This window comes from Diadema antillarum, unplaced genomic scaffold, assembly GCF_040938485.1.
Source record: "Diadema antillarum isolate AM-2024a unplaced genomic scaffold, OU_Dant_1.0 scf00000141, whole genome shotgun sequence".
Lineage (NCBI taxonomy): Eukaryota > Metazoa > Echinodermata > Echinoidea > Diadematoida > Diadematidae > Diadema > Diadema antillarum.
The window spans coordinates 1083158-1155246 of NW_027271030.1; the positions used below are offsets into that span (position 1 = coordinate 1083158).

General features: G+C 37.7%; 3 protein-coding genes across 3 annotated transcripts; 1 reads left to right on the forward strand and 2 right to left on the reverse strand.

Moving 5' to 3' along the window:
- Nucleotides 1-2017: 2017 nt before the first annotated feature.
- On the reverse strand, nt 2018-7696 carry LOC139721261 (uncharacterized). The gene is made up of 4 exons (XM_071632583.1): nt 7406-7696; nt 5439-5610; nt 2908-4551; nt 2018-2190 (listed from the first exon to the last, which is right to left on the reverse strand). The coding sequence occupies exons 1-4, from the start codon at nt 7694-7696 to the stop codon at nt 2018-2020; spliced, it is 2280 nt and encodes a 759-aa protein (XP_071488684.1).
- An 11646-nt stretch (nt 7697-19342) lies between these two features.
- On the forward strand, nt 19343-40356 carry LOC139721262 (SURP and G-patch domain-containing protein 1-like). Its single transcript, XM_071632584.1, has 11 exons — nt 19343-19560; nt 20173-20495; nt 21240-21437; nt 22377-22500; nt 24180-24280; nt 25350-25642; nt 28273-28444; nt 30580-30747; nt 35682-35766; nt 38263-38398; nt 40015-40356. The coding sequence occupies exons 1-11, from the start codon at nt 19343-19345 to the stop codon at nt 40039-40041; spliced, it is 1845 nt and encodes a 614-aa protein (XP_071488685.1). The 3' UTR covers nt 40042-40356.
- A 26252-nt stretch (nt 40357-66608) lies between these two features.
- Nucleotides 66609-67700, reverse strand: LOC139721263 (orexin receptor type 2-like). The gene has a single exon (XM_071632585.1). The coding sequence runs from the start codon at nt 67698-67700 to the stop codon at nt 66609-66611; it is 1092 nt and encodes a 363-aa protein (XP_071488686.1).
- Between the last annotated feature and the right edge of the window lie 4389 nt (nt 67701-72089).

The window sequence follows — 72089 nt, forward strand, 5'->3', positions numbered from 1 at the left end:
TGCTGTTTCAGGGACTTTCTAAAAAGAGACAAATTTGTTCAAGAAAAATGCATAAAGAAGCATATGATTATTGCGGAATGATGTAGAGGCTTTAAAATGAATTCCACAATACTTAATTTCTTCTGTGATGTCAAATAAGCATCTTCAGAAGGCATGGAAGTTAAGCTGTATCACAATATGCCTTCACACATTTCATTAAAGGGAACCCAAACCCAAAGAGCAATGTGGATTGAGTGAAAGCAGCACATTAGTAGAACACATCAGTGAAAGTTTGAGGAAAATCGGACAATTGATGCAAAAGTTATGAATTTTAAAAGCTTGGTGTTGAAACTGCTGGATGAGGAGACTACTAGAGGTTATGATGCACAACAATATAAAGAAAATATAAAGAAAATCCCACAAAAATTCACTTTTCTAGCATTATGAAAGATCACTTGACTAACCGCTTTCAGAAAGCAGGGGGAGTAATTGCTACAAACATGTCAGTATCAAGTTCATGGAATGTGTAATTTTCATGAAAAATTAATTTTTGTGAAATTTTCTTTATATTTTGTCTGTTGAGAATGAGAAGGGTGTTACGTTGTCTTGAACACTATGGGTTTTGTGACAACTTAACGCCCTTATCATTCTCAACAGACGATTTGCTTTATATTGTTGTCCACACATACGTCATAACCTTTAGTAGCCCCCTCATCCAGCGGTTCCAACACCAAAACTTTAAAAATTCGTAACTTTTGCATCAATTGTCCGATTTTTCTCAAACTTTCACTGATGTGTTCTACTAATGTTGCTGCTTTCACTCAATCTTATTGCTCTTTGGGTTTGGATTCCCTTTAATATCAAGCTAGGTAGACTTTTATGTAAAGTGAGGGATGAATAATTACCACTAGCCTTTTATATTTGGAAGATACGAAAATATTTTTCAAGTTAATGATTCCTGCATTGAACTGTTTTTATTGGAACTGAATGACAAATTGCCCTTCACTGATGTAACCAATCATGGGCTTGAGTACTAAGGTGGGACTCCAACCAATGACCTCCTGAAGCACAATACCCACTAGACTACCAAGCTGCTGCATAATAGCCAGTGATGGGAAGCAGGTACTAATTATATTAATGGTTTTTGAGGGCAAGATGTTTTTACAGCAACTGATTGACAAATTGCCCTTTATTGACATAATAATGAGAGCTTACAATGGAGGGTAATGTGTCAATCACTTGCAAATAAGGACTTTTGTTTGAATGTTGTGACTTTGCTACATTTGTGAATGGGGGGGGGGGGGGATATGAAACTTGGCTGTATCAAATGATGGTGTCAAATAAGGACTATTGTGATGTGATAGTGATATATGATGCGATAGACAACCACTTATCATTTCAGTTATTAATGTAAAATGTTTAACATGGTATTACCAACCTCTTCCGAAGAATGGACACAATCATCCAAAAATTTGTCTAAGATCCGTGGAGTTTCTGTGTCTGCAGCATTCACAAGATCAGTTTGCAGTCTGCAATCATAAACAAACATCAGGTTTAATGGTACACATGTATGATATCAAAGCAGCTTTGACCATAACAGAAAATGTCTCACATTGCAAACATTATTGTACAAAAGAGTAATGCATGGCAACTATCACGCTTCAAGCAGCTAAGTCCTTGTAAACTTAATCCTGCAAGGTACATTTAAACCTCAACGTCAATAGGAGGCAAGTGCAAACTGAGGCAAACATTCATAATTTTCTTAATTTTTCAACCAAAATATAAGACTGCCTTAACCCCTGGCAATACAATTTTATTATGGTAACAGGTTCTGAATAGAGAAGGTAAGATGCTAGAGATACTTGAAATACAAAAATGCATTATGCTAAGAAATGCTTTGATGAGACTATTTTCTGAAGCAAATCACAAAGAATGAGAAAGAGAGAAAAAACAACAACCAAAAGTACTTTTCATCATACAAATCATATCACAAAGCATTAATTTATTAACAGGTGAATTTTCATTCATCATCATTCATTCACCTGGTTTGCTTGCTGAAGAACTCTTGGTCTCCTGCCAGGAGTTCTGATGTTTCCCCACTGTCAGAGCTGTGGCCTTCCTGGTCCAAGAGGCTGGACGTGTTGAGACTAGCCTGTGTGTTCCTGATTATCCTTTCAGCTCTGCGGAGCATAGCATCAGCTCTAGCACTTTCTGAATGAGGAAATTACAAGAGAATATCACAGGAATATATTTCATGCCATAGACGTCCAAAGTATGGAAGATGCAAAATATATACATGTATGTTTATATGTTTTACTACAGTCATTTTGCTATGTGTCTTCAAATGATGATAATGCTTTGAAAAGTTTCCTTACTTTTCTTCTTTTAAGTTCTCACATAAAATATTTTTGAAGAAGTTTTACATTACCATTAGATATTAATGAATGTAATAGTCAAACCATGTCATCTATCTAAACCTTTTACTATCTACACTTAGCCTACTACCTACCGAACCAGACTCTAGCCCTACAACCTCTCAAGACAACTACTGTAAAACACAATATTTTTGCAGCATGAAATTTACGCGAATTGGAGCTGATGGCCTTTTTCGTGCCATGAAATTTTCGCGAGTTGCCTCTAACATTCAATGCACATAATGTAGACAAGAACTTTTTAATTTCGTGAATCTTGGCTCTCGCGAAATTTGCAAAATTAAAATGCACGCTAACATTTGTTTTACAGTTTTCAATTTTAGATTTTGATTAAATGGTCATGTTTGATCAAAAGACCAACATGAAGGGAACAAACACATGCAAGTTACACACCACAATATTAGAACAAGTACAGCATCAGCTCCACAAACCTTGCAGAGTTTGAATACCATCCCTGCTTATCAGCTTATGAATCCTGTAAACACTTTTCACTCACCACCAACTGTAGATTCACTGAAATGGTCTGCCATGACACGTGAGCCTTGATTATCCCCCTTGTCTTCCCCTTCATCACAGAGAGTGATGGACGACAGTGGGCTCAGGGTGGCCAAGTCATCTTCTTGGAGAGTGCCATTACTGGTATCATTGACTCTCGGAGGAATGTGCCCCTCCTTCAGACCAGGGGAAGTTGATGCCATGGACAAGCGTGCGCGAGCAATGTCTTTGTCCAAGCCAAATGGAGAGGAGTAAATCAGACTGTCAGTTGTAGTGGTGTTGTCCAGCTGCTGCTCTGCAGTCGCTATGCCATTATTCTGATGGTGAGACTGTGAAGATGACTCATCTAGCAATGCTCCAAGATGATGATGTTGACGCTGATGATGATGTGAAGTGGATTTGGGCAATACCTTCATGTGATGACGCTGTTTTAGAGATGAATGATGAGAGTTGTTCCCCTTTGAGGTAGAGTAGCTTTTTGAATATGCCTTCCTCATTGACTGCTGGATGTTGAAGTCTCTGTGAGAGGCCTTGTGAGCTGATTGCCGAAGTGAGGAAACACCATTGCCGTATGGGGATTCATTAATGAGTTCCTCTGTGCTTGCACTCTGAGTTCTCATGTGAACAGCCCTCTTATGCTTCCCATCTGGATTACCAGTGAATGAATGGTGGCCTTTTTTGTGAATGACTTTCTTCACTGAGCCATTAGTTGTCATAGTCCCACCTTTGAGTTGCACATGTCTACTTTGAGAAGTTAATCGTGGCTGAACATTGTCTGACAAAGTTCCATTTCTGAGGGGGAACCTACCACTACTATGAGACAAATCCCCATTACCTGACTGATGGGAGTCTAATCCTATGGCTAGAATCCTTAGGGAGGCAGGCAGGTGGCTGGTGGTGGTATCTAACTCCTCTACCCATGTGGGAGGAGGTCTCCAACCAGACATGACAGACATAGACCTCTCCGAGACTAGGTCAGAAGTGGCAGCTGAGTTATCGAGAAGGCTGTCTGTGCTGATATCAGAACCTCTCATGTAATTTGCATCACTCAGGCCAGCTCCCGATGTTTCTTGGAGGGCGGAGGTATGGCCATCGGCACTCAGCAGCGTATCTGTGTACAGGGTTGCAAGATTTTTTTGAGTAGTCACCGAGGAGTCCAGACTGGACACCCAGGCTGGGATAGGCCGTCTTCCAGCCCTGGACTGGCTGACAGACAATCTCCTGGAAGAATAGCTGCCTCTCTGGCTATTCTGCCGCCCCCTTAAAGCATCACTCCTGTAGGATTGGTTGGGAACATATAGCCCTCTTAAGGGATTGGTTGAAGGCTGACTATGACTTCTCTCTCGTGAAAAACTTTTAGAATGCCTGCTGGAAATTCTCATGAGATGTGACATTCCCTTTGTTTTTTGTCCACTGTGCATGAATGTCGGATTCACTTGACATGACTGTCTGGATTTGGAATGATTGATTCTCGAGTCAACTTTGAAGACAGGCACTTGGTAAGGATTGGCAAGGAGTAAGGCATCTGTTGAGGAGCTGATCTCACTGGCTATGTCAGGGAAATCTTTCTCGTGCATCGGTGGAATCTCATATGGTAGAGGACTACTAGTCCGCATGAAATCTGTTGAAGTTGGCAAGGTTGATGCTGCAAAGATAAGAAGAACGGCATAAAAAGACACAAAGATAGATACAGTAAGCAGATAACATACTATATAGGCATCTGAAATATTAATTACATCTGCAAATAGAGTTCAGATATAAGGTCACCATAAAAAGCACATTTGGCATATACAGTATGTCCCCAAAAAAATTACAATTGAATTTTTGCATTGATAACACCCAATATGATTATACTGTCCAACTGCTACTTCAGGGTCTTAAGATATAACATCTCAGCTCTATTTTGCAGAAAACCCCATTCAATTTAGTTAAGCGGTCACAGAGAAATGTGGATTGCTGTAAAGCATGTCATGAGTATGAAATGAACCCTGAAATTGTATTTGGATCAATTCACTATTTCAAAAGTTATCATTGCGGAGGGTCCCGTTGTAATTTTTTTGGGGACATACAGTACAGTATCACAGTTGGAAGTCTGCTTGAAAGTGTTCCCCTTGTCTTTTACGTGCCTCATTGGCTTTGAATTATTGAACAGTATATCACCACTAATGCCGTTATACTTATGCTCATCTTTTCTTCAATATGTAAGCTCCACATCACTCAGCATAGGTATTACAAACTTTTCCATATGCATTACAAATTTACCATTATCACACACATACTGAATATTAATCACACACATACTGAATGTTAAACACAAACGCATGAAAATTGCTTTTAGAGATTACGTCATCATGAATGAGAAACATAAGCATCTTTTACATTTATCAAAAGACCCAAATTAACTCGGCAATGCATTCATTGATGACATGCATGCTGCTGTTACTCCTGAGATAAAACATCCCTCATTACAGCAATATCAAACGGTGTACATCTGTCAATCATTCTGTGGATACAAAAACAAAAAATGCATACCTTTCTCATGTTCCAAGTCTGCTCTCAAAATTGTGTCATAGGAGTCATCAATGAGCTTTCGGATATTGAATCGATGGAATTCATTCTTGGTGTCCCGTATCCCAGTTTCTAAACTCCTTTGCACTGTCTTTTGTAAGGTAGTTTTGGGCAGCAGTAAATCACTAACTGTTCTCTGAAAGAAGAGAGAGAGAGAGAGAGAGAAAGAGAAGATCAGTAAACAAAATAAGTTCATCAAAGGGAAATGAAACCTAAATATAATTGTAAATTGATTGAAATGCAGCAAAATTTAATTTTTAAAGTTTCTGTGCAGCCATCACTGGATGAGAAGACTGCAGCAAATTGTGATATCACAAACAATATACATAAAGGAAATATAACAAAAATGTTTGGTGTCTCATCGGTCTCCTCTAATAAACGGCTGTTTCTATATTCCTTCTCATCTGATCAGTTGAACAATCTAAGAAGTTACTTCAAGAGAACTTTTTACAGTTAATGCAGGTATATATCTGTAATGGTTTTATTGGTACTGAACTACAAGGAGGTTCAAGAGAATGGAATCATAACTGTCTTATTTCCTTTGAACCCACATTCGATGCCGCCACTTGAAAATATTTGAAGCATGTGACAAACTGGATCTGCCGCGCAGATAGGAAGTAATTGACGTGTGTCTCATTGCATAATCACCAGCAACTCTATAGGACCCCGTTTACAGTGCGAGGCTCGGCTGCGGCTCGGCCCAGCCCCGCTTCAGTGTAAACGCGCAAAAGGCCAAATGCGGGGCCAAAATTGGCCTCGCATTTGGCCTCGCTCTGGAGGTGGTCTCGGCCGCAGCCAAGCGGCGGCCGAGCCCGGCCTTTTCTCAGTGTAAACGCAAACTGGGCCAAATGTGTGGCCCATTTTAGTCTGGCTTCCAAACCCTCTGCCCGTACTATTTCGCTATTCAGGATATTAACCCCCTCAACGTCGAAAGCTAGTATAGTTTAAGGTGGTTCTGTCCTGCAAAGGATTTTTCCTTCAGCAAAGGCCTTTGCCCAAACGGCGACTTCGTCACCACGGAAACCAGTTGGCAAAGGGTCTGAAAACCAGATATACCAAATTGCGTTTGTTTATAAGCAGAGCGCCACTACGACAAAATATTGAAAGGTTTGAATTAAAAGCGCGGCTGAGCCCGGTAGTGTAAACGGACAAAATTGCGGGGCTCGGCCCCGCAATTGAGGCTGGGCTTGGCCGCGGCTCGGCCCAACCCCGCACTGTAAACGGGGTCTAGGGAAGATACTGATGTCTCTGTGATGGAGAGTACTTTTGCCATCTCTACTTTATAAAAGATAGGTGATATATAATGGGATAAGTCACTATGAGTGAATAGAAATTACACAAAAAATGATGAAATTAAAATGAAAATTACTCGACTGGGCATGCCTAAGCATTAATCTTATCTTCTAACAAAGAATTATACTTGAAGATTATTCCATATCAGTTCTATTTGTCGGCATTATTTTGTAGTGATAAAAACCAGCTTTCCAGGAGGGTACAGTTTTAAATTCTTTTAGATGATACTGCTCTGATTTACACTTTGTCACATATTTCTGGACAGGATTGACTTTTGTTTTATATGCTTTATCACTAAGTGATAATTCATTTAATTTATTAAATAAACATAGTCAACATTATATTAATATTCAAAATGAATCTTCAGATTGCTTAGCAAGACAACGGCATCAAACATCAATCATCAAAGGCATAAATGCACCTGTGGAATTCTTTTGTACATCAATAGACAAAAACTGACAACTGCTTGAATAATTACAGCCAGTTGGAACTCAATATCTTGAATCTCCTTTTGCTCCTACCCAGCAGCAAAGTACTAACTTACTCCACATGTCAGATCCAACACTAGTAAACACCTTCTAATGTTTACTATACTTTCTACATCAAAAGAAATCTTGATCTCTAGTGACAAAGCCTACCCTGTATGGAATCGAGTGACCTGGTTTCTTGTTGTCATAGTTTGCGATGTAATCTGTGAGGGCGGCCGTTGCTGAAGGGTACTGCTTATTGCAATACGTCAAGAGAGAAGCCCTGCCACTAAGGCTCTGGGAGCTGTGCAGGCCCCCTTGCCTGGTGGACACTGGGGTGGAGTTAAAAGCTGGCAAACTTCTGCTCATCAACGTAGACTGCACAGAGCTGAGCGGCTTCTGTCTGAACAGTGACTGGTCATTGAGGCCAGCGATATCATCCAGTTCTCTTTGTGACATCATTTTGCATTTGAGGGTCTCATAGTCTCAGGAAGAAAGCCATCTGAAATAGATAATTGAATATAAATTTGTTCTTTCTACAATAATAATAATAATAATAATCAGTTCTTAGAAATGCATAATACCATAAGATAGTCTCTATGCGTGTACAAAATTAATGAAACAAAATCTATCACATATTTCTCTATTCAAACATATAATCAACAATTGTCAAAAACGTGAGTTTTTAACACAGATTTGAATTTATCAAAATCTGCAATGCATCTAACACTGAGAGGGAGATATTTCATAATGAGGGTGCCATTTTTCCAAAAGACCTATCACCATATGTCTTAGATTTGACACTTATTTCAGAGAGGAGATTTTTTTATTTTGAGTGCAGATTACGACCAGGATGATATAGCTTGATGAGTTCACTGAGATATGCAGGGGCATTTCCATGAAAACATTTAAATACAAGGGTCAAAATCTTAAACCTGATACGAGCTCTTATGGGCAACCAATGAAGAATATGAAGAATGGGAGTTATATGATCAAATTTCCTTTTGCGTGTCACAAGCCTTGCGGCTGAATTTTGTATCCGTTGGAATCCTTTCAGGTGAGAGTCTGGAACTCTAATGAGCAAACCATTATTATTATCCAAATGACTAAAAATAAACGCACGAACCAGTTTTTCTGTAGTTGCTTTATCAAGAACGTGTCTCAATTTTCCAATCCTGTGTATACCTATGGCTGCAGATTTGCATATACAGTAAACCTCGGATAAGTCGACGTCGAGTGAGTCGAAAATCACTTAACTCGAAGCAAAATAAAAAGTCCCGATTTTTCCCTATGTATTTTCTCTAAGAAATATTTGGATAAGCCGAAGTACGAGAGTCGAATTTCGGCTGTGTCGAAGTAAAACAGTCAGTCCCTTTTGTACAAAATACACGTAGTTTACATCACTTGAGCCGAAGAAGATTTGTCTGGCATTCTCATTACATTTAGAGGAGAACAAAATAATCGGCATGTCGCAGAACCCCGTCCCTGGCCTGCTGCAGGTAAGCATGCACACTCACCGTACCGCTCTGCACGCATGTCGAATACATACACATGTATGTATACACACAGCACATCGATCCATGTACTTTATCCATACACACAGCACATCCATACTTTATCCATGTCAAGCCAGAACTCCTTGGTCAACCAATCGCTGCTTTAATATTTTAGTGACAGGCCAAGTGGGTGGAGCTTGTTTGTGCGTGCCCGGCTGGCTGTATAGTTTTGTTCAATGGAGGTAGGATGGGCCTGGGAGAGTGTTTGTCTCAGGGTAGGTTGACAGAGATGGCTACCTATGTTGCACCATAGACATAGCACATGCACATTGCCACATTAGCGCAGACATTCTCAGCGAACTACGTTTAACTACTAGGTACTAGTATTGATACAAATTCCATGTTCAATTTAGAACAAAATAAGAACATTATCTTCAAGAACAGACAAATTTGAATGCAAACACACACAAACACGCACACACACACACACACATGCATGCAAATGTCCTATACTACATGTACATAACTGTGAGTCGAAAAAAAATCGACTCTCGCGAGAGTCGAATTTCACTTAAGTCGACGCATTTTTGTCAGTCCCGAGAGCTTCGACTCATGCGAGGTTTACTGTATGTTATTGATGTGAGTTTTCATACTAAGATCATCTTGGATAATGACATCAAGGTCACGTGCCTTTATACGAAGATAGCGATGCCAAAGGAATTTTTCAAATTCATGTGAAGTATATTGAGTGACCATTCAATTTGAAGCTTATGACATGCTCTATAATGTCAGTCAACATATTTTCGTGAATTAGTGGCAAGTATGCAAATGAGCTCATCTATTATGCATGCATGTTCTTAAAAGTGTCTGCCGGCTCCTCCTGGCTGTTCAAGTATTACAGGCATTTGAGACAGTATAATTGAAATAAAAATAATAAATTAGCATGGAAAGATTTACAATGAATATCTCAATATCTTATGTACTCAGAAGCTTTTTTTGATACTAAGGGGTAAATTTAGTGTAATTATACTAATATGCAAATGAGATTGCAATGTATTTACAATGCATCACATGTGCCGCAATACTACATGTATTTTTTTAGGCATCCTGAATACCTGACTACATGTAAACCTTTGATAATGACACAAGTGTAGTGTCTACTTCATTTTGATATCATTATGTACATGTCTGATAATAAAATGATATGTAACATATACAGGAGTATGTATGCATACATAATTATGCAAATGAGCACATCATCAAGCTTCACTTGACATGCTTGCGCTGCTATAGAAGATAATCTGCCTATATTCTGTGATGGAATGGTTCGTGGGATTTGAAGAGCAAAACTTGTATACATGTACAATATAAATTGTATTGCTGGTCTTGCAAATAAACATTATTTGGCAAAGTTATGTAACAATTATGGTAATGCATTATTACTCAACTTAATTTACATATGGATACACAACTTGTATACATACCATGAAGACTCATGACATACATTTTGTACAATGAAAGTTTACCACATAGCATTGAGATATGAATATGATGTCAACATACAAGTAACTTTGTCATGTTGATATAAATATTAAGCATCACAAGTAGCAAACTTTGTATTTCTTAGTGATCTGATTGGGGGCACATCCCCCCCCCCCCCCCATTAGATATGCCACTTTTGTCCCATTTCTAATTTTTTTTTTCTAAACATTATGCAATCCAATCTGGGGCACACTCAACTTCTCCCCCTTCTTCAAACCTTACCTACAATTTCCCTAAAACGTCAGGGAAAATATAAACAGTTCAATAGGTTTGCAATTATTTTATAAACAATTTTGTATCAGTTGTATTGTTCACTTAAATCTAGATAAAGTTAATCCTACTCTACACCTAACGTAATACTACAGCTACCGCAGGAACCAAAATGACGTATGTATTCCTTTAAAAAAATATTAATTCATAAATAATTTAAAATCTACAACATGTAGTTTAAAAATCTAAATGATGGATGATTTATTATTGCATTTCAAGAACTAAATAAACCAGGAAAAGATAAACAGCACCCCTCTCCAATCAGTTCACACACTCTCGCGACCATTACACAACCAGATTTCCCATTGACTAATGCACTTTCCTCCCATATTGCCGGTTCAGGCAGTGGACATGCCCCGAGATTTCCCGTCGGCGGTTTTTTGCGATACGATAGTAGGCAGCAAGTTTGGTATCATTGTAAAGCTGTCATTTCACTCACAGAATATGTATGAAAACTGCTGAAAACTCTAGTCTAGGGGTATGAAAACAGCCTTCAAAGTTGCTTTTTCAACACCCAATTCAGGTAAGATCGAAGAAATCCTGTTAAATTTGATACACATACCCAAAATTATTCAGGTTTTTTTCACAGATTCGTAGCAGCAGTGTTCACTGATCGATTCACGCAAGTGTGCTCACGTACAGGTACCGAAATCTCGTGTATCACGATACTTTCTAATGTGATGCCTAGCTCACGTTTGCAGTGACGCGATTCAAAATGGCGGCCTCCATGACTCGATCGCACCATTTTCACGGCGCATTTCAAGTGCAAAATCCGTAAACAATTTGTTGTTCAATATTATCGCAACATATATTTTGACCATTTACAAACATCAGAGTGTGAATATATGAAGTTTCAAGTGAGATTGAAGGTAAATTGATAACAAAAATTAACGAAATTTGCAACCATGTTTAACACGTAAACAGAGTATACATCGAAAAACGCACGGCCGGTTTGGCATCGCTAACAAAGAGTATAAACTTTATCACCATTGCCAAATGCTGACAAATACTTAATTACTTCTACAATACTACTTCTACTTCGTTACTCAACAGGATCCATCACTCTGAATGTACCGTTGAGGGGACTAGTGAGTGTCCCATGCAGTGCAGGCAGATTGTGCTTATAATACAAGGTGCGAGTAAAAAAAGGCCAAAGGTAAAAAAAAATTATGGGCATCAACAGATTATAATAAAAGATATCATACAGAAAGAAAGAAAAAAAAAACACTTAGAACTATCAAAGTCCAACAGCTACTACAGTACTGTAAACAGATTCTTATTACAATGCTGCATATCTTTGACTCAAAAGGATGTCAGGACTGAACATGTAGTTAATTATACATTGTCATTGAACTTCTTTTAAAAAGTGTGAAAATCATTGTGCATTGTGCATAACACAGCATTGTGCATAACACATATTACAATACAATACCATCACAGACATGAATAATAAAATGTGTTGAGGCTAGTATGGAACAAAGCTGAACTACAGTACAACAGAATTTTGTACTGATATTAAAAGATAGCGATGAATGAATGAAGCTTGATGTATTACTTGCACGAGTTGTGACCACGAATGGTGACTAAACTCAAGTCACACACTCACTGCACACTGACCTCTGAGGAACAGAGTTTTTTTTTGCCTCTCGTCTTATTGGAGGGGATGACATGATTACACACATTACTAAGCTAGGCGCAATGGGATGTAAGATTTGATCAGGGTCTCAAACTCGAGTCAGCTGATTGTGAGGTACCACTCTGGCTCTGAGATCAATGTCAATGACAGTCAGAGATCGAGACAAGAGTTTCGGTCTGCTGTCGGACGAATACAGTTAGGGGCCAACATAGAATTCTATAAGTCGGACCATTGTTATGTGGAAGAGCTTGAAGACGTCTGACCGGATCGAATCGGACGTACACAATCTATGCCAGATTACACTACTTAGAATCTAATAGTTTTTACAAGCATGAGGTGCCTCCTGTCTACAAGTGTGAATAAGTTTCTTGATGTTTCCATTGCTATCACAAGAGTATAGATCTAAACTGCACTCGTATCACTCACCTCCGTCGTCCATAAGCATAGTGAAGTAGCTCTTGCAGATTTTAGCACTGCTGCTGTTACTTGTGTAGAGGTCAGTGTGCACATCATACTACACAGTAACCTATCAAACTCGTCTACAAAATATGCGCCATATCTACACCGCCACCCCCCCCCCCATGAGTGCCAGATAGATTGATCCAGAAGCAACCTTTATATGAACTAACAAATTGATAGATGAAACCTACTACTAGTATTATACCTTTACTAATGCTTATTAGGAAGTCTTAAGTTTCTTCCTTCACCCATCTCTACTGGGATATTGTGATAAAAAGTGTTAGGCCTATAAAAACTGTTTGATAAACAATTAATGTATTAAACTCAAACCCATTTTTTTTTTCTTTTTTATGACAATGCACAGCGCGTCAATGTTGTAGCGGGATGTAGGATAAAAAGCAAACAACGGACATATATATATATATATATATATATATATATATATATATATATATATATATATATATATATATAAAACATGTCAATCTGCATGTCATAACGCAGTGCGCTCTTCAGTTCTATCCCGTATAGATTATTGTAACGGGCTTCTCTCTTCCATTCCTTCAACTCAACTGGATCGTGTGCAGCGACTTCAAAATTGGGCAGCCCGATTAGTGTTTCAGGTTTCTAGGGACTACCCATCTCAGCCACTTCTGAAGTCGTTGCACTGGCTTCCTTTGAAGCAACGGATAATTTTCAAATTAGTTTTGTTTGTTTATAAAATCCTTAACGATCAAGCTCCGAAATATTTAGACGCCTGTTTGACTTTATACACACCTACTAGAAATTTGAGGTCATCTAGTGATCCGCTTCGTCTCACATACTCTGTTACTCGCACCTTAGCCGGTGATAGGACATTTACTGTGTCTGCTTCAAAGCACTGGAACAATTTACCACTTTCCGTTAGACAGTCTCCATCAGTCAGTGTGTTCAAAAAAGCCTTGAAAACACATCTTTTCAGTAGCAACTAGTTCGTATATAGCTGTAACATTTATCCATTATTTTACATACTGTCGTACATGTTTTGGATTGATTGTAAGCGCTTTGGGCCTTGTGGGAAAAGCGCACTATATAAATAATAGTAATAATGATAATAATAATAATAATAATAAGATAACATATATACATACATATATACAGTCAAACCTGTCTATAGCGGCCACCCAAGGGAGACGGAAAAAGTGGCCGTTATAGACAGGTGGCCGCTATAGACAGGTAATCCAACTTTGTGTGCATTGCTTACATGTACATGTATCATCGTTGTATCCTTACATGTACATGTATGTGTGTACGTATGCATACACCGTGTGTTTCATGCATTTAACGATGCCGGTGTATATGAAATTGTTGCACAGTAGGATGTTTATTGTCGTGAAGAATCGTGCATTATTATGACTGAATGAGGGATGAATGCAGCGGTGGCGATCACTGAACGTTGCCCGCACGGCTACCAAACAGAAAAACACGCTGAATTATCGGCTTGGCTGCGGCTCCATTGGGTTTTTGGCCGCTATAGACAGGTTAATATCTCCCGCGGGAAACAAAATTTGTGGCCGCTGGCCGCGTTAGAGAGGTGGCCGCTATACACAGGGTCTTTAACAGAGCTTTTCTCTCGGGGGGATTTTGCAGTGGCCGCTATAGACAGGTGGCCGCTATAGACAGGTGGCCGCTAAGGCAGGTTTGACTATATATATATATATATATATATATATATATATATATATATATATATATATTGTTGTTCAGCATTCTTTATTATATCAATAAACAATGTAACATGAAAGGCCTAGGTTGTCTCCTGGATTGAACAGGAGGCACAAGGCAAAGACAAAGGACAGTACAGAAAAACATGTAAATACATCATACATTGTAAAAAAAAACCACACTCAGTTACAGTTATATATATATATATATATATATATATATATATATATATATATATATGTAATATATATATATATATATATATATATATATATATATATATATATATATATATATTGTTCATCAGGAGGCCCCAAAGGCCCCATACAATTTATCGGAAAGCGGATTATGAGGAATAAGATGTAGCCTGATCCTTTGAGAATGTAAAATGTCTGTCTTTATCCAGTAAAATCCGGATACAGAATTGGGAGATCCGATCTGATTCTCAGTAAAAGTGGATGCTCAACAATTATTGTTGCATAGGAGCTATAAACAATTAAACACATTAATTTTCAAGTTCCCTCTCAAAGTCTGAAGAACTAGGCAAGATTAAGTGTCCAAGAGCATATCATTGATCCAATGGACCTATGTTATAGGCTCAGATATTGATAGTTTGCCGGGTCTGAATATTTACATTTGTATGACTTAATTCTAATTGTGAGTGCTGCGCAAGCATTAAAGCTGATCTAATTCAATTGATTTTCACAAAGAATACAAGCGTATGAAGCATATTGTTCAGACATTAATAAACCGCTAAAAATTTTGCACTGTGGACAATAGGGCCACCCTTATAATTGCCACAAAACGGTTTGTTTGAAGCCAAGTCTATTGGTATGGAATGGGTAATATGATTATAACAAATATAATTGATCTATAGGCTAATTAGTCAACCTAGCTATTCCTGTGATCTATACCGTTGCACCAGGGCTTTACTTTATCGTCTCTCTCTGATCAAATGATTAAACTCGGATGTAAAAACTAGGGGGCGGATCCAGGAATTCCGTAAAGGGGATGTGCCTTAATAAAATTAAAGGGGGGGGGGTGGGGTCGCACGCGTCCCCTTCATTTTTTCTTTCTTTTGTTTTAACAAAAATCAAAGAGGGGGCACGCCCCTGGTGCATGCAACCCCCTCTGGATCCGCCACTGAAAACTACATAAAAAATATCGCTAACACTTTCACTTTTGGGACATTTTCTTTCATCATACTTTATTTGTCTCAAGTATAGACCTAAAAATATATATAGGTTCTAAGTCTGACATTTTTATCTGAATCCATCTCCCCCCAGTGATGATGATATTAATTATGACCTGTAATTTAAGCATATACTTTTTGCTTGATATTTGAAAGGCTTCATCATGAATTGAACAAAACACATCCTTTTCCCCTGGGATAGGGTAAAAGCAGAAAGCATTTCAAAATGTCAAAGTTTCATTAAATATTCGTTTACCTATATAAAAAACCTTGCAAACGTGAAACTTGAGTCCACATTTAGAGGAAATGATATATCATAGGGTGAATATAGGGGGTACACACACTCTGTAAGTACACCATACGTTATGGGATATAATTCTTAAATAACTTAACTATCATCTTCTCCTTAGCTATAGCTTTCTCTTTCTTTGTCTATATATATGAATGTAGACTACTCTTTGCGCTCAGCTGAGTTAGTCTTGCATAGTGTGTTTGTGAGTGGAATCTTCATGGTGTAGCATTGCATTTTTTTTTGAAAAATTGGTCTTTTGCATTGTAGTTTCCTATTAGTATAATCCAACCAGAAAATGTGGGTCGGCACAGAGGTGAGGGAGGGGTGGGCTGGGGGAGGGAAGGGGTGGGTCAGGAATAAAAAAAGATATATTGTTCACTTTCAGACAGTGTAAGTTATATTGCTGCATTCATTCGATCAAAGCGTAAGTAAAAAAAAAAAACAAAAACGAAAAACTGCAAAAACAAAAATTGGATACAGGCAATCAGTAAACGTAACTGAGATAGGCCTAAATGCATCCACACAAAATTATGTACGGGTATACAACTTCTAACAGGGCTCGACATTCACATTCAAATTCAAATTTAAAAAATTTGAAATGCATAAAATTATATTCTTTCACTTAAGAAAGGGTTTGAGATATGAATAATGAAATTATGTTGACGGGATATAATTATACACTTCCCTCATAGAAAGAACTTCATATTTTATGAACTCAATCTTGCTTTACCAGAGAGCAAGTCAAAACTGATGACCTTTTTTTCTTTATGGTCGAATTGTCTGGAGTAGACTTGTCTGGCCCCCACCGCGTCTGCAGCACTCTCCTACTTGACACAAACACACGGTTACACTCTACACCTACACACACGGTCCACAATTTACGAACGCTCTGTGACGAAGATACTGCAGTAGCAAAGGCAGAGAGGGAGGTGCTAGTGTACTGTATTTGTACGCCACCGCGCCACCAAAAAGCATACACTTCGCGCGTCAGCAGATCACTCGATGTCCTGCCGTGACGTTACGCGTTGCTTCTGAATTCTCTAGAGGTAAGTAGGCCTACAGTTGTGATTAAAAACTTAAAAATAAACATTGCTATAAAAAGAATACAAGCAGCATCTAGGAACCCAGTCGGGTCTGTTGTTACGGCGCCTGTCAGGATTCGAGAGGGAGGAAGTTTGGGAGATTAAAAACAGGCTCGGTCTCGCTCAGACTCAGCGCAGCTCGCAGCAGCGAGATAAAAACATGACTCTATTCTAATTAAATTAATTTACTAACGTTACACTGCTTGTCACTAACGTACGATGTCTACTAAACATCCTCGGGTAAATACTAAGTAAAATTTAATTTACTAACGGTTACATCTATCTAACACGTTAGACAAGTTAAGTGAGAAACACATGAATAAACAGTCAATGGACAGTATGGTCAGATGCATGGTTGTGCTTGTGCTGTGTGCACTGTATATGGTTGACCGAAAGATCGGTCTGTATCTTAGTCGGGGAATGTTCCGCGGAGACTGCGTCTGGCTTCATGGATCCCCTCCGTATACAGACCGAAGTCAATGATCCCAGCTCCTGTGTGGAGCAACGTGCACAGATCAAACGTTACGATAAACCAAATTTCAGACAGCTTTTTTACATTCAAACAAGTTTGACATGACATGACACATTATGCATACCGCAATATTTGGGGTTAATTTCTCACATTTTGCAATCGAAATAGAACACTACAGTAACGCGGTTATAATGCAGAAATTTTATCCATATCGCAACATCGCCGTTCGCTAGCCGTAGGTCGCCATTTTGAATCTGTAAACCAATCACATGCGAGGTACTTTATTTAGTAAAAAAAACACGTAGAAACTACCTCGCATGTGATTGGCTAGTAATAGATTCATACTGTATGTTTCTGCAGTTTGAACGTGACGACGCGACGGGCTGGTTGATGTGTGTTTTGCGTTGAAAATTCTACTGAAATATTGGGTTATTCATTAATCTGGTGAGTGTAGTCTATTCTTGAATAGTTGATTTAACTATTCAAGCTTTAATTTGCCGACCTAGGGCCTTGAATTAGACGCAATCGAGAAGAGTGAGGTACCTCACCCAATTTTTTATAGAGACAGTGGTTAAGAACATCCACACAGCAATGGGTACTACAACCTTCCGTCTGTCTACGGAGGACAGCGTTAATGGCAAAATACAAAAGAGTCCTCCGGACAGACGGATCTTTCTGTCTATGTATATGGTAGCCCTACTACATATCGACCACCTTCTTTTAATTAAACCGACCGCGTAGGAGTTCCAACTGGCTGTAATTAGATCTATTCAAACAGTTGTCAAATTTCTATTGATGTAGAAAAGAATTTCACAGGTGTATTTGTGCCTTTTATTAATTTGATGATTGATGTTCGAAGCCGCCGTCTTGCTGAGCAATCTGAAGATTCATTTTGAACGTTTACATAATATTGGCCATATTTTGCTTAACGTTATTTATTTATTAAATGAAATGAAATTTCACTTAGTGATAACTCTTGTAAAACAAAAGTCAAATCCGTGCAGAAATTTGTTCAAAAGTGTAAATCAGGGCTGGATCATGTGAAAATGTTTAAAACTGTACCATCCTGGAAAGCGCTTACTTTTATCACTTTTCCACTTAATTCCGACAAATAAAACTAGCATGGAATAATCTTCAAGTATAATTCTTTATTGATAGATATATCAGATTAGTGCTGGGTATACCAAGTCAAGTAATTTTCATCTTTGTTTCAGCATTTTTTGTGCAATTTCTAATTCTATTCGCACTTCCTTGTGTCTGTACCACCTATCTTTTATAAGAAGGAATAGCAAAAAGTAATTACCATCACAAAGACATATCTTCACTAGAAAGTGGCTGGTGATTATGCAATGAGACACAAGTCAGTTGTCTTACTATCTGCGTGGAAGATCCTGTTTGGCACATGCTTCAAGTATTTTTGAGTGGCGGCATTGAACATCTAGTAAAGGAATTAAGACGGTTGTGACTCCATTCACTTGAACCTCCTTGGTTAGACCAGGTTCCTGAACTGAGGAGTGCTTGTAAGTGGAAGATGGAAAGATCGTAGAACTTGTTGAATTGTGAGTGTGTTTCATGGGGACTGTGAGGTTTTTTTTTTTTTTTTTTTCACTCAATGGCCTTAAGAAATTTTAGAGTCTCAATTTCTGTGGGACAAACCATCCATGGAAATAGATTGGGTTTAAAAATCTGGAAAATTCCTTCCTGTTTATCCGAAATGCCTACCCAATTATCTGGTAAATAAAGCACACATCATGAACTGCCTTTTAAATTTCACTTTGTAAGTCAATAAGCAGAGTTCCTGATTAAGTGGTACAGTGTAGGCCTACCCAATTAAGTGGAGAGTACTGTACTATCATTACTTAGGTGCCTAATCATTTATTTGCTTGTTTTTATCCCTTGATATGATGAATCTTAGCTCTGAAGAAACCAATATTTACAACAAGGCCAGGATCTAAAGATAACTATGGCCTTCTCCTACTACGGAGATAAGTCGTCTGGGAAGGCCAACTTCCAGGATAAGATGAAGAGTCTGAATGACCAGGAACGCATGCTTCAGGAAAAGCGTCAGGAGATTGAGAGGAAGATGGCCAAGAAGAGGAAAGAGGCGGCTGCCATGGCAGCGAGTAAAGCAGCTGAGACTGCATCCCCTGCTACCTCAGCAACATCGACAGCATCCAAATTGTGAGTACAAGGGTGTCTTGTCCTTGCACAGAATATATCTGTAGAGTCTATGTACGGCTTAGTAGAGGTCTATGCCTTTTGTTTGTAGCTATGGCCCATGCAGGCTGTTTGATTTTCTAAAAGATTTCCATTAAAAGGAGATGGTTGTTTGTGTACTGAATGTGCACCTTATAATGAGTAAGATGTAGGCCCGAATTTACGTCGAAAAAAGTTAGACCTCATAACAAATTCATATGGTAGTAATTTGAGAAACAAACTAGGAAGTTACATAAAATTGTTTTTAAAATGTGTAGTTATGATGTTAAGATGTAGACTCGAGTGATGTGCACTTTAGAGAAATATAATGAATTCAAAAACTTGCATCAGACTGAGCGTAAGAATTTTTGTAGAGAAATTTTTATTCCTTTTTTTTTAAAGACGAGAAGTATTTCTGAAGTATTGTGTTCATGTGAAGACAACAGGTATTGGTTAATGAACCTTTTTCTTTAAAAACTAGAATAAGTTTATTTGACTCAGAAAGAACGGATGAATGATATTCATGAATATATATCTTTCAGCGATAAGTATTTTCTCACCACATTTTTTCTCCTCCTGATTAACAATGCTTATTAGCCAACCAAAGGCGACTGCTAGCCGTCCGTCTTTAGCCCCGAAGCCGCCTCCCCCAGCAGCTCCTCCTGCCCAGAAGTCTATCAACACCTTCTCCAACGATGGGAGCTTCATGGAGCAGTTCCTCAAGTTGCAGCAACAGCAGCAGCAACAAAAGCAGGCCCAGTCTGCCACTCAGTCTGCAACCCAGCCACCTGCGGAAGCCACCGACCAGGCACCGGCACCGTTTATCACACCACTTGATGAGATACCAATGCCGTCCTTTGGTCAGTTCCAAGGATTTTCAGCCTTCCATGGAGCACCCAAACTAGAACCTCAAGAAAATGGTACAGTAGGCCTACTGCTCTGTGATATAATGAACTGTGAGCTGTCATGGACAGTTGTTTTGATTTGTATCATATACTACTGTGTATTTGGTATATTTTGCAGTGTTTCTGTTTTTGTGAACTTATTAGTCAACCAATATTTAGCAAAATTAACAACTCGCAAATATAATTCCTGTGATATTGATGTCTTGTATATTTTTCTTCTCTTTTTGTCAGTGTGGTTATCAATTGTAGATTTAACCACTGGCAAAGTCTCCTAATGAATCTCAAATGTGAAATCTACTTTGAAGGCATAATTTGACATATGCAGATGAAGTAAAAACCCAGCTTTAGTGCTGCTACAAAATAGTTGTTAAGAGTGAGTGAGGGATAGAAACAACCACTGTTAGATTTTTAATCAGTATAATCAGTGTTAAGTATTGTTGAATATACAAAATGTGAACAATAGTGATAATAAGAATATTTCCAGACTAAACAGTCTACAGTTATGGTTTGGTGGGAAATAGTGATATCTCCTTGTATTTTAGGCATTATTACAAAATTTCTATATGGTAGGATGTTTTGTAATACAACTGACCCACACATACGGCTGTATGCATCAAATGTGACATCTAGAACATTTTTTGAATCACGGCTCCCAATGATAAACTGTACCTTTAAATGAAATATGCAGTGTATAATTCACAGTTATATTTTGGATCAATTGATGTCCACTGACAATATCAATTTCTCTGTACTAAACAGTGCCAACAGCCCCGAAGGTTCAATCCCCAACCCTAAAAGCTGTTGTGAACCGTCCACTGCGGCCGAGTACGTCAGCTGTACGTGCCAAGATGCGGCAGCAGCGAGAGAGGCAGATTGCCAACGTCTTCGGGGACTCCAGTTCAGATGAGGAGGAGGAGGAGGAACATGGGAAGGAGATCAAGGACCCGAGTGGAGTTGGTAAGTTGCTTGCCCTCTGTGGAAAAAGAAAAAAAATCCCTTCTGCACTCTCAGCTTTACAGAGGCTGCATTATTCTAAATCATTCATGTTTAAGACTTGTCTGTGTTCAATGTGGATGACATTGAGTGACGGCAGTCCATAAGAAGTGTAGTTTTTTGAAAAGATCTGACTCTAATTCTCAAAACACAGGTCTGTATTTCATTTGATGAAGGAAATCACCCCCTCCCCATGAAGCCAACAAACAGAGAAACAATACCAACCCAATATTCTGCTTGTGATTACTAAGATAGATTCAAGACATGCTTACCTTGGGAATCATTGAAAAATGAAAAAAAAACAGTTTGTGGAGACCACATCTTAATGTTTTTCAATGAGGATCTTTTTCTGCCATATTCTTTAAGCTAAAACATTTCTAGAGTTGTTATTTTAAAATGATTGACCTGTTCTTAGTCACAATGGAAAGTGATGAAATATTAATCAGAAGTGTGTGGTAAACACTCTTTGTGTAATATCGATGAAGTTGAGGCTAAAAATTCATTAGCTATATTAAATGTAATTTTGGGGACATATTGTCAAAAGAATTTAGGTCATGATATGTTCCTCATGACTCTTGTCCTGGCTGTAGTCAAATACCTCCAGAAAAAAAAAATAAAGGATCATGTCAAAAAACTAAATTAATCTTAGTCTAGTCTACATGTAAGTTGCCTGGCATTTTTGTATTTTTTCCCCTCGTATCTCATGGAAACCCATCTTCATTGCCATCAAAATTGATCTGTGTTCTTGTGTCATTTCAAGACAACATGTCCTTTTATTTTGTTCAACCACTTTCCTTGCTAAAGCCCCTTTATCTCAAGTCCCTAAGTTAAAGAGTCATAAAGAGGCGGGGGCTATGTTCCTCGACCCCAAGCTGGATCAGATACTCATACAAGCATCTTAAGTCTCTCCGCCAGAGGACGTTGACCTCAAACAGCTGGTTGACCGTGTTGCCAAGCAGGTTGCTGAGGGAGGGGATGCCGTGGAGGCTGTGCTCATCAGTACTTACAAGGACACACCCAAGTACAGGTGAGAGCATCCATGGACACCAGTGATAAGAAATGTTTGCCTTGTAGGGTACTGTTTACCATTGGGAGTAGTGATTTGAAGAATTTTCAAGTTACACATTTAATGCATATATGTAGGTCAGTTGTATCACAAAACATCCTACTATACAAAAATTTTGCAATAAAGCTTACGATATAAGGAGATATCACTATCTTTTTCACTAAACCATAACTGTAGACGGTTCAGTCTAAAAACAATTTGATTATAACTATTGCTCACATTTTTTGTATGTAACAATACTTAGCATTGATTATAGTGATGAACTTTTTTTGCACGGGTTGTTTCTATCCCTAACTCACATTTTAGAACTATTTTGTAACACTAAAGTTGGATTTTGTTATACCCCCGCCAAACGAAGTTTGAAGGGGGTATATAGGAATCAGCGGATGGTCGGTCGGGCGGTCGGGCGGTCGGTCGGGCGGTCGGTCCGTTGCAAATCTTGCGTCGCGAACTACTTCCTCAGTTTTCAACCGATTCCCATAAAACTTGGCACAGATGTGTGCCTTGGGTTGTAGATGTGCAAGACGTATTTTTTGACAGTACCCAAAAGTACGTTGCCATGGTAACGGCATATTATGGGCAAAAATGGGTACAAATCTTGCGTCGCGAACTACTTCCTCAGTTTTCAACCGATTCCCATAAAACTTGGCACAGATGTGTGCCTTGGGTTGTAGATGTGCAAGACGTATTTTTTGACAGTACCCAAAAGTACGTTGCCATGGTAACGGCATATTATGGGCAAAAATGGGTACAAATCTTGCGTCGCGAACTCCTCCCACAGTTTTTGATCAATTTTTATGAAATTAGGTACAGATGTTCATCTGAATATGTTAATGTGCAAGACACATATTTCCGCAGTGGCAAAAAGTGCGTTGCCATGGTAACGGCATGTTATTGGTAAAATATAGGGCAAAATGCTTCATGGCAAAACTGCTTCATCAGTGTTCTTCCAATTCTCATGGAATTCATATTGAATGTTTGTCTTAGGATATAGGTCAGCATGACACATTTCTTGACAGTGACAAAAAGTATGTTGCCATGGTAACAGCTCACATATTATGAGCCAAAATGATGGAAAATTTTGTGTTGCAACTACTTCCTCAGTTTTTGCCCAATTTCCATGAAACTTGGTACAGATGTGTGCCTTTGGTTGTAGATGTGCAAGACGCATTTTTCGACAGTACCCGAAAGTACGTTGCCATGGTAACAACATATTAATGGCAGAAGATCAAGGAAAGATCTTGCGGATTTAACTACTTCCTCAGTTTTTTGACCAAAGCTTATCAAATGTTGTTTTGACCAAAGCTTATGAAATGTTGTTTGGCGGCGGTATAACCAGTCGCTGTAGCGACATTTTTAGTTTCATTTGATGGTAAATAATACCTTTTATTTTGTATTTTGCATCTAGGCAAGACAAGAGCATAGTACCTTTTGAAAAGAAATTATGCAATCTCAACTTGATTTGTTTGCAATGTGACAGGATTTCAGGAAAAGTATCGTGCTTTTGGCAGTGGTGGATTTGATTTGATTCTTGCACCAGTTAGTAATGTAAACACATTTGGTGGTATTAAAAGGTCACAGCTAAACGTGCCAACAATCTGCTGTGGTGTTAATATTGCGTTGGTCAATGCTGTTTTCAGGTTCCTCTACGATAAGAGCAGCCCAGCCAATGGATACTACAAGACCAAGCTAGCAGTCTTCCGTTTAGCAGCCAGAGCTGCTCAGCAAATGCCATCACAACGTGAGACACTTTCTCTTTGCTTTTATAGTCCCAAGTAAAGTTTAGAACCCCCATTCCTCCCACCCTCATCCATGTAAGTTTACGTTATCTTTATTTATTATTCAATTAATTAATTTATTCATTTGAGTATTCACTCGTTTGTTTATTTATTTATTAATGATATATTTCAACAAAGTTAGCAAGGATAGGTTTTGTGGTTGATATCTGAAGAAAATATTGTATTATTATTACAAATGCTCTAACTCGCCAAGCGAAGATATAATGCAGTTTTACTTGACTTAATGTTAATGGTGATTTTTGGTGGTACTCATAAATACATACTACATGCATTATTGATTTTGACAGCATTGTATGCTGCTACTCTTTCTGTTTATATATATATATATATATTGTTCTCTTTTTTTTTTTTTTTGGTTAGGATTGAATGCTGCATTATTTCCAAAAAGAAAACAGACATATACAAAGAAAAATGTGCCCCTACCTCTTTCACTCCTAGCACTACTTTGTTTGAGATTTTGCCTGAGATTTGACAAATTTAAAACATGATGTGATGTTTTGTAATTTTTTGGGGGGAAGGGGGGAGATACGAATACTAATAAAGGTGTGGTATCCCTGCAGAAAAGAATATTTTATTAAAATGTGTTTAAATATTTCATAAATGTTACTAATGTGCTGATTGATTTTGTATTTGATTGCATTTATAATGCAATTGTAGGTGTATTATATATGACTGACTACAACTGGCTGTAAGAAAAACATTTAGTGAATGTGTTTGACTGCAGTTATTAGTTCTTTGCATGCTAATTAATGTCAAGAGATTCCTTCCAAGACAGCACTTATATCAGCATCTGTGTGTTCTAGTGAGCACACAAAGCATTGGTTCTTGTGAGTTGTATCTCTCTTCACATTTTTTTTCCACTAGAAAATTAAAATATGAAAAGGGAGAACACATCACTTCTATAACATACTTCTGTGGTGTGAATGACCAGTCTTTCATGAGAGTTTGTCACTATTCCCTTTAGTTTGCTCTTGTAGATATAAGCATTGCAAACATATTTTCTATCCATAGCACCCCCGCAAGAGACGTCTGCCACAGTATCGTCAGCGGCTGCTGCGGCGGCTGCAGCCGCTGCATCAATCTCACAGCAGCTAGCAGCAGCCTCCTCATCATCACTGGCGGCTAGTGGAGCGAGAAAGAGGCGGAGTAGGTGGGGGGAAAGCCCGGAGGATGCGGAGGCAGCGGCTGGTCCTGCTAAGCAGCAAGCTCCTCCCGCTCTACTGAAGCCAGTGAACCCCGTGGGTATGATTGGCACCACTGAGTTGAGTGAGGATCAACAGAAACAGCTCAAGGAACAGCAGGAGGTGAGCTCTGCATATCATGTCTTCATCACAGAGACTACCTCTTTCCATTGATACCTGATTGTGTTGAAAAATGTCATGCATGACTGAGCACATTAATTAAAGTCAATAATGACAAATTGCACTTTTTCCAAGTTTGAGCATTATCATGAGGGAAAATTCATTGTCTCACTGAAATGCATGAGGCCTGTCAATGAAAGTGGTCAAATAAACCGGCCACCTTGCACAACTGCAGGTTTGTGTTGAGGGTTTCCTCTTACCTTTTATGATCCATAGCCTTCAACATGACCACCTGCCCTTCCAACACATAGCTCACAGCGACGGACCATGTCTTGAACGGATCTCCTCACCATATCTGGGTTGTTGCGTGAGGCAGTAACTCAGTTGCGAATGTGTCCTTGCAGTTCCTGGAGATTACAAGGAGGAGTCACATACACCTTGTTCTTTAAGTAGCCTCAGAGAAAAAAAAAATCACAAGATGTGAGATCTGGTGATCTTGGTGGCCATTCAATGTCATGGTTGAGGGCAACAACTCTTTCTCCAAAGAGTTCTCTTGGACGATTGCGGACTGCGACAAGACGATGAGCCGGTGCACCATCCTGCACTCACCAGATTTTTCCGAATGTGCCGTGAGCCTGTCGCTCAAAGTGTTCCTCCAGTCGCGGGTACCACGTCTTCGTTGAGCATTTGAAGGTACATGTTACCGTTCATGTTCCTTTGGAAGAAAAAGGGTCCAATATCCTGGCCACTTCCACAAAGACTAACCCACACAGTCGATTTTGCTCTGTTCATATTATTCACATCGAAGTTGGCCTCTGGGGGTTGTCATGAAGAGGCATATTCAATAACATTATATGAGTTTACCTTGCCATCCATACCAAAGCTGCCCGCATCACCGATTAGAAGATTCTTCCAGAAATTTGCATTTCCGTTCGTGCGGGCTGTTAACCATTTGCAGAAATCAAGTCTTTTGGGGAAATCACGTTCAGTCAGTTGATGTCTGATGTTCACCCTGTAAGGGTGCATATGCAAGTCCAGTCTTGTGATGCGATTAAAAGGTGCCAAAGGTAATCCCAATCCATTTCTCCTTGAACTTGTTCCCCTTGGATGTTACTGGAGCTGCTGCCTTACTGATTCATTGTTCTGTTCAGATCTTCCAATTTAATTCAATTCAATTCAGTAATGGTTTTATTTCGATCGCATTGCAGTCAGAGACTGAATTGCACGATGTTACAAAAGTATAACACATACACAATATAGATGAAATAATGATAAAATTACAAAGAGCATTTCCATTATGAACACATCATATTATCAAGTAGGTTGACACAAGAATATTGTCGATATGAAGTGATTTGGGAGACAAAGTTCGTAAGACGGCTGCCTGTCAGGCGCGCACCCTCTATGGAGGGTCTGCTTTCTCCCAGAATTCTCTTTGTTGTGATTCAGGCTGGTACCATGCTCTTTGTACTTTCTAACATTTGCCCAGATTGTCTTAAACAATGGTGGTTCTCTATCGGGGAAGCATTCCCTGAAAGCCTCACGAGCCTGTTGCAAACTCCCAGTCTCATGAAACTTAGTAACAACAAAAATTCTCGGCTCAGTTGTAAGCTGAACCATTTTGTGATTTTTGCATGTAAGCACATGTCCATATGCTTTAATGCACCCATTCACAACATGAAAACATGTGACATGTTGACAAAAATGACATCTGCATTTCAGAGTGGTCATTTTGGTCACTTCAGTAACAATCTGGTATGTAAGGCATCTAATGAGTAATTCATTTGACTGAAAAGACAAACTGTAAATGAAAAGGGCCAAATTCCACAGATGCCACACATACTGCAGACATGCATAAAATTTAGTGGAAGACCTCCTCTGTTGATAGCATGAACTTGGGTTGGTGTCTTTGTGCAAGATCTGGAAGTTTGAAAAAGTGTGTTTTTGCATTGTCTCATTCAAGAACAATTCTCTTATCAACGAGAGTGACCCGACAAATTAATTTGGTATCAATGGAAAGAAAAAAAGTTGCACTTTCATTACATGCTATCTATGACTTTTTAAATGCTGGTGTTTTTGAAGAATAATGCCTGAAAGTTGGACTACCTTCTTTTCTTTTCTTTTCTGATATGCACTGTATAGCTTATGTAGTCTGTTGGTCATCATACCTAAGGGATATGGCAACAGTACCTTATTGCATGTGATGTAGGCACAAATGGGTGTATTAATTATTTATACACCTTTTCCAGTTTACTGGCCTCAAAGCTGGAGCATGCAAATATCGCAAAAAGCCTTGTTTTTATAGTCTGGTACCAATGTTCATATTTGGTGTCCTGACCACAGACTTTGATTTCAGAAATTAAAAAAAAAAGTGTCTTAATATTTGTATTTCTAAATGCTCCATAACACAGATATTGTCATTTAGATAAGAAAAACAGGTACTTTCCAATATACTGGATGTTTTTGCTTGAGAACTCACAAATTGTATTGACACCCTTAATCCTAAAAACTTTAAATATGATGACAGGTTGAATGGCTAGATTAAAACATTTTTATGATATACAACTGCGAATGGAAATGATAGCATGGAAACACAGAGTATTGACTCACTGTAATTTCCTGGACAATTGCAGATGCAAATGCTGTATGAAATGGTGGTGAAGACACAGAAGAGAGAGGCAGAGATGATGATGAGGAAGAAAGGGAAGGATCCAGACAGGAAGTACGAGTACGACAGCGACGAGGACGTCGAAGGAGGGACGTGGGAGCACAAGGCCAGGGCGCAAGAGATGGAAGAAACCAGAAGTAAGTGAAAATAAAAATATGGAGGAACCCTGCCCTCCACTATAAAGTTATCACTCCTTAAATGCCAGCTCTGAAATTTGCCACCCTCTCTCAACAGATGGCTTTATGCCCAGAAGGGCTCTGAATTGTAAATGTTTAGATCCAAACACATGTCCCCATTTCTAAATCTTTCTTGTTTTATTTCTTAAATAGCAGTTCTGAAAATGGGCAATGAAATAAGCAAAATATGGCTTCTTATAACTTTATTTTAGTGGTCAGACTAACTACAGCAACAATTTGGAAAAAAAAAACCTTTTTTTTTTGGGGGGGGGGGGGGTAAAAGTATCTTTTTTGTTCTGGGAATATCATGATTACATATAGTGTGTTATTAGCCTGACTTAAGACTTGCAGCTTGTCGTCAAAAAGACAGCCTTGAAGTCATATTCGCAAAACAACAAATCATGAAAATGTGTGTGACCTCCTCATTCACAAAAATATCTGTACGCGAAAATAAAAGCTTGTACAGTACATTTGAAATAAAACCGCGAACTGTCAATTTTGAGATCCTAGTTTCAATACCCTGGCAGCCTACAGGCCAAGTACATATTGATGAAGACATCTCATATCAGTTGATGCAATCTTTCAGTGGGCAAATGAGTGGAGATGAAAACATCTTAGTATTTTGAAACCTCTCCCATGTAGTCTCTCAGCGATGGCTGAAATGAAGGACGGAGGAGAAGAATTTGTGATATAGAGTTTTAAAACTTTTGATGGGTTGTTGCGCATATTCATTCCCTTCTCACGAAATGCATAGAGGTTGGAAAATGTCTAAATTTCCCTGTTTGTTGCATACACTGTTCTGTACATGCATCTCTTCAGACACTTAAACTGCTTCCAAAGGCATACAAAGACACTTAAATAGCAACTGATTGACAAATTGTCATACATCAGTGTGAAAACAACTCAGCAGAAGAATTTCATGAATTGGAATAGACTCTAAGCCTTTCTCAGTGACCTTCATTCTGTGTCACCTTATTCTTTTCACAGGGAATGTTGTGCCTTGGTAGTGTCCCTTTTCATATTAAAATATAAATGTGCTTAAAGGACAAGTTCACCTTCATAAACATAAGGATTGAGAAAATGCAACAATATTAGTAGAACACATCAGTGAAAGTTTGAGGAAAATTGGACAATCGATGCAAAAGTTATGAATTTTTAAAATTTTTGTGTTGGAACCGCTGGATGAGGAGACTACTACAGCTTGTGAGTCATATGCGTACAACAGTATAAAGAAAATAGAAAAGAAAATTCAACATATTTTCACTTTTTTCGCATAATAAAAGAGCACTTGACTTGCCTCTTTCTAAAGGCAGGGGGAATAATATTACCCATAACATTTGTTGGTAGCGAGTCAGGGGAATGTGTACTTTTTTCAAAAGATGGAATTTTAAGAAATTCTCTTTATATTTTCCTTATATTGTTGTACGCATGTGACATCTAAGTTATTCATACACTGCAGTAGTCTTCTCATCCAGCGGGTACTGCACAAAAACTTCAAAAATTCATAACTTTTGAACGGATTGTCTGATTTTCCTCAAACTTTCAATGATGTGTTCTACTAATATTGCTACATTCTCTCAATCCTTATGTTTATGAAGGTGAACTTGTCCTTTAAGTCCTGTTTACCTTTGGGAGCAGTAATGTTAAAAATGTTCAAGATTTCACATTTGATGCATATGCATAGGTCTGTTGTACCACAAAACATCTACCATATAAATTTTTTGCAATAAAGCATAAAATATAAGGATATATTAGCATTTTTCTCAATAAACCGTAACTAGACGGTTTAGTCTGGAAGCATTTTTATCATAACTATTGTTCACATTTTGTAAATTTATCAATACTTAGCATCAATTTTATTGATTCAGTTTTTTTTACAGTGGTTGTTTCTATCCCTAACTCATATTTTAGAACTATTTTAAAGCACTAATGCTGGGTTTTTGTTTCATCTGCAATTGGTGAACAATGCCTTTGATAGTGTAATACGTGATGAATGGACATGATGCCAGAAGTATACCACTAGTGCAGATTGATTTTGAAATGTGACCAGAATTTGTTTAGATATGTCTGTGTTTGTGCTTACTTTGTCTTTGCAGAAAAGGCGGAACTGCTGACCAAGATGAATCGTGGGAAGCATTTCATCGGTGACTTCCTCCCCCCGGAGGAGCTAGAAAGGTTCATGGAAACCCTCCATGCCTTGCAGGAGGGGCGCACTCCAGACTACTCAGAGTACAAGGAGTTCAAGATCCAGGCAGATAACATCGGTAAGAATTCCTGTCTAGTCACTTAGTTTTTGCAATTTACCTCAGGCATCGCTTTGCATATATTTCTTCCACCTTTTGTACAGCTTTTTTAGAAACCTAAGTGTGATTACTATCTGCTCTTCTTATAATTCTTCGTTTCTGTAATACATACACCTCTTTTTTCTTGTTCCTGCTTTTAAGAATTCATGTTATTAGATACTGGCACAAGTTGAGCGTGTATCATTATCAGTAGAAATAGTATGGTCATTTGGTGTTTAGAGAGGCTGGACAAGAGCTGAGCTCTGCATTTTCCTTTGAAAAAGACATTTGAATGTCTGCAATATTGTAAACAAGACAGACTTGGGTAAGAAATGAAACAGTTATCCGGTCCTCCCGCAGATGCTCAAGATCCATCAAGGCCCCTCCCCCATCAAGATTCTTTTTACCCACGCCGATGAAAATCGGCAGGGGGTTATGTAAAGGGTTCCGTATGTTTGTTTGTTTGTTTGTTTGTTTGTTTGTTTGTGTACAAGATAACAAGAGAACGGGTAAACGGATTTGCACGAAATGTTATGGGGATGTTTGGATAATGGCAGGAAAGAATCGATTAGATTTTGGTGATAATCGGTTGACCCTTGCAAATTCTGTGTGACCTTGAAGTTTTGACCCCATGGTATAGTGACCACTCCGAAAATTTCCCGTTTCTCACTTTGCGATTTTCCGCTACCATACGAAAACATAAACTCCCAAACGATCCGACTTCGCTGCTCAAATGTTCGTAAGAATTCCGAAATTTACGTTTAGGCCTCTTTGAGGGACTATGTCCTTCTAGATTTATGAAAGTTCGTTCTCCGTCATCACAAACTGGCCCGTATTTTGATGATTTTTCAAATTAACATTGATTGTTTTTTTCGTTGGAGGAGCATTTGCTCGGTCGCAGTCACACTGCACGATATGCGCGCTCAATGTCAATGCGTGTGCAAGGCCGCTGAAAATGCATCGCGCTCTACACTGTTGGTGCAAAATTGCATCGGGGACGTTGCGGCGCTCGTTGGTGGCCGAATACTGGTGCAGTAGACATTTGCATTCAACCCCTGCATTGAATAATTCCCGTAGACACTAATCATAGGGGTAATTGCCTAGGGGATACGTAAATTTTGTTTTTCTTTTGCGCTTTTGTGGATACCATCAAAGATCTTACACTCATACGACCTTTGATATCATCACACTCTCGGCTTGCTATAATCAAAATATCCCGCAAGAAAACGGCGTATTTCTTGATTTTTAGCGCTTTTTCCGCGACCCGTCGCGTAGACAATACTCTTAAAACTGGACTTAATTCGCGCGCGCTTGGAAAAGTTCCGATTCTGCACTTTTGACGGTGGAATTTGGGATTTTCGATGGATTTTTGGAGGAGACTTAAGGACTTTTTCTGTACGTGAATGAGTGTTAATACCGTATGTGTAATGATGTGATTTGCGTGTGATGTGACTGTAGAACCAAAGATCGTACACTTCAGTGTACGATTTTTGGTAGAACTCACTGGCTGGTGATAAAGCACACTGGCAATTAAGTGGCCGAATTCTGGTAGATGACCGAATGCACATTATGTTTACCCCGACTTTGTACTTAGGCGTGGGTCTGCCGCCATTGACGGCCCCTCTCTAGTTTTTACCTGTCAACAGTGATCGAACAGGTTGGTAATCTGCCTGTGAGAATGTAGTCGGGTGGTATGTGCATCCCCTTTCCACAGTCAACTGCATGTGCATCCAACAATGCAAAATATCGATCGGACATGAGGGATGAATAGATCGTGTGCTGATGGGCATACAAACTCTTTTGTTATCAATATATGGGCACTCGAATGGGGTCAGCAAAGTCAAAATCTAGTAAGTTCAGCCTTGATGCTATGTATAAATTGTACATCTTCATACGAGTTTTATAGTAAAACAAGCGCACAACTACATTGGAAGAAGGTAAATTATACAAAAATGCATGCAGTTTTGATGCAGGAAAAAGAACAAATTTTGAGAGAAGAAACTCTAATCTTTCAATCGAAGTCAGTTTTCTGTTCAACGTAGCACAAAGGAATATGAATTTAGGCCATGAATGCATGTAGTCTACATTTTGAGAACTAGGTATACCAGGTTCCTGTTTATGAGTTGAGGCCATGGGAACCTGGAATACTAGGGTCCCATAAGAAAATGGGTTAACAGTAGGTGTTGTAAATGACTTACTACTAAAATCCACTGAACGTTTATGTGAGCAAGTGCATCAATGAACCAATAGTTTATGATAGCAGTGAGGACTGAGGAAATATAATGAAATCTGTTTTTTAGGTAGGCTGCAAAGTTAGTAAACACATGGATGCAAACTTGCTTACTGTAAACATTGATATTTTTGCGTTATTGATTTTCCGTGCTGAGCAACTGGAAAGCACATTTGCAGGTTCTTGAATTTGTGCTGCAAATTGGCAGCCCATTCAAAATGTGCAGAGTAAATCGTGAAGATAGTTTTTTTTTTTTTTGGGGGGGGGGGGTGTGGGGGGTGTTTAGAATTCATGCTAGCCAGAAGTAGCACGAAATATGCGAAAATGGATGAACTGTGAAAATTTCTGTGTTTACAGTTACAAAGTCGTGATTATATCTGACTGCAAAGATAGCGACAAGATACGGATAAAAAAATTTGATGTGATGCCAACCAAGTCATGTCAATAATGGCAAGTATGCTTTTATAGTATAGAAGACCTTTAAACTATGCATATTAGGAATAGTGTAGGGTCTCAATAGTGTAGACATTTACTGTTTATGTGGAGATCATCAATTTGAACCCACTACCTTCTTGTAGAAATGAAAGTTGTTGTAAAGCTGGTGTTTTTGTGTGTGTAGTGATTTGTATAAGTTCTTTCTCTGACAAAACTTGTAGAAAGCTGGGACAGGGTCATATTTGTAAAAATTATTGATAATATTTGCCAAAGTGACAGTCGAAATTTATAACCAACTAAATTTTGTGGAAAAAAGAATGATGTTGATTAGCCAAAATGACACATGAAATATATTACCAAATACATTGATGTCAGCCAATGTTGATGTCATTGGCAGTGGTGCTGCTGCTTACAAATGCTGTAATAGGTGTCACAGTGATAGAATTAAACTTGTCTTACATTCAGCACATTAGCCTACCACAAGTTACTACAAAAAAGTTATCTTGTGCCCCCTTGTGGTAGAATTTGTAAATTCATTTCTGTCCCTGGAACTGAGATTTACTTTCTTTGAAATTGGGAAAATACCCCTTTTTGTCTTGATGTGCTTATGATACAATGGAGGCTTGTTTAGTAGAGTATCAATATCAATTTGATGCTGGGGAAAGAAATAGTTATACCAGAGCAGTCAAAACAGGATCCGGGTGGCTAATTCTGAAGTAGCTGCATCATGTTTCCATTTTCTTCTAAGGCATGCCCTGAATGGCAGACAGTAATGTATACTTTAATGAGTCTACCTTTAAGGATTTTGTTTGGTGTCATTACATTATGGCAGTGACAGGGACCCCCCCCCCCCCCCTCCCCACTCGACCAGCTATCCTCACGCCTACGTCTTTAAGTTTTAGGCTGTCCGGTTAAGTACATAATATGCATAAGGCGACACAGTACCCAGACTTGTTGCATTTGATTCTTATATAGTGTAAAGACTTAATAAATAGAAACCCTCGTTTTCTGAATGCTGTGGCTGCATGGAGCAACATCCTTACTTAGTGAGTCCTGCACAGACAAGGACCTTTTTTTTGGGCAACACTAGTGGTGGCCTGGTGGCTCAGATTCACTAAATTTTTATGTTGGGCCACCAACTTTTCAAAAAAGGCTATCTTTTTGTGGCCTGATTTGGCAGCTAAAATTTAAGGTGATTGTTATATAAATCCCTATTATTTCAGGACACTAAAATTTCAAATTAATAGGTTTAGGTGGCCGTTTGCACACAGGCCACCTGAGAAAAAAAGTTGTCGAGTCCTGCTCAAACAGTGCAGTAATTGAGTGAAGAAGGACTGAGAGAATTGACTCTTGAAATATGTATATAATGAAAACCAATTTGAGCTGACTTAGCTGATAGGCTCTGTGCTATAGAGTGTACCATCTTCCTTGTACCAAGAGCTGCTTGTCCACACTTTCCAAACTTTTTGTCTCTGTCTTTATATCAGCTGTTTACAATTCTCTTTCCTTCATTATATAGGGCAATAGTTATTGTAGCAATTCAAGTCTATCTGTTGAAAGTCTTTGATGAAAAATGCATAGTTTGACATTTTTTTCTGTGTTTCTCCAAAAATATTAGTTTTTTTCTCGATTAAGTTTTTGCAGTCATATGTGTGACTGAGTAGATGAGATGCATTGACTATGTTTCGTCCACTGTAGAAGTGCATAATTGTTGTATACATGATAAACAACATGTCAGTGTGAGGTGTAGTAAACAGTGTTCTTTGTGATTTATTTTGCTTTTTGATTTACAGGTTTGACAAGATTCTGTCCTTTGCAGCTTTTCTTGCTTCCTGACTTAATGAAATAATAGCAAATAACCCAGGGAATGATTTTCCTAGTATCTCATTGCAATTTGCTCCACAACTTTTACATACTTCTATGCACAATGTCTCCATGAAACATTTTTTTTTTTTCACATAGGATTTTGTAGGATTTCAGAGTAGAATATTTGCCTTTTGATGAAAATAATTCCCTGCAACCGTTGTTTCAATGGACATTTCATCATACCGAGATTTATCTATAAGGAAATGAAAATTGATGCTACTTGATGTCTAAAGGGGACCTTGCTACTAGTGGTTTTGTTTCTTGAGGTTATCCATTGGATTATCATTAGGCGTGTAATACCCAAGGATTCAACGCACAATCAAGTCTGTGAAGTGTGAAGGTAGAAAATCTACTTAATGAGATGAGTGTGTATGCTTGTTGCCAGGTTACCAGATGCTGCAGAAGTTGGGCTGGAGTGAGGGAGAGGGCCTTGGGAGTGAGAAGCAAGGGATCACAGCACCTGTGAGAAGGTAATGGTCTATCATGATAACACTAACTCCTACAAGGTTGCCCACATCAGTCTTGTTCAACATCAATTTTAAAACGAACAACCCCTTGCATATAAACAATAATGATACTTCAATACCATATATTTACCATGAATTTTACAACGATCAGGAAGTTTGGTGCATTCAACTACTAGTACTTCCTGCTCGCCTGGCTAAAGAGGTGATCGAGGCTCATTGAAAAGTATTAATCACAACTGCACTTTTGTCTAGTTCTGTGAGGTCAGCTGGAATATGTGTAACTCTTCTTTCTGCAAAAAGGAAGTAAGAAGTTAATTATTTTTCTTACGGAACTGTGCAGGGATTGAATACATCATTTAAGTAAAAGATTACCCTTTTCTTGTTGTCTATGTCACCAAGATAAAAACAAGTGCAAACTTAAGCCAAAGCTTTATAATAAAAATGCAGGTATGTTCAGTAGGCAGAGGAATCACATACAGTCTGTACTCCAGCCATACAATACCAGGAAAGTTAGTTTTACAAAGCTAACATAGGAAGATCATATCACATGACGTGTAATTTGATACCAACAGAGCCCACATTGATGTGTGCCCCAGCCAGTAAATGCTCAAGTTGATTGCACTTTTGAGTGGATGATAAACAGTCCATGCCATTCAGGTTGTACTATTCAAAACTGATGCTTACTGTTTGTCCACTTTCTTTTTCCTTTGCAAGACAAGTACACACTCTGGAAAAGTGTTTTCTGAGAAAAGAGGCTCTGTTCTAATCAAGTGCTTAGTCTCACCAAATTGTGGTGTGTTCAATAAATTGGAAAAAAGAAAAAGAAAAAAGAACAGGATGCCAAACTCCAGAGTAAACACATGGAAGAGATTATCAGATTACGCTGCAATTTTGCACACTCTACGCATGCAATCTTTTCGTGATTAATTCTACTTTCAAAGCAGTAGCATCATCCTTTGAGAAATTTTTAGAATTCTCTAAAACATATCTAATCAAACTATTTAAAATAAAGTGTTATAGAAAAATGTATTAGCCAAGGAAAAAAGAGCTTTTAACTTACAGTATACTGTAAACGTGGAAATTTTCGCGGTACATTAATTTTCGCGGATTTCGCGCTACGTTCGGCTAGCGCGAATTCAAAAACGCGCGAATATATCTTCGCAATTTTCTATGCACATTTTGAACGGCCTGAATTGCGTGCGCTTCGTCGATGATACTGCTACGTAGTACAGACATGTTTACGCATATAGCAGTATCATCGCACGCACCGCACGCACCGAGCCCACGGCCGATTGGTGTGCTACTTCTCCGCGACTACAGTACTAGTACTACAGTACATGTATCGAGTAAAATACATGTACAGTGTACTACGTAGTTGAGCGCTTGTACTCACACTCGCGCCGCTCGCTACGTCGCTTTTCATATGCTGGCATCGCTGGATGAAAACAGCGACTGTGTATTAACCCGCTGCGGAGCGCGAATTTGAGAACCCGCGAATATGTTTTCGAGCCGCTTAGCTCGAAAAATTAATCGCGCGAAAATATTGACGTTTACAGTATCTCTTTCAGATAGCAGGTGGGAAACATATTACTCTTAACATATCAAAAGTGTCAGTAATAAGTCATGGGAATGTGTACTTTTCATCAAAATTTTATTTTTGTGGAATTTTTGAAACATTTTTTCATATCAATGTCTTGGAGTGATGTCACAAACTGTAGTAGTCTTCTCATCCAGCAATAGCTGCACCCAAACTTGCAAAACTCATCACAAGCTACTTTCAATGGATTGTCTCATTATTCTCAAACTTTGCTGATGTGTTCCACCCATATTGCTACATTCACTCAATCCATATGTACAGTAGTACATTTGGGTTTCATTTCCCATTTATTCCACACAAACTGTGTACAGACAAGGGCATACCATTGACTTGTCTATTAGCGTATTATTTATGTCTGTGATTTAAGAAACACCTTCCAGGAGACTACACAGATAGTTTATGGTTACAACAGAAGCAGTATGTAGATTCAGGGCATGTCATACTCTGTATTGAATTGTTCAAGACATGTCGTAAAATGTGCTGGTACTGGTGTTGTTGTACTGGTAGTTCTGTTGACTTGCCATGGAAGAATAGCAGCCGTCATGTACAAGTGAGCTGAAAAGAAAAAAATGGCTGATTAGTCACAACGTTTTCATTTCCTCAAAGCCACCCGCAGAGCCTGATTCGGCATTGGAAGGTCAAATTTTGATCTGGGGCAAAATGTTGAATGGTTTGATGTATTCATTTTCTGACCATGTAAATTTGTTGGACAGCTCTGAGCTGCAGAGCTGTTTCCTACCACAGCTTGAAATGTCAAATTTGGGGGGAATGTTTGTGAAAATGAGCAGTTTCGGTAAAAATAAATTTGTTTCAATGAGCATTTAGTAGAACCCAAGGCTATTGCTAGCTGTATATGAATCTTTTATAAAATACTTTTTTTTTCTCTAAAAAACCATTCCCAGAGGGGATCGAGTGGTGGACGGAGTTGGCTTCGGAATTGACCGTCCAGAGAAGCTGACCAAGGATGATGCAGTAGATGAATACACCGCCTTCCGGAAGAGAATGATGCTCGCTTACCGCTTCAGGCCAAATCCCTTGGTGAGCATTTACCCTTTTTTCAGTGTCTTTAATTTGTTGATGCTGTTGGTGTTGATTATTTGTTTGTTTGTAGTGTCTGGTTTTAAACGCCAGTATATCATATTTGCAATCTCTTTGAAGTATTTGGCATCAGGTGTGTGTATATATGTTTGCCTAACCCATTCACCACACATAAAAGACATGTAATGAGACCTCCCAACCATTCTGAATGTGGAGGAAAGAATCTAAATTTTGACTATTCCCAGCCCTTGCTTCAATAAGAGTTTTCTATTTTTCTTCATGATTTTACTACACACTCTTATGGGCAATGCTCTTTCTTTCCTTATTTTAGCCAAATCATCCCTATTTTTCAGTCGGAAAGGTTGGGAGGTTTGTGTATGTCATTATGCTTCACAAGATCATATTTGAGTCCAAGAGAGAGGGAAAGAGAGAGGAAGGAGAGAAGGTGAGAGACAAAAAGATAGACAGATAGATAGAGAAAGAAGAGAAAGCAAAAAGAGAAACAAATCCCTCTTTTTTGGTTATGCATTTCTGTTCTTTCCTGTGTGTTCACCACATCAACCAATGTACTTTTCCTTTTCCCCAAAAGAGTGAAAGTGATATCATCATTTCTTTGTGGTTAACCCATTGCGGACAAGTTCCAGGTGTACTTGGGCAAGTGTCTATGGGAAATGCGTGTTGTAGCAAAATCAGCCCATCCTCAACGAGTTAATTCTTCATGTAGAGATTGTTTTATTGGCGTAAAAGAGGAATGATGTAGTTGCTCCATTATATATATATTTGTTTCTTTGACTTTCCTAGTTGAATAATCCTGGTGCCAAGATATTATCTCTTGAAATCTTTGCAAGATGGTTAAGAAGAAGTTGTTAATCGTTGAAGTGTTATTAATCAGGGTTATTATTTGGGGCCTGTACTATATGCAGGGAGTTTGTTTCACAATGGCAGATCAATTTCTGGGTGACTGACAGTAATAAGACCTAATTATCTGAGGTCTCAGGTTTTACTGACACCTTTGTTAGTGGCAAATGATACGGAGCATTGAAGCCACACGTCTATCTTATGCTGGTATGAGCAAGAACTCTTGGGTACCACACTGACAGGAAATCAAATGTCATATTTCAGATGCAAGACACATAGATGGAATGAGTGCAACTTAGGTGTTCTAGTTGAATAAATATCAAGCTATATCAGATGTTGTATTGATTTCATGCAGTTATCTAATAAGAAGTCAGCATGTCTTATTTCCACCCAGCACAAGCAGTGGAACCATGTAAAACAAGAAATATTTGTGTCAGATGTATTGTCACTTCTGTTTTGTGTTATTTTGCAGTTTGAGAGGTCTGATTTTTTGTTGTTGTCATTTTGTCGTCATTTTTTTCACTTCTGTATGTAGTAGTGAGGATCAGTGATTCTCTGTAATATCATAGTTATAGGTCATCAAGTCTTAGATACCAACATACAGGGCAGTAATAATTGCTATTAAAGTACATACTCCTTCTTGAAGTTGCAAAATAATAGTAACATATTATATAGTGCCATCGTGCATATTGCACCATATGTATCAGTACAGTTTTACTAACTCTCAAATTCTGCCATTTGTCTTTTTTTACTTGCAGAACAATCCTAGAAGACCATATTACTAAGAGAGGGTGACATGTACAGTACATCATTGATCTTTCAAGTCATGACCGGTATGGTACAGAGTATTGCTATGGGCACACTCTGAGTGCTGTATGACATGAACATGGCCTGGTATCATAGATTGCTTCAACCTGTTTATTTCTACCATCCATACTTACAAATTCTGCAAGAGTAAACCTTGGGAAACTTAATTCCTCTGTTGACACTTGATCAATAGACTGTGTTACCTGGAGGTTTTATGACACTTTGGGCATAAGATACTGTGCTTGCTCAGTAAATTCAGTTTGCCCACCTGTAACTTTGTTGTGCGTTTTTATAAGCCCCTTTGGCACATGCATGCATGACATGATTAATGGCTCATGTGAGTTTAAAGAAGAGTCAGATGTCAAGTGAATATTAAAATGTTTCATGACATCAGGCTACATAGAAATTGTGTTAACTTTAAAAAAAAATACAATCAGACAAATGCATGGAAACTAATGAGGAAAGTATTTACATGTCTATGTTAACATTGCTGAAATTGGAGAAAAAAACTTTTCACAGTTAGGGAACATGTATAAGAGGGTAAGTGTGAATGATCCCAGTGATTGTAAGTGTTGTTTGCTGCTTGGTTAGCCATTGATTTGCAAGTTCAATGAATTTTTACTCTAAACTCGATCTCAAAGGCATGGAAGTACTCTTCAAAATTCTGCGCTCAGAGCCTGTTTTTGAGCAACATATGCCCGTAGCGTCAATGTAAGGCTACTTTGCCTAAATGGGGCTTCCCCATTTAAGTCCCTAGGCTCATTTTATCTCTGCTTACTAATGCCCATTTCCTTTGACTGTGTTTACCCCAATTTGGTTTATAGATTGGAGGTTCATGGAGAGTTAAAAGGATGTCATTGTGTCATAGTGTCATTGAAAGACTCTGACTCGCACTACAATGAAAAAATCTTTATTTTGTCTAAAAAACAAAAACAAAAAATATTCATTTGCTCAGAGGATGTAAGTTTTGATTGCAAGGACACAAAATTTTAGAATACATGAGCAAACTAGATTATCAGAAAAAACAAACAAACAAACAGTACTCAGTAGGCAATCTGTGTGATATTCAGTGTGTCATAATGAGAGACCACTATCGGTACTCACTGGGGAGTAGCTCCAACAGATTTTAACTCATAGCTACCGAATGGTATTTCCAAGCTCAGTGGGTCCTTGCCTGAAATAGCGACAGAGATTTGTAGGTAATGTGTGTCAGTTTGGTGCAGGAATCAAAGTTAACACTCTGTGACACAAAAGCCTCGGGCAGACTGGCAAAAGATCGCGAAGATTAAAATTGCGAAGTCTTCGCGAGGTTTGCTTGTCTGTTAAAACTGGCAGCCAAACTCCTCAAAATTTTAATTCTCGAAGTTTTGGCCACTGGTGCGTATGCACAAGAAAAAAGGTAGAGCTCACCATCTGACAGCTAATGATTTCGATGTAACAATGCACACACTTGCATCCCAATGAGAGTGCGCTTCGGAGGCACCATACACAAACAGATGGTCGAATGGTCATGTGACAAACCTTGCAAAGTTTTAGTTGTTAGCATTCACACTGCCCAAAGATCGAGAAAATTGGCTGGGGTTTGGGAAATATACCTAGTTTGGGTGGGAAGTTTTGTAAGAAGTTTTATGAGTCACAGTGGAAAAACTTTGAGATCTTGAACTTCGCGATCTTTTGCCAGTGTTACCGTGGCTTAATGTAAGTCAAAATGCTTTCCCTCTCCGGTGAAGTTATGTAGACTTGGTCACATGGGGAAATTTAATTTTTCATTTTTCAGTGTATTTTTGTGTGTCTTTATGGTTTGACTGGGATTGCATTTGTGTACTGTTTACATACATACGGTCATTTCCCTCTATATGTCGCCTAAATGCAAAAGGCGTCAGTGCAGTGGTGCACAATCATTATGGTTAATGTAAAAAGTTGCATAGAGGTCTTAGTTTCTTTTAAGAAGGGGACAAAGGAAAAAGTAAACATTAATGCATTGCTCTCTGTGTTGAAGCTATGTACTTTCAGTTCAGTTGAGTTTCACCCAATACATTTGATTACATTTTGTGCTACGGCATGTTAGGATGTGTTAATAGTTCTCATATAAATTCAGCACTATGGATTATCCATGCAGTCAGCTTTTGTTTTGGATGGATATCAAAGTGACCCAAACAGATGGGATGGGGGATGTTGGGGAAGTGGGATGGGACATAAGGGAAATTGCACTTGCATATTAATTTACTATTTCAGTACGATATTTGTACATAGTTCTTAAGATATGAAGATATTTGTGGATGCATAGTGTTGAGTACATGCCATGCATTCTCACACGTATGTATACAGCTATGGGGGGGGGGGGGGGGCGGCTGCAGGTTGGTTATCGTCAGTTAGTACTTCGGGCTGAGACTGTGATTTGCCTTGTGCAAGGTCACACACAATGAAGTGCAGTAGATTATCTGATATCATTGACTGCCGTTTGATACGTAAGGTTAAAAATAAAATTGATTATCTAATGGGTTGTGCAATGGTGCACCAAATACAATCAATAGATATGCCAAGGCCAAATATCTTTCACTCCATTAACCCCGTTCCATGAGGATACAATGTAATGGAAGAACTGGTCCGACGCGGATATATTTAGTAAAATAGGTTTATCACTGTTCTCACACACAGGTAAAGAATATTGACAACCATGAGCATAATTATGCTTTGATGCACATATTTGCTGACGGGCTATTCCATTCTAGCAGGCCTGCACTAGTCCTGGTTTTTGAATGAACCCAGGTGGACAGTGAAAGAAGAATACATGTAATTCAATTAGACTAACCCCTCCCCATGCTGCTGGGTCATTAACCCGTTGAAGACGAGTCCTGAGTATACCTGGGCAAGTGTCTATGGGAAATACGTGTTGTAGCAAAATCAGCCCGTCCTTAACGGGTTAAAAGTGGATCAGATTCTTGTTTGTACCATGGCAACTCTCATTAAAAACAGCTTTCTCTCATGCATTGATTTTCCTTTTGATCATTTTTTTTTTCAAAAAATGTAGCTCTTCTTATATATAAGGCTCATCTGGAAAGCAAGAAAATGAGCTACTGTATAAGCTGTTATTTTCCCTTACAGATATTTTTAGCGAATCAGGAGGTCACAGACATTTTTACAAGATGTTGTTTTCGCGAATTGACACCGAGGCTATCGTACGTGCACTATTCACTAGTGCATGGTGACATTTTCGTGTATTGTTATATTCGAGGTTCAACAATAATTTGCAAAATTCGCGAAAATTAAACCCTTGCAAAAATAACGGCTTATATTATATGTGAAGAGAGCAGCTGTGTTTCTCCCAATCATTTGATAGTTGAAATTTTTTATGCTTCCTGTGAAAATGAAATGAATGACTGTTTTATGGATTATTTGAGTAAGCAAAACCTGTTCTCGTGTGCCTGTCCCTTATAAGCATACCCTGCAGCTTTCATGGGAAGGGACATGCAAACATGCCAAGAAAGCGGTCTCCCTGCATTTTTTCTTCTTCTTCAGAACTTAAACCTGTTTACTGTACTTGAAGCATGTACTGTGCTCATTGGCCCGAATTCACGAAGGTGGTACAATTGAAACCATGGTTTAAACCATGGACAAATTGTATGGAGCGCCTAGTGTCGCAGGTTTCGCAATTAAGAAATTATTGATTTTGTAACAAATAGGTCATGCGACGCTTGGTGCTCCATACAAATTGTCCATGGTTTGAACCATGGTTTCCAATGTACCACCTTTGTGAATTCGGGCCAAATGTTTGAATGGCATACCTTCTAGAAATGTCCCTTTTGTAAAGTTTCACAAAAAATATTTTTTCCGGTGATCACTGTTTGAAACAGTTTATTGAAAGACAATGAAAGTATGGTTAGATGGTCAAATATTCCCATCTAACAAGCTTCCAACAAACATCAACAGAGAAACACATGTAAGTTGTAAATAAATGGGGAAAGTGGTGTAAATGCTTAATTACTAATAGCATGAATTAATTTTTCATCAGCGTGTAGGAAAACAAATCTTTTATTCATTTTGTGCCATAATGTGGTGTCTTGACCCGTTGAAGACTAGGCCGGACTATTCTCGGGGTAGGGTAAATGGGAAGTACGTGTTACAGGAAAATCAGTCCGTCTTCAACCGGTTAAAGAAGGAGATATTTAGCAGTGTATGACACGGTACGATTCTTTTCCATGAAATCAGTCACAATGAATAATATCTCAGCCATTTGGCAAAACTCTTATGTCATTGCTGATGCCCATAAAAATATCTGTATAATATATACATCATTGGTACATGGAGGCAAGGGTTTTGAACCAAAGGGTCCAGAGTTGCTGCATATTTGATGAATTGTATCATTATACTTATTATCCAGGTTCATAAAAATTCAATGGACATTATGAGGTACCCTCACGCTTGAATTCATTTTCCTGATTATGATTGCCAGTGTTTCATCGTCTGATGTGTTGAAAATAGTGTAAAGAGATAATGAATTCAATACGATACTTTGTGATGTTTTTTTTCTAGCACTGGGTGGTTATTATATCTGATCATGGGCTTGCTATATTTTTCAGGGAGTGCGCCTGTGTATGTGATGTAAATCAGTTTCAAATTGTAAGACATTAAAAGGTTTGTAGTACACTGTCAAAGTGATACTACATGTTCAATGTCTGTATTGTGTCTCTTATTCTGAATCTCCTTGGAGAGAGAAAGTACAATGTATGTGTGAGATGTGAGAGGGAGAAGGGAGAGAGATATTGAGGGAAGGGAGAGAAAGGGAAGAATAGAAGATGGAGAATGCTTTTGAGCTTGCTTTTGGATGAAGTCAAGGCAAATCTAAAAAATAATTCATGATGACTCTGGAGTGACCTTGTAATTAACATATTGACTGTAGAGCCTTCCCATCCTGACCCATTTCACATGAGTGTTCCAAAAGAGGATGTACGTGTATAATTACTCTGTGTAGAGTTGAAAGTCCATGTGAATCTCCCATGCCAAGATTTGCACCACTTACATTATCTGACATGTTGTTTCCTGATCGCACAAATTGTCAAATTGACTTTTTTTTTTTCTATTTTTTTGATGAGGAACACCAATTTGGTATGAAACCTACGTCTCTTCTGCTTCTGCATTATACAAGCTATATTGTACTGTAATATTATATCCTTCTTTCTATTCGTTGCTTGGGTGACAAGACGTTGTATCTCAAATTTTGGTGAACAGCACTGACTTACATTGTATCTCTCTCTCTCTATGTATGTATATATATATATATATATAAATACATAAATGTTATATATCTATATATATATATATATATGGGCAATTCCGCAGTTAGAGGGACATGACCATAAAATTTCAATTTGTTTTTTTCCTTGATTTTTATGTTTGACTTCAGAAAGAACACATTGATAATTCAGGAAAAACTATTTTTCAGGGTATCTTGATAGTTTTAGGTATTGAATTCACCAATTTTGAACAAGTAATCTTTCAGATTGAATTTCATCAGCAAAATCTCCATAATGGCAAAGAAGATAGCTAGTCAAGTTAAATGCCATTTTCTAGCCACAAACATTGAATTCATAGAGGTAATGTCTTCGAAATGCAAACATGTGTGCATTTCCCCAACCATCGGACAGTCATGTAACGTTACTAACCAAAAAGTGAAATTGTTTACCTCCAGAGAGTATAAAGTGTCTATGAATGATAATATTTCAATTTTTCCTGCTGTGTCCAATGACTAACTAAAATATAAAAATAAGTATTACTAATCATTATAGAAGTTAGAAATAACAGCAGTCAAAATGTGTAACGTTACTAACCATGTAACGTTACTAACCACAGCCTGTGTGTATTGTAACGTTACTAACCATGAAATAGGTGAATACGACTCCAATGGACAGGTCCTGGTCTGGCAAAATTTTGCCTGATGATAGAGCCAGATGTCAACTACAAGATTACGTGGTCATACAGTGAAAAGATATTGGCTTTTTTTTTAGTAAATTAATTATGCAAATTTACGCATGAAATCATATTTTCACCTGTAACGCCATAAAAAAGACTGAAGGATTCCAAAATTTTTGTGTAAGAGTTCCTCAATACACATCAAACAATTTTCTTGGAAAAAAAAAATAGCAAAATCAAAATCAGTTTCTTTTGTTTTTTATTGTTTTGTCAATTTCTTATGTATCTTAATGTTTTTTTACCTTTTGTTTTCTATTGGTTTTTTTTGGCCAAAATTTGTTGCAGGCACTTTCTCAAGCTTATCTACATTACAATTGATTAATTTCACTGGTCAAAGGTTGAAACAAATTAACGAAAAAACACAATTTGCATTGGATTTGCACACGATATCATGAATTTAAGCTGTTTTCAGGTCGACATGCATTTATGCAAAACATTAGGCCTACATAACTGCAGAACGGTGTACCCGGACGTCGCAAATTTGGTCTCAAAATATGCGGGAGACTTCAATGAAAAAAGTCAGAGACGATGCGGCAAAATCTTTGCGCGTTGCGGAATCGTGGCGGGAAATGTTGGGGGGGGGGGGGGGGGTCTACAGCATTCACATCACTACAGAAGGCTCACAAGGTGCACATTGAGCGATTTTTTTTATTTTTTTTAACCACTTCCCATGGGAAGAGGCAATTGATGGAATCTGTGGGCCAGCAGAGCATTTTGTGTGGAAAGTAGTATTAAAAAAAATTGAGGCCATCACTTCAAATTTTCTGTCCCAATTTGAAATCATCATACAATGGTTTGTCGGGGTTAATTACGCTTCAGGTACAGCGAACAGACTTTTGTTTTCAGAACAATGCAGAGATTAGACATTCAAACTGGTCTAAAAGAAAAAAAATACATGTCTCTAGACTTGAATAAACATGAATTCAACTAATACACTGTATTATTTGAGTTAATGTCATTTTGTATGACTTAAACTACTTTCAAAATACATGTAGTATGAAACATTGCATTATGCTGGATTCCTATTGTGCAATGACTATGCACACCACAACTGGCCATACACTTGTATACTACATACCGGTACATTAGTTTTTGCTCTTTGATTTCTTTCCCCTTTATTAAAGGTACTCTTGATAAGGAACACATTAACTGTTTTGCTCAATAAAACAGGCTGCTTTTGTGAATTACTGTGAGTCATGATGAACAGTGATTGGCAAAGTTATGAAACTGTGGATATCACTTGACCTAGTCTTTAAAAGTGGTACTTTTTTTTAGTTTGTAATTTATGCAAACTTTTTTTCTAGTCTTTTTTAACATATTATGTACAAGTACAATAGTACTATACTGCATGAGTTTGATGATTGAAATAAGAGTTTCATGTCTTATCTGATGTGTCTTAGCTTTAACTTTGCGTTCTCATGAGGAAACATGTAATGATTTGAGTTAACACACAATTCTGTAATCACTGAACAAACCGTAATATTACTAACCGTAACGTGACTAACCATGATTTTTGTACTTAATTTTCAAACAAAGTTATAATGAGAAAGGATATTTGGGGTAGATATTGCCCTTAAAGCTAGAAATGAAAAATAAGTGTTGATATATTTCAAGCTATACCAGTTTTAGCAAACTTTTTGTTCAAAGATACTCATCAATTTTTTATGTCCTTTTTTGTAACGTTACTAACCGGCACTAAAAGCAGACCTTTCTTCTAAAATAATTCATGAAATGATTTCATTCTTTGTTCTGTTCTAGGTCTACACTAGAATGATCTCTGGTGACATTAATGAGACTTCACATCCACAGATAGAGAAATGAGTCTAATCTAAATCGTGAGAATGTCCCTAAAATGTAACGTTACTAACCGCGGAATTGCCCATATATATATATATATATATATATATATATATATATATATATATATATAGATAAAGAGAGAGAGATGTACCAGTATGTATGTTTATATACTAAATACTCACACACACGCACACACACGCACACACACACACACACACACACACACACACACACACACACACACACACACACACACACATGAGCCTGAATAGAGAAAGCACTCAAGCTATCAAGCTTCTGCTTGCTTTGTTTTTTCTTTCTTTTTTTTTCCCTTAAATGGTATTTGGGGTGCAAAGAATCGGGATTAAAGTAAAAGAGGGTTGACATTTTAGTGGAGGTCCTTTGTGTGAAAAAGCCTCGATGTGCATTCACATTGTTTGGCTGTATGGTATTTATGTTTTCCAACTCGGCGATTCGAACTCTATATTTGAAACACCCTGTAAAAAGAATCGTGGGGGGGGGGGGGGTAAGAGAAAGAAGGCGAGAGAGATAAGATAGCAGTGGTACGGACAAAAACAAAATGAAACAAGTGGGACAAAAAGAAACGTTCATAATAGCAATAGTAATGATGACAATACAATAAACGAACGAGATGATGAACATTAACTTTGATATATACACCTGCTGCTATGCAGGCTACTCCCGTTATAACGCAGTCCAGATCGGAATCATAGGGTTTCTTTTGTTATATCGAAATTTCGTCATACCCGAACAAATAAAAAAGTAGGAAGAACTTGCTTCCAAGAGGCGCTAAATCCATCATTTTTCAATTGATTTAGCGCCTTTTGGAAGCAAGCTCTCCCCGAGATATGATAGATAATAATTCTGGGACGTCGAAGAAAATTTCTGTATAACCATGTTCGTTAAAGCGGGAGTGCACAATACTATAGACTCCTAATTGGCAACAGCACCATTATCATCATCAATATCATTTTACTGATGATAAACATGATATAAAGATAGACAGACAGATAGGTAGACAGCTAGCTAGCTAAGTAGCTATAGATTAATAAATAGATAAATAGATAGAAAACAGATAGAGACATATAGATTCGATAGCCATATTTATAGTTTGATAGTAGAAAGACACGATAGATATAGTTGATAGACATAGAGAAAGAGATACAGATAGAGAGAGGGAGAGAGAGAGAGAGAGAGAGAGAGAGAGAGAGAGAGAGAGAGAAGAGAGAGATAAAGATATCCGTGAGAGAGATAAGGGTTGGCTCAGCTGCTGGGACGATTTTGGTCTCCCTGCAATGTTACAACATGACATTAAAACGATCACTTCACGAATTGGAAACGATTGACAACAATTGAGTGATGCTGAACAATGGGGTAAGACGAAATCAATTACAGATTGTATATTTTACCACAACGAATAGCTTGTATTCTCATTTCTTGAATGTCGGGGATATTTTGTATTTTTTTATTTTCATTTTTTTGCTATGATATAAGCACAAGCATTGACGTCACAGTACACTATTAGTAATTCTGTTCTAAACTTTTTGTTGTCGTTATTGTTATAGAGTATAAAGTCGGAAAGCATGCTGATGACATATTTCGCAGGAAGAGAAATTTTGTCGTTCCAAAAAGATTCGATATCATGAGGAAAAAAAATACACATGGATGAATTCAACAACTTGCTGACAAGTTTCATTGAACAACCCCTCCCCCGAAAAAACAAACAAACAAACAAAAAGCAAAAAACAAAAACAAAAATAAACAACAGATAGAATCAAACAATTCTGTGACCAATTTCAATTATGAGTGCCTGGACTTGCTCTCGGCTTTAAGGTTTGAGACTTCATTTATGTGATCATGGGGTCTTGGAGGTGAATAGTCATCTTCATTTTGCATTATCATGGAATAATGTCCCATACTTGAATTAATCTCTCATACCTGTTTCAGCTGTAAGATTGAAGTGATATCACACTCGATTAGTTTGTTTAAATGACATTAAATTACACGTAATATGTATGCAAAAGAAATGCAGAATTAAACTCAATCACTCAAATAATCAATCAATCACTCACTCACTCACTCACTCACTCACTCACTCACTCAATCAATCAATCAACCAATCAACCAACCAATCAATCAATCAATCAATCAATCAATCAATCAATCAATCAATCAATCAATCAATCAATCAATCAACACCTCTCCCTGTTCCGAATTTCCCCAAACGTTAATTAATGCATTAAGCTCATTCACAGATACAACTACATGCACTAATAATTTCCTAGGGACTTTTATAATCAGGAAAATAATCCTTGTTTGTTTGATGTATGAATGTTTACAAGTGTTGAGTGGGTGAATGAGATGAGTATTAATGGGTATCCATAGACATGTGGCTGTGATGTGCATTTGTTTGTGTGTGTGTGTGTGTGTGTGTGTGTGTGTATGTATGTGTGTGCATGTATAGGTACATTGATAGCTATGGTAAATATTTTAAAGTAATACATTTTGTACATTATTTTTCCTCTTATTTGCGTTTTACTATATATTTGTTTTGGTTCTATTAATGTTATATTTGTCATTGTTGAAACGTAATTCATTCATAATTGTTGTGTGTTATTTATATACGCACATATATATATTGCCCTGTAATGCACAATTTAGTCACCCAGCCACTACTTTGCTTATTTTTATCAATAAACCATTATCAGTTGAATGCAATAAAAAGGAGGAGAAGAAAAACTTATTCATCTTATTACACTCTACCCAAAACTGAAAAGGAAAAAAAAAACTGACAATGATCTTTTACCGCGTTGCATGCACGCTAACCAGGAAGAAAAAAAGGGGGAAGTGTTACTTTGGAACCCGCAGCAATGTGACATCAAACAAACAATACAAACAAAAAAAAAAAACAAACAAAAGAAAACGAAACGATGACAAAGTTGATTAATCTCCTGTAACAGGAAGTCTGAGACCATATGTGTGACACCGTATACTTTCTACTTGAACTATATTCTCCTTTGATCGTCCACTTCTCGTCCATCCGGACACCTTCTTCCTTGACCACTATCAATTCTAAAGACAAAATAAGAGTTTAACAGTCCCCCCAAAATATAGATTCATCAAACTGTCATAGAAATGTACTTATGGTCAAGAAAACATTTCGTCTTAAAGAGAGATGTTTGGCTGCTAGAAGATATAAATAGGTGAGCAGAACGCTGTGAATTTCATCGTGCTCTTCTCAACATTCGATAGCAGAGACTCGTAATAGCTGACTCCGGCTTTTCGTCGACTACGTTCAAGGTGATAACGTAAGCTTATTTGCTTTTACAGAATGATTGTAGATGAATGCTTATTTTTGTGTGTGATTTTGTCATTATTAGGCAGAATATGATATACTTATTCATTTTATCAACGGCCTGTTGTTTTTGTATTCGTATTTATATAATTATTTACTGCCACCTATATGAAGGTAGGGAAAGTTCACTTATCTCAGTTGGAATGATTACCACATTTTAGCCAATCTTTATTATGTCAGATGAGGAAGAACACGTGCAGTGATGGTGTGACAAAGAACTATGAAACAAAACGCGTTTACGTAAAATGCACTATTTTCATAATCAGATAACCAAAATGTGATTATTTTATCAACTGTTTATGTCGGTATCGAATTATGTGTTTTTTTTAAGACGGCACAGATTGGGGCATGGCGCGTGTTAAACCTATGGGAAAAACGTTGGGTTAGGGTTTTTGGTTATGGTTAGGGTTAGGGTTAGGGTTGGGGTTAGGGTTAGGGTTAGGGTTAGGGTTAGGGTTTGATGGTTAGGGTTAGGATTAGGATTAGGGTTAGGTTTAGGGATAGGGTCCCCGATAGATTTTTAGTTTCCCCAATCTGTGCCGTCTAAAAAAAAACGCCGCCGGGAGCGTCCAAACATGGACATGTGCGCTACACTGCAGGTAGTACAGCCGCCCACTACTATTGTCATTATTATATCATCTGCATAAAATCATTACTTTATCATCGTTTCTATATCGGAATCTACAGAGTAAGCAAATCAAAGTAAATTAATGCCTGCATTGCACCAGGCAATTACCTGAATAACGATAAATCATTCCTTTATTCAAATTATTGCAGTGTACAAACAACCTCCAGCACAACCATGAAGCTCGCCCTGGTACTACTCGGCCTCCTGATGACCGTCTCTCTCGGTAGCTCGGCCCCCAGCCGAGAAGACCTGAAGAAGGAAATTCTGGAAAGCCTGGCCAAAGGTAAAGGTCGCATCTGCTCCAAGTAGTATGCGAGACAACTGTCCATTCCATTTCTCAATACAAAATCTTCTTATCTGTCAAAATGTGGAAAATATGTAGCAGATTGAGATTATAATAAGCATACTGCTATATGGCTTTACGGCAGAAAGAAAATGACTATATTACGATAGTTGTACAATTGCTTTGTTTTGTTTTGTATTGTTTTTTGTTTGTTTGTTGCTTTTTGTTGTTGTTGTTGTTGTTTTTTTTTTTTTGGGGGGGGGGGTATCATACAAGAGTAAGCAGGGGACATCTGACAGGCACAGAAAGTGAATTTGAGTGGCTGTATATAAAGGGTAAAAAAAGAAAGAAATCGAGCGATAACTGCCAATTATGGCAAGAGGAAGAGTTTGAGACAGAGTAGACACATTATTATAGTTTAATATGGATAGGAGGAAAGGAAAATGTTACTAAAAGGGTGAAAAAAGAAGGTTTATATAATCAAGGTTCGCAAACGTTTAAGAAATACAGTACAAGAATTGGTCGGCAACATTTGACGAAAGAAAAAAAAAATTATAGAATTAGAGTGATACATGAAGAGGAAATATATCAAGCTATCTGAGTAGTCATCTAAGTGTCAAAACATCCGTCTAGTTAATTGTAGGCATATGCGCGATGTGTTCATGCGCTCTTCAGTATTATTTCCAGCAAAACAGAAGTTAATGGTAAGAGCCATTGATTACAAAGCTTAGCACTTATTTTTCTATACTATAAACTTGACTTCGAACAGTGAAACAGCCATCCCTGAGCCGTGGCTGTTGTAAATATTTAGGAAATTTTGTGTTGAATATAGCAGCTACTGACAACAACATAAGAAATATATGAAAGCTTCTGTTGAGTCTGAGAACGCAATAGTAACTTTAAAACTTTGAGATATTGAGCATTGTGATTTATGATATATTCGCCCTCATTTGGTCTGCATGTAAAAGCCAACGTGCAATACGCTATTAAAGGCATAATTTACCATTTGCAGATGAAACAAAAACCCAGCAATAAATAGTTCTAAAATTGAGTTAGAGATAGAAACAACCAATGTAAAAATTTGAATCTGTATGATCGATGTTAAGTTTTGTTAAATACACAAAATGTGAACAATAGTTATAATAAAAATGTTTCCAGACTAAACCGTCTACAGTTACCATGGTTACGTTTTATTGAGAAAGACACTGATATCTCCTTATATTTTCGGCTTTATTGCGAAAATGTTATATGGTAGGATGTTTTGTGATACAACAGACCTACACATATGCATCAAATGTGATATTTTGAACATTTTTGAAATCACTGCTCCCAAAGGTAAACTGGAATAGGCCATCAACTTGTGCCATTATACATTCGGATATAGGCCTAATGGTTGATCTTTGTATCTTTTGTTTTGTTTGATTTTTTTTTTTAGGAGGGGAGGCAATAATGATTCAGAACAAGGTCAATGAACAATGATTAAATTGACACTCTTGTAACAATATTTTACTCTGCCATTGTGTTCACTGCAATTGCTCACGTAGATAACTTCCGCACCGAAGGCTTCTGGGATACTCTGAAGAGCTATGGAAGCAAAGCCTTGGCAGGAGCCAAGAAAGGATGCGCGCTGGTAAATGGTGCATCCGACGCAGAGCTAGGTAAGCTATATAGAAAAAAAAAATAAAGCCGAAAAGACAGACGCAATTCCGTTCAATTTATTCAAATCAAATCATATCTTTAATTTAGTTCAATTCAATTCAGTTCAATTCAATTCAGCTGAATCCAAATCAATGATTCTATACTCCCATCAAAGACAAAGTAATTTACAAAATCATATATGCACATATAAGTATGATTACGTATACACATTAAAAAAATGTACCCCCAATCAAGATATCGTAACTTTTTAACGACATGGTTTTGAACAGAATAAACTGGTAGGGGTATTCCTTAGATACTATATTGATTAGCTTCTGAGTGAGCATGAGAATGATGTGCTGAGTCTTACACGAGTGAGCACACATTGAACACAAAATGGTGATTTCCAAAAGTCACAAGAGTCTTTTTTTTATTTTTTTTGTTTTTTTGTTTTGTTTTGTTTTGTTTTTGTTTTGTTTTGTTTTTCTTTTTTGGGGGGTCTGACGTGAAAGAAGTTTCACAAATAGTGCTAAAATCTTTAATAAATAGAGCATAATATGCATTTATGTCATATCAACAGTATAGGCCTACATTTAGCATTTCTTGTTTCATCTTTACAGTGTGGAAACACTACAAACACAACTACCTCTTTTATTCACACAACATGTGCTGTTTAATACACATTGGTAAAAATGTCTGGTGTAGATTCTTTCAATAAACTAAATTGATTTTACAACTCTGGGAGCGTTGAACGTAGCCTTTTCCCCCGACATTGAGCTCAACCAGCCGTATATATAGACATATAGACAATAAATACGATGGACGCATTGAATGCAGAAAGATTAGTAAAACACTCTCTGAATGATTTTCAGAGAATGTAACAATCCGTTCAAAAGCTACATTTCAAGTTGTTGGATAATTTCATGTGCTTCCCTCACTAGATAAAATTTTAACAAGAAATTTTCCAAATGTTCATTAATCTGATATTTTGACAATTTCACGTACCCTTGGCCTGTAACTGAGATAGGATATGGGCGGATTCTTTTTTTCTCCTTCATAATTTCTATATCCATGCGTCTTCCCATTTTATTCTGTTTATGGTGTGTAGTTATTGCTCCCTGTCATCATTGTTAGGTTCAAGACTTCTTAATCGTGTTTATTGTTACCATCTAAAGTCTTAGTATTGTGATTTCTGGTGTGAAAATATTAAATATTGACAAATGAATTCATGATGATTGTGAAGAGTGAAAATGACAATGATTGATGTTAAAGGGTACTGTTAACCGTCACTGCGGATCCAGGGGTGAGGGCGCACAGGGCCTGAGCCCCCACCCCCTATTTTTTGTTAAAGCAAAAAAAAAAAAAAAAAAAAATGAAATGAAACCTGTGAGTAGCTGCACCAGAAATATTTGTGCCTCCCCCCCCCCCCCGAATTCCTGGATCCGCCCCTGACATTGGTGTTATATATTGTATTAGTAACATTGCTATTAATATGATTATCGTATTTACAATATTGATGACACTTGTTATAATAATAATCATTGTCATTGCCATCGTCATCGTCATCATACTAATAATATCGTTTTCATCATATTCGCCATCGTTGCGTCTTTGCCGTTGTCATGGTAATGACGCGAACACGCTTTGTCCACCAGCCTTCCGTATGTCGAGGGCCTTTCCCGAGGCCGTGTCCGAGGACGAATTCCAGGAAGACTGGGATCTCGGAACCATCATGAGCGGAGTTAAAACAGGCTGCAGTATGCTTCATTAGAATCGTCAGGAGTCATTGGAAGTAAGTAATGCATATACACATGATACACGCACCTTTTTCCCCTTGATAATTATTCATTTACACCATTCAAATGATACCAACAACGGCAATTCAATTTACCAAGGAGGTACAACAATATTCATCACTGGTCTTATTTTTCATGCTCAATGAACAAGAAAATTTCCTTTAGCGAGTAATATTTTAGCACTGTGGAATAGGAATTTATGATTGTAACACAAATTTGATTTTTCATTGGTAAGAACAAACAAATAAAATGAAAATACGTGTAGTACAGCAATATGAAAAAAAGAAAGCATGTTATATCTGAAACTTAAACAAGACCACCCCCCATTTAGCTCTCCCTATCCGCCCTTCCTATAACGTCATCATAATTGTTACGTCACTATAACGTCATTATGGCTATAACTTCATTCCCAATACAGCGATGCAAGGGTGTGTATATATATATATATATATATATATATATATATATATATATATCACGCAGACAATTTATTACATGTATAACTAAGTAAATACGTAAATGTAAATGCATATCGCACAAGCACATACGCAGGTACACATGAGCACACACGTACAAAACACACACATACATTATATGAAAACAAATTAAGTAGATAATGGTACGCAAATATATGAATGTATTGTGTTATATATACTCAATACTATATTAACAAGGTAAAAATCTGATCCGCTTGAGCTGCTCAAACGGTCGTATAGCTCTGGCAGGATATAATGGATATTATGGTAATAAGGGGTAATGTTTTCCAAAAATCATGTGATAAAAGTGTGGTGTGATTTCAATTCATCTCCTTTCTCCGTTATCTCTTTTTCTCTACAGATCGGCGACATTAGACATGGGTGTTGGACATGGATATGGAATCAGACGCGAACGCTAGTGTGAAAGCTAGTTGTTTTTTTTAACACTTCGTAATATTGAATTTAGACCCAGTTTCTTCTTTGTGTTATCGACTTACTTCGTAATACTCCAAATCCTAAAGGAGACGTTATACTCCTACATAATGTGATCTAGAGTAAGATTGAGAAAAATATTCTGGAGGAATATTTTGTCACTTTGCTACCTTTCATTGAGCTGAACATTATTTGTTTACTCACCAATACTGAGTGATTTTGGTAACCCGCCACCTCAATAAAATGATCATAAAAACATAATTACAGTAAATGGAAAATCATTTGTTGATATACGCTTGTCGGTGTTGTCCACACAATAGGTTTGCATCTGTGTGCTGGTGTGTGTGTTTGTAGATGTGTGCGTGTGTGTGTGTGTGTGTTTGTGTGTGCGTGTATGTGTATGTGTGTGCGTGTGTGCAACTGCAGAATGTAATTTTACTGAGCCTTTACTGGCTGGCGTCAATTCGGCTATGAGATTTGAAGTGACGGGAGCTCGTGTTCAACCGCGTCTATATACTTTCTCTTGAAGGTGAAGTTGAAGTCGAAGGGAAATAGTCGGTCCCGTGGTGGCTTGCTCAGTATGTAACTGGTTCCTTTGTAGCCACACACACAGACACACACACACACACACACGCACACACACACACCCACCCACACACACATACGCTCACACGCTCACACGCACACACACACACACACACACACACACACACACTGATAATAAAATTTATAAAAAACACATATACACTCGGGTAATATTCTGTTTAGCTGCGTAAACTCCCTTGTACTCTAGCCGTAGATAGCGCAAGAATGTGACAGAAATGCACATATCACACACACACACACATACACACACACTCTTGTTTTTTTCAATCTTTTATTTTCTTTTTTTATATAAACAATATAAAAATTATTCTATTACAAGAATACACACACACACACACACACACACACACACATATATATATATATATATATATATATATATATATATATATATATATATCCGTGTTTGTTTGTGTGTGTGTGTGTGTGTGTGTGTTTGTGTGGATTTTTACATCTCAATGGATTTGTTTTGTCTAATATTCAGTCAAACTTTAATAGTGTGTTGTGAGTGGATGTTGATATAGACTTTGCCAGTTATTTCAAAATGTAAGTGTAGGGATACTGAGATGATGATCAATTTACAACCTATAAAACTGTAAAATTCATACTTTTTAAGAGATTATTCGCTGTATTCAGACTGTCATAGAATGACTCTCTCATCCTACATTTGCTGCATGTCCTCGTTTACACGGTATTTCCCGTGCCCCGTATGCATGGCATGGGAACCCTTAAAGGTAGGGAATCCCATTTGCACGCCTGAAATGAAGAGTTGTATAAACACAGTGGTATGTTGAAGAGAATATCATTTTAGAAACTCCCATAAAGTATTGAAAGGGGAAGGTAACATTTAGTACATTTTTTTGACGGTTAGATTTTGAATTGAATTGTTTTCGGGGCTCACCGTAAATTCCAGTACATTACTAGGCTACCTTTGCAGACCCATGTACTGCATGTGTGTCCATCATGTATATTTTGTGAAGAAAGTTCATCAACACTTACAAACATTTCTATATACATTCTTACCACACACTCTATATGTTATTACATCAGCTCTTGTACTTTTAGATTTGTGTTTATAGATCACAAATACAGAAGAATGCAACAAAAAGGCTTAAGTGTGGCTGACACACAGAACTACTGAGTAGTTGAGTTTTGTGCATTATTCAAATTTTAGATAACTGTTGACTTCTAAAATTCTAAGCAGTGGCCTAAGCAAGTCCCCTGAGGTTCATATTTAATGTTTTGCTGCATTTTGGGAGGTCTGTAAAAGGTATCCCCTACCTTTAACTCTAGTAACCTCCAAAGCATTTACAACATTAAGACCAATGAGAAAAGGTATCAAGCTTGTGGACAAGAGTGATTTTGCAAAGTGATTTATGACATTCAACCAGTACACTGCAGTTTAATCTATTGTCATATTATTTCCACATTTCTCAAAGGAACTACAAATTCTTTGACAACGGTACAGCAAATAAGAATACAAACTTGTTAAACAACGTGTTTGGATTGCACATTACGAAACGAAGTACGTACTGAACACGAATGTTAATGGTCACAATATAGTGGCAGGTACGAACGTGTCTCAAAGAAGTAACTGAAATATGATGGGGCGTACATAAAAACTAACGAGAGCCGTTTCAGTGCATGGTACCTGCATACCAAATTTACTGCACCTGAGCAAGGGTTGCAGTTCTGCCCGGTATATTATGTCGTAGCAATAGCACTTAAAATTATTGTTGCTTGTACAAATGTTGAAAAACTTTTAGAAAAAATAATGGTATCGCGAGGCTCAGGTTTTTCTCCATTTTTTTCCTCTGAAGTTTCCTAATGAAGTCATCATACAAGGCAAGACGCTGGTATGATCCCTTCATAAGAACTATAAGATTGAGAAGTTGAAAAGTCTGTTTATCAAATTGAAAATTGAAAATAAAACAAAAATGTGGAATCTCATATATCATGCTGACAAATCGTCGATTAAGATAGATTGCAAATAATATACATAATAACATTAGAATCGGTTGTTTCGCTTTCTTGGTCTTGCGATATCATCTATCGATTTTGTCCACTGAAAAGCTTTTGATCTATCAAATCAATAGAACTGTTATGATGGTGACGTCATGCGTGGCCGTCTCAAGGTTAGCTCCGCCATTTGTAAATTGGTCATAGTACACCAAATCCTGAAAACGAGAGCATGTCACTCTGTGATATATATATATATATATATATATATATATATATCATATTATATATATATATCATATTATATCATATTATACTATATTATATCATATTATATTGTATTATATTATGTTATATTATATCATATCATATTATATTATATTATATTATATTATATTATATTATATCATATTAAATTGGTCCTCCCGTTGGATATGATGCTAGTAATTTATACAATGTGTACTGACCATGGTTTGTAAACAAACCTCGCAACACTCCTTTGAATAGGACAGTTCATGGTTTCCCCTTCGATGCTGGATATAGTATCTCAGAACGGCTCTATGACAGTTCATTCCTGACACGTGATACTGTAAACTGGTTCCCTGGAAGCTTATATTTGGGCGTTTCGTATATCACAAGAAATTCTACCGCCGTGTGCGGGCACTGGCGTGTCTTCCTTGCATCACCCCTATGTGAAATAGAGTTTTTAAGATGATGGAAACTATAAAGACTCGATTACGCATTTCATTACAACTCGCAGCGCCAACGAACGAAGTTATTATCATGACCACGTAAGCGTCACTGACGTGTAAGTAAAGAGTAATATGATACACATACTCTGTCTCCCTCAATCTATCTGTATAATATATCATACGCTGATGTCTCACACTGGTGCAAGAGCCCTCACAGTTTAAACCCATTACAAATTTCTATATTCCCTATTCATTATATTGTTTTATATTATTGTATTATCATATTCAATATTGAAACTGAAATGAAAACGCAGTGAGACAATGTCATACTCATACGAACATATTATTTCATGCTTATAAAGACACAATGTATAAGATTTGGAGAAAATAACGAGGCAGATGTATAAAGTCAGTGAACAAGTACAGTTTTGGTGGAGATGAGAATTGGGTTTTTAACTTTTTGCGAGATACCAAGAAACACTTATGATATAGTACAGAACATACCATTTTAAGAGGAATTCAAAGTTTATTTGACGAAGATCGGGTTTGGAATGACTGAAACATAAAAAAACAAAGTAAAACAAAGCGATCGTAATAAAGTGTGGGTCCCACACTTTATTAGAATCGCTCTTTTTTATATCTCAGCCATTTCAAAACCAATTTTCATCAAATAAACGTAGAATTCATCATAGAATTACATGCTCTTTCACATTTTATAAGAGGTTTCTCATTATCTCACCAAAAATTGTTGGAAACCTGAAATTAGGTCTCAACCATAACTGTACAATCCCTTTTAATGGATGAATTAAAAAAATGTACAATGCACGTTACTTCTGTATTACGTAACGCGTAAAGAAAAAGAGTCGTAGAACTTCACGAGGGTTCTTTAAAGATATTCTGGGTTAGAAAGATTCCATAATGATATATGTACGAAAATTACATCTCAAGCTCAGAACTTTGCGGGCATCTATGTTAAAGATTGAAAAAGAATGAAAATGTGGAGAAAAAGGAAGAGGTATGTGTAATTAATGCAGTAAATGCTCGCACAAGCCAGAAAGAGAATATCCGATTTCAAGAATCAGAATTAATAGCAGTTATAAAATTGATTATAATCACTGTCATTTTTTCCCGTTCAACCATGCTGTGTAGGCATATCTACGTCTGATTTTCGTTGTTATAATACTGATAATAGATTGAGTTCAATTAATCATATCCTACACGGTAGTCGTGTTTTTATTGCGCCACATAAAAGCTGGATTACGACATTTTATTTTTACCGCCCCCAGAACGGGCCCCAGAACAGAAATGTGACAATGATTATTGTCATTAGATGCTGAATAATAACAAAACACAATACTCTGTATCTATAAAGGATGTAATGTCTCGCTCGTTTTCGAGTATGATAAGGGAATGCTACTTTTGAGTGAAATTACTGGGTTAAGCTCTTTCAGACTGAATTTAAGCTGTTTTCTTCGTGAATGTATATCTTTGCAATGTGAATTATAGCTCTACAGGATTAATTGAAGGTTTTCAAAGAGCTGTGCGTTATCACGCTCCAACACGAACAGGAAATTACCTAGAGCTCCTTTACATAACAGAGTAGAGATTGTCCATATTACTGCTGCTGAATCAAGATGAGGAGAGCAAACGTGGGCCCGATCAAACAATCACCAACTGCAAGTTCCCGGATGCGATAGCTTTAACCCTTTCTGTGCCAGTGATATTCAATGACAATGTGTAGGCTCTACAATGTTAAGCTATATGATCGTTTTTTGTGTGTGTGTGTGTGTGTGTGTGTGTGTGTGTGTGTGTGTGTGTGTGTGTGTGTGTGTGTGTGTGTGTTAATCGGCGCTCAAGACACACAAAAGGTTAACTTTCAAATACACGATATCGGTATTGCTTCTTTCCCTGTACTATGGAAATGGGAGGGACAATGTAACTCGTCTCTGTTCCCGGTTTTTGTTATTCCATGCCACAGTTCCAACATAATGAAAAGTACGTAAAGTACTTTTGTTCCCAGCTAATGTAAACATTGTCTATGTATAAAACTAAAATAGTCTGTGGCTGGGCTTTCAACATAATATTATGGAGCAGTTAATGGTATTATAGGCCTGTAGCCCAGATTCTTATGAAGAAATTGCAATAGTAATTACGATGCTGATAATAAGGAAATTACTACTACTGCATCTACAACAATAACTGATGACAATGATAACGATCATGCTGTTATTGTTGTTATTATCAATATTGTTATTATTTACAATAATGATGATAACAATGATGATATTCTACTTCTTACCCTTGGTTGCGTCTTCATAATTACCACTCCTCTCCAAGAAGGCTCTGCCATTATGATGATTCAAGCATCACCAGGCCAGGCACTCAATCACTCACCTTTTCAAAGAAGGTTATATTTTTCCGGCTTTGGTTTGTCTGTCCGCCTCTCCGTCTGTTTGTCCGTCCGTCTGTCTGTTTGTTTGATTATTTGTCTGTCTGTTTGCAAAATAACCCAGAAAGTTATGAACGGATCTGAATGAAATTTTCAGGAAAAGTTGATAATGACACAAAGACAAGAAGATGAAATTTTCGTTGTGATCCGGATCGCAGTCTGGATCCATGATTTCTATTCATTTATTTATTTCTTTATTAGTGGAAAAATGAGCAAACAAAATGGGATTCCATCTTTGCTCATTTTTCCACTAACGAATTATATTCATTTCTGGTCAGTTTTCTCCTGTTTGCGTTTATTTATGTATTAATCAATTAATTGATTAATTTATTTATTTATTCATTCATTTATTTATCTATTTATTCATTTACTTATCTATAGTATCTATTTATTCACTTGTTTATTTATTTCATTTATTCATTTATTGATTTTTATTACTACTGCTATTTTTCTCCTTTTTTTTTTGGGGGGGGGAGGGGTGTTGTTGTTGAAGGATTTTATGGAATCATTGAGATATAGAGCCAATTTCAGCATGATATGTGTATGTATAAAAACTCCACGGTACGATATCCAGATTACTAAGCATCGGCATCACTCTTTTGTGTCCTCTATTTATGATTTCAAATACATAAGGTTATGTCTGGATGGTCAAGGAATGTAAGGAGTGTAGATGAGATGAATGTTGGATGATAATGTAGGGTGGAAATCACAACGTGGGTGAAAATAAGCTGCTTGGTGGAGGTTGGCGCTCTCTGGATGCTTTTCTAGTTGCGCTTGGGTCAAGCAAGACATCGCTGGGAAGACATTTTCCAATAATAAACGCACCGGGAGGGATTCGAACTCTGGAACGCTAAACGTGTCAACGGAACATGTCACCATACCGCAGTGACATGACACTATGACACTCGAATTCCTCCTTGATATTCAGCACATACTAATACAATGTGCCAAGACTGACCATGAGAATATACGCTGCTACGTGGATTACATGAATTTTGTGAAAATGATGTGTGATAACGCAAGTTTCCTATTCAATATATAATGTGAATGATGTGTCTCATGGAGTAGGAGGGAGTGAGCAAAAGATAAACAGGAGGAGATGGAGAGAGAGAGAAGGAGAGAAAGAGAGATAGTTATTTATATGCTTCAGTTGAGAAGAAAGGGGATATGATATGTTACGCAGTCAAAAAAAATGATACTGTTTTATGTTTGTTTGTTTTTTCCTGTGATTTTCATGAACGATCCCCTTGCTATATCATTTAACACGTGTTCACGGAATGAGAACTGTATAACTGCATATCATGCAGTAGAATACATTTAACCACTTTCACTTTTAAAGGCATAATTTACCATTTGCAGATGACATAAAATCCCAGCATTAGTGCTTTAAAATAGTTCTAAAATGTGAGTTAGGGACAGAAACAACCACTGTAAAAATTTGAATAGGTAGAATCGATGTTAAGTATTATTAAATATACAAAATGTGAACAATAGTTATAATAAAAATGTTTCCACACTAAACCGTCTACAGTTACGGTTTATTGAGAAAAATATAGATATCTCCTTATATTTTAGGCTTTATCGCGAAAATTTTATATGATAGGATGTTTTGTGGTACAACAGACCTACACATATGCATTGAATGTCATATCTTGATTTTTTTTAAAATCACTGTTCCCAAAGGTAAACAGGACCTTTAAGCAAAACAGGACAGGAGCGCACAGCTTTCACTTACACACACACACACACACACACATCACACACACATATATACGTATGTAGCAGCAGCTCATAAACGTTGCAGGAATAGTCTCTCTCTCTCTCTCTCTCTCTCTCTCTCTCTCTCTCTCTCTATATATATATATATATATATATATATATATATATATATGTATACATATATATATATATACATTTAAGTATGTTAAAATTGTGTTCTTACTCGGGTACATAATCATACGTATGTCACATGTTGGTTGGTTGAATAAATGAGGACACCTCAGCGTTTTGACTCGGACAAGTGGAAACAATCGTATGGAAGCCCAAAATATTGCTGTATATTTATCGACAAACTTACAGGCGACAAGAAATACAGTTCTTTATCAAATAATTATATACCTATTTCGTTACATAATTACAATATAGAAACTAATTACAAAGTGTGAAAGCTTCTTTGGTGCTGCGGAAATTCACGAGTTACTGCAGACTTCGTTGGTGGAAAATGCATCCAAAAATTTGCACACTCATGAAGCTCTTTCTAAACATGACAGACGATGTGACGATGTCTGATTCACCAATGCGCATGGTAATACCTGTACAGGTTGCAAGTGTGCACAAAATCAGTATCTGTATCATCTGTATTATACAGTTTCTGACAGTATAGCATCGATTTGATGTCATAGAGATAACAATGTGATCTATCCTATCTACCGTTTACTTCAGGTCTAGTGAACCTATGACCAAAGCAAATACGCTGATGTTTGATTTAACCCAAACATACGAGATATAGACAATGTAATTCTGATCGGATTTGTTGTTTTATGTCTTTTGATTGGGGGGGGGGGGGGTGCTACCCTTAGGAATTCAAAGAGAAAACCTACACGTCTTGAAGCCGACTCTGACATGCACGGATTTAAATGTCTTGAGGACAACATTTCATTGAAATCAAAGAAACATGCATGAAAGAAACAGAACGTCATGGTCGTTTAAAATCTGATACGAAGGAATGTACTTTCAGTTGCGATCAAGAATATAAATTTAGTAAGCTGACTGTTCATGCACACAACTTCGACTGTCAATCTTTTCTGACGTTTATAATGCACTTAAAAGTATTTCATATCCTATGCACCAAATCATTCCAGGCGTTGTTATTGCTAATGTAGTTCATCCGTGAAAACATGTAACTTTCACTTTCAATAACTTTGACTAAATTTATACTGCATTTTTTTTTTTGTGTGTGGTTTACTCCTTCATCAACGTCAATTTCAACAAGAGGTGAGTTCTATTTTAAACAGACCATTCGCTCAGGAGTGACAATCTACGAGACCCAAACTTTCTGTTTCAGTGAAAAACGCGTATTCTTATTAAAGGACATCTGCGTTGAGCACGAGAAGAACGGACCTCTCTCTTAAAAAAGAAAATAGAAAAAGGATGAGGAAAACCAAACTGAGTAACTTTGAAACTAAGAGTAAAATCCTTCGATCAATATTGCTAAATTAGAATATCCCTCATATCTCTTTTGAGACTTTGAAGATAAACGAATCTTTATCATCGGTCAACTTGATTGATGGCTTGAGCATTACCAAGCTCGTTTGTAAACTTCTGATCCACTTGAGGCGGAAAGCGTAAAAGGAAACATACTCGAGCCTAGCAGGATCTTGCCGTTAGCAGAAGATGGCGCTACCTAGCCAAGTTATGGCGTACTTTGACCGAATACCATACACGCATATTACCGGTATGAGGAAGGACACTTTCCGGCTAAGTTCAGTGATATTAACCCACATCCCAATACCTTGGAACAGGGACGATAGGTCTACCTCATTCTGAACAAATGGATATGAAAAAAAAAACCAACAAAGCAAACAAGATGCTAGTTTGTTTTCGTATTTCCTCATTGTCATATGCTGATATTCGTAAATTTTTGGGATAAACATGAAATTAGATATTACCTGCTGCGCGAACCATACTTCTACGGATTAGCGTAGTTGACATTCCAGCTTGTATAGATGTCTAAAGGCTTATTGTATCTCGATAGCGAAAGGTGGCAGGCGGTTTTTTCCCCTGCTGCATAATGTATTGTTTTGACTGTACGGTAAATACACCCTATTGCTTCAATTTCTTATATCAACACTAATATTCCTTCTGGGATGCCAATGTAATATAGAGTGCAATACAGTCATTTATGTCAATCACATTCGTCGAATGACTACGAGTTTATTCTAACCTCTTGTTAAGTCTTATACTACATTAACACCGTATACATATATTATATATATATGACTTATTTGTACCTTAGAACAGTGGTTGCATTATTCGTGCTTTTTTTGTTCCAAAAACAGAACAAAACAAGAAGAGATAAACCTGTTCTCTTGATTTCAGATCAAAAAATAGCCAGAATAATGGATGAAATGAGGGACTTGGACCATTATCTACTAGCAACATGCTTGTGTTTCCGAGTTCAAACGAGACCATATTGGTATTTACATTTTAAAACAATGAGGGAATATCCCATGCAGACAAAAATTGCAGAACTCCTCTACACATGTCTTTCTAGAGATAAGGAGTAGAGATCGCATTCTAAAAGTCGAAATTAAAGTACAATTAGGTAGATCAGTGACATGCATGCTATTATTCGTAACCATTAATCACTTGAAATATCGATTGTCTTTGAAAATGTCTGTGTGTACCAATGATCGACATCAAGGTCCCGTCGATCGCCGATCACAAAACAACGTCTACCTTTCCTTCTTGTGAAGAAGAGGGAAGAGTCTTCGTAGGGTCACTGTCAGGCAAACCACGGAATATTTTGACTTTGAAGGCTCGCTCGAATCCTTTTTGAAACTGCTGATACTGCATGGTGTAGATAAACGGATTTGCACACATATTGGCATATGCGAATACTTTTGTGATTGAGTACCACTTGCTTTGAAAATCTAGTGGACCACCGAGATTATAGACGAGATAGTTAAAGGCGATCGGAGCCCAGCAGATAGCGTAGGTCAGTGAAACGGTGACCATGGTCCTGATGACGTTGCGAGCTGCCCGTCCACTTCTCTCCGACATCATTCGCTTTGCTCGCTGGATTGGCTTGCCGCCGTTAGCCGGCACTGGCGAGGAAATCGGTTGTGGCGCCGACAGATGAGACTGCTTGCGAAGTTTTGAGAGGATGCAGACGTAGCTAAAAGCCATCGTCCCAAGTGGACCTGCGTATGTCACAAAAAATATGAAGACCCCAACTGCACCTTTCAAGATTTTATTTTGCCAATTTGGAAAACACATCCCAGTCGGGGTAACGATGTAAACGGCCGGCCAGTAGGCATCAATGATGAAGCCAGATGACCAGGTTATGATGGACACCACTTTGATTCTCCTCTGTAGTTTGGATGCGGAACTGCGATAGCGAGTCGGATGAATGATGGCGAAGTAGCGATCGGTTGTGATGCAGACCAGGTTAAGGCTTGAGGAGATGAATAGGGCCCACATCACATACTCGGATAGCCAGATCTTGCACAGGAGTTCATCAGACACGCTGGCGGGGTTAAGCTCCTTTTTCGGTAGGAAATGCATGAGAATAAACACAAATGACGTCGTAAAGTCGATCAGGGATTGGTTGATGATGAAGGAGTTGATCAAGCCTCGTAGGGACTTGTCCCTAAAGAAAACAAAGAGTACGACTCCGTTCCCGAGGATTCCAAGCGTGCCAATGATGCCCTCAAGAACATTCCACACCAACGGCACTTCGCTGGATTGTAAATCCGTGCCGTTCCTCGTTCCATTGTCGGCAATCGCAGCGATGGTCGCAAACTCCGACATTGTATATCCGTTTCTTTTGTATGTTCAATTCTAATTTTCTTTTTTTTTTAACTGGGGTAGATTTCGTTTGTTTGTTTGTTTCACTCAGGGTTGCTGCATCAAAATCATGCGCTTAGTTCTAGATCATGTTCAGTCAAGTGGAATTTGCCTGCTGCCTGGAAGAGTGATCGTACACCTCACGTTAATCATCCACTGAGCATTCCTCAAAATGTGAAGGATTACTGGCGCTGACCCTTACAATGCCTCTCCTACTCCTATACCCACGAACCGGCAGAATGTTAGTAGAAATAGTCTGCCCTCTTTTCGGTTTGACTATGTGATAACTCCTTGGTTTGACGCACTCTGTTGTCGTTGCCGCTGTACCTCATGTAAACAGAGCGCTTTATCTGCATCCAGCTCTTTGCGGACGCACTCTTAGACTCTTTCTTCAATGCGCATCCACGACAATGCTGTTTAGAGGCAAGATATTAACTTAATCTTTCTCAGGGCTCCTCGACATAGTAAACTTGACGAGCGAAAAAAGAGGAAAGCAAGAGTTCTTTGCGCCTACGCGGTGACACCGTCTTGTCTGTACGCCGCGCTCCGAGCCAAATGACAACGCCAAGGAATAAATTGACTTTTCATCGTGCTCGTCTGTGGATGTGCTGGTAGGTTAAGCCGTACGACCTTGTCGTTGTGAGATTGGGTCACATATGAACTGGTAACCCGGAATTACCGTCCTCTTTGGTGGAGCATCGGGATCATGATAGTGCATTCGTGCTGACATTTCCGCGTAGAAATCTACAAGAGGAAATCAAGAGGAAGTTAATTTAATGATTACTGTGACAAAACTGTGCATTCCTACGTGTCTATTCGGGAAGGAAAGATTACATAATTGAATTTAGGGACCACAATGCCTGTCACTTACACATCTTTTAGTGTCAATAGCGGAATCTTTCTCGTGTGAAACATGGTGCGCAAGTAACAGGACATGAAAGTGAATAATCTCTGTCATCATTTGCATTGTTTTACTTTGAAATATACTTTCTAAATATTTAACTTCAATGATAAGGACCGGCATTCATCAGAACATCATTTTTGACATGTTGGCAATATGATCGAAGGGCTCCCCACTGTCTTTGATTACCTGTTATAACCCGATTTCAGTAAGTCGTGCAAAGCTACATCTTTATTACAGAAGCTTTTCATCACTTTGAAAAAAAAACACGTTTTTAATCACATCAGGGCACAATTCGAAAATAATGTAAATCAATTTAATGTTCTTGTAAAATTAGTGTCGTGGCTGAACCGCCACCCTCGCTACAAGCAGTTAGACAGTTAATTCATTAGCAAAATGTTTCCGTGTTCTATCCGTTTGACGCACACTTCCCTTTTGTATCATGATATCACTTTTAAGTGGCAAGGACAAGATTTCTGGAAAAGTCATCAATCTATTTGGAAAGACCACATTCTCAAATTAGCAGCCGTAATGATGCCAATACTATTCAAGTCTGGCATTGAAATGTTCACAAGTTTTCCCCAAACATTCCTTCTTTTTTTATATGTAATCAATAAAAGTAAGATGCACATGTACTTCTCATCAAGTCACCGTGTGGCCTAGAAAAGATGCACTTTCGTGGAAATAGACAGTGATAGAGGTAGCAGCGGCTGAATCATCAGTGGTTAAACCTGAAGCTTGTACTCGTTAGAATAGGACCGATTACATGCTATTTTCCACGAACTAATGAATATTGTCTTCATTTCTGTTTAGCATTGTTTGCGGGACAGAGTATATAGGCCTACCAGCTTCGCCGTTGTATATACTTAATTGTTGAAACTAATTCGGCAATTCAATCTAAATCTTTTATTAATTTTTTTTAAAGAACAATACAAATTCTGAAATGTACTTTGTATATTATACTTTGTATTATGTTTTAACCTTTTGCTGGATGAAAATGAACTATAACTGAATTGAAAAATACTTCTCTATCTGTATAACAAAATATAGAATCACACCAAACGAATTCGGCGACGTGCTATAAGTGAATATAAAATTCTACTTACACAACTTTAAAAAGAATAAAACAGTGACAGTGGTTGGAACAATAGTATATGGTTATGATACACGATTTGTTTGGTACATGCTGTAACCTAGCAGTTATCCCCGGCGCATATGGTATACTAGTAACCGTGAAAGTTGAGAAGCATTTCCGGTCTGAAGCGAACTGAGGAAACGTCAAAGGTAACCAACCATGACAAGCAAAAATGTGAACGGAAATGCAAAACAAAATTGCTGACAAGATTTGATAATAAGGCTCAGGATATCTGAATACAAAGGTTCTGCGACTGAATCCTTCGCGGTGACTTTACCCACTACGCCCTCCCCCTCCCCCACTCAAAGTTCCTGACAATTTTGGTGTTGTAATAAATGGCAGGACCATATTCAAACGCGGAAATATCAATACATATAAACACTTTTGTTTTCCTTAATATTTATTGATTTCATTCAACTCATTCTTGAATTAACCTATTCTGGGCGTAATATGAACAAAAACAATATAAATACAATTCAAAACACAATCACATCCATTTTCAATTTACACTGCAAATACATTTCTTCTTCTACATGAAGAACTCTCCAAAAAGGTGTATTTATGTTTTGCCTCAAGTCAAATCTCTTGCCTCCAATATTTAACAGAATATTTCGGTCAGATTCAGAGATTCACTCTTATCCTACCAGACAATCCACAAATTTGCATTTATTCAACCCAAAAACTGTACTCGCACATCATTCTATCAGACACTCCGGCCCTGACACTTGGAATTCCCTTCCCACCGAAATTAAACACATGACCACTTTGTATTCATTTAAGAAGGCTGTAAAACTTAACCTATTTAAGTAGTATTCACCACGATGATATTTTGATTTCTTTATTGTTATGCATTATAATCAAATATTATCAACATGTACGTGATACATGATGCATGTATGTGTGCATACATACTGTATCGATTTACTTATCTATCAATTATGAATATGGGTATGTATGTGTATGTATAGGATAGGTACATAATGTATATTACATATATGAGCATGTTATTCGTATGTATGTATACCATGTGCCTTACCATTACTGTGCACATTTAACCGCGATATATTTTGTTATTTCATGTCAGATAACCACATGTAAGAATGTTTTGTATCCATTTATTACTATTTTCATAGTGCATATTACTACGGCAAAGACAACTGAACGTGTCAATTTTAATAGCAGACGCATTTATTATCATAACTGTAAAGTAGTTGTAAAGTAGTTGGAGTGGTATATATACACTCTGTAATTTTTCCCTTTCCCCCTACCCTTCCCCCTTTTCTATCCCTTATTCTATCCAGAGTAGCTAAGTATAGGGTCTCCATACCGTCAAGCCACGGCTTATTTGGAGACCCTTCTGTTTAAGTTCCCTAAGCTGTTTGTATTTGTTTCATTTTGTACTGAAAACTATGTGTCGATATACTGTTTGTCATAAATGACTTGTACAAAATCTTATCTAATGCAACGGAATTAAGCAGAAATACAACCTTATAACCTTATAACCTTATTATGAATCAATCCCACCAATAATTTCTTCACGAGAAAATATTGACATGTGCCAAACATATATCAACACACCCACACCTACACACGCCCACTTACACATAATCTATGTGTGTGTATGCCAGTTTGTCTAAATATGGCTGTCCTTCCTACACAGCAATCGTTGAATCTTACAGGCTCTCATGTGTCGAGAGTATCAGCACTGATAGATAGGTAGCATTATAAATGTACTTGATTATCATTATCATCATTTTTGGCTGAAGATGACTGTCTTGTGTTTGATTTTAAAAAAAAGTGAGAAAACATCAGTCTTGATTGCATGAGCTATCAAAACTAATCTGGATAGAAAAGTGCGGTATCTTGACACACTGAGAGCTGATTGGCCCTTGCTGTCGATGTTACAACCAATAGGCTGCCTCAAACCAGAGTCTTTGATTGCTAGGAAGTCAAGATCGCGGAGTGCTCAAGGTTGTTATTGTTATTTTTTTCCCTGAAATGATTACTCCCCATTGCATTTTAAACCAGCATTACTTTTCCCCTCAGATCAAAATCTACAATATCTGACCCTGTTGTCTGGAGTAGAGATCAAGGAAATGACCTTGGTTATATTTCTGGAATCGCTACTTGACATGTGAGAAGAAAACATCGCCCGCACCTCGTCAACGTTTCCTCAACTTCATGACGCGCGTCTCTTGAAAACTCGCGATTTCAAAGAAAACAAAAGACAAAAAAGTAACAAATACGAAAACAACGGAAATAACTCGTAATCGACTCGGATGCTATTAGGTTCAGTTAAAGGTAGGGAATTCCATTA

Excerpts from the sequence above, each read along its gene's own strand:
- LOC139721261 (XM_071632583.1), bottom strand. The coding sequence starts at position 7,696 with ATGATGTCACAAAGAGAACTGGATGATATCGCTGGCCTCAATGACCAG. Across the intron at positions 4,552-5,438 it reads AGACTTGGAACATGAGAAAG|CATCAACCTTGCCAACTTCA; the intron begins GTATGCATTTTT and ends TTATCTTTGCAG. Across the intron at positions 2,191-2,907 it reads CAGTGAATCTACAGTTGGTG|AAAGTGCTAGAGCTGATGCT; the intron begins GTGAGTGAAAAG and ends TTCCTCATTCAG.
- LOC139721262 (XM_071632584.1), top strand. The coding sequence starts at position 19,343 with ATGGCCTTCTCCTACTACGGAGATAAGTCGTCTGGGAAGGCCAACTTC. Across the intron at positions 20,496-21,239 it reads ACTAGAACCTCAAGAAAATG|TGCCAACAGCCCCGAAGGTT; the intron begins GTACAGTAGGCC and ends TGTACTAAACAG. Across the intron at positions 22,501-24,179 it reads AAGGACACACCCAAGTACAG|GTTCCTCTACGATAAGAGCA; the intron begins GTGAGAGCATCC and ends TGCTGTTTTCAG.
- LOC139721263 (XM_071632585.1), bottom strand. The coding sequence starts at position 67,700 with ATGTCGGAGTTTGCGACCATCGCTGCGATTGCCGACAATGGAACGAGG.